Raw genomic sequence first — 66,208 nt, 5'->3', positions numbered from 1 at the left:
GGATGGCTTCATGGTGTCATGTCTGACAGGATGGCTTCGTGGTGTCATGTCAGACAGGATGGTTTCGTGGTGTCATGTCAGACAGGATGGCTTCATGGTGTCATGTCAGACAGGATGGCTTCATGGTGTCATGTCAGACAGGATGGCTTCATGGTGTCATGTCAGACAGGATGGCTTCGTGGTGTCATGTCCGACAGGATGGCTTCATGGTGTCATGTCAGACAGGATGGCTTCATGGTGTCATGTCCGACAGGATGGCTTCATGGTGTCATGTCAGACAGGATGGCTTCGTGGTGTCATGTCAGACAGGATGGTTTCGTGGTGTCATGTCAGACAGGATGGCTTCGTGGTGTCATGTCAGACAGGATGGCTTCGTGGTGTCATGTCCGACAGGATGGCTTCATGGTGTCATGTCCGACAGGATGGCTTCATGGTGTCATGTCCCTTCCGTCTTCAAGAGAGCGAGAGTTGCACCCCTTCTCAAAAAACCAACACTCGATCCCACTGATGTCAACAACTACAGACCAGTATCCCTTCTTTCTTTTCTTTCCAAAACTATTGAGCGTGCCGTCTTTAGCCAACTATCTTGCTATCTCTCTCAGAATGACCTTCTTGATCCAAACCAGTCAGGTTTCAGGACTGGTCATTCAACTGAGACTGCTCTTCTCTGTGTCACGGAGGCTCTCCGCACTGCTAAAGCTAACTCTCTCTCCTCTGCTCTTGTCCTTCTAGACCTGTCTGCTGCCTTTGATACAGTGAACCATCAGATCCTCCACTCCACCCTCTCCGAGCTGGGCATCTCCGGCGCGGCTCACTCCTGGATTGCGTCCTACCTGACCGGTCGCTCCTACCAAGTGGCGTGGCGAGAAGCTGTCTCCGCACCACGTGCTCTCACCACTGGTGTCCCCCAGGGCTCAGTTCTAGGCCCTCTCCTTTTCTCCCTATACACCAAGTCACTTGGCTCTGTCATATCCTCACATGGCCTCTCCTATCATTGCTACGCTGACGATACACAACTAATCTTCTCCTTTCCCCCTTCTGATAACCAGGTGGCGAATCGCATCTCTGCATGTCTGGCAGACATATCAGTATGGATGACGGATCACCACCTCAAGCTGAACCCTGGCAAGACGGAGCTGCTCTTCCTCCCGGGGAAGGACTGCCCGTTCCATGATCTCGCCATCACGGTTGACAACTCCGTTGTGTCCTCCTCCCAGAGTGCGAAGAGCCTTGGCGTGACCCTGGACAACACCCTGTCGTTCTCCGCTAACATCAAGGCGGTGACCCGATCCTGCAGGTTCATGCTCTACAACATTCGGAGAGTACGACCCTGCCTTACACAGGAAGCGGCACAGGTCCTAATCCAGGCACTTGTCATCTCCCGTCTGGATTACTGCAACTCGCTGTTGGCTGGGCTCCCTGCCTGTGCCATTAAACCCCTACAACTCATCCAGAACGCTGCAGCCCGTCTGGTGTTCAACCTTCCCAAGTTCTCTCACGTCACCCCCCTCCTCCGCACACTCCACTGGCTTCCAGTTGAAGCTCGCATCCGTTACAAGACCATGGTGCTTGCCTATGGAGCTGTGAGGGGAACGGCACCTCCGTACCTTCAGGCTCTGATCAGTCCCTACACCCAGGCGAGGGCATTGCGTTCATCCACCTCTGGCCTGCTGGCTCCCCTTCCTCTGCGGAAGCATAGTTCCCGCTCAGCCCAGTCTAAGCTGTTCGCTGCTCTGGCACCCCAATGGTGGAACAAGCTCCCTCACGACGCCAGGACAGCGGAGTCACTCACCACCTTCCGGAGACATTTGAAACCCCACCTCTTTAAGGAACACCTGGGATAGGATAAAGTAATCCTTCTACCCCCCCCCCCCAAAAAAAAATAAATAATAAATAAATAAATAGTATAATTGTAAAGTGGTTATCCCACTGGCTATAGGGTGAATGCACCAATTTGTAGTCGCTCTGGATAAGAGCGTCTGCTAAATGACGTAAATGTGCCCTTGAGCAAGGCACTTAACCCTAATTGCTCCTGTAAGTCGCTCTGGATAAGAGCGTCTGCTAAATGACGTAAATGTAAATGTAAATGTGTCATGTCAGACAGGATGGCTTCATGGTGTCATGTCAGACAGGATGGCTTCGTGGTGTCATGTCAGACAGGATGGCTTCGTGGTGTCATGTCAGACAGGATGGCTTCATGGTGTCATGTCAGACAGGATGGCTTCATGGTGTCATGTCAGACAGGATGGCTTCGTGGTGTCATGTCAGACAGGATGGCTTCGTGGTGTCATGTCCGACAGGATGGCTTCGTGGTGTCATGTCAGACAGGATGGCTTCGTGGTGTCATGTCAGACAGGATGGCTTCATGGTGTCATGTCAGACAGGATGGCTTCATGGTGTCATGTCAGACAGGATGGCTTCATGGTGTCATGTCAGACAGGATGGCTTCATGGTGTCATGTCCGACAGGATGGCTTCGTGGTGTCATGTCAGACAGGATGGTTTCGTGGTGTCATGTCAGACAGGATGGCTTCGTGGTGTCATGTCAGACAGGATGGCTTCGTGGTGTCATGTCAGACAGGATGGCTTCATGGTGTCATGTCAGACAGGATGGCTTCGTGGTGTCATGTCAGACAGGATGGCTTCGTGGTGTCATGTCAGACAGGATGGCTTCATGGTGTCATGTCAGACAGGATGGCTTCATGGTGTCATGTCCGACAGGATGGCTTCGTGGTGTCATGTCAGACAGGATGGCTTCGTGGTGTCATGTCAGACAGGATGGCTTCGTGGTGTCTTGTCAGACAGGATGGCTTCGTGGTGTCTTGTCAGACAGGATGGCTTCGTGGTGTCATGTCCGACAGGATGGCTTCGTGGTGTCTTGTCAGACAGGATGGCTTCGTGGTGTCATGTCAGACAGGATGGCTTCGTGGTGTCATGTCAGACAGGATGGCTTCATGGTGTCATGTCAGACAGGATGGCTTCATGGTGTCATGTCAGACAGGATGGTTTCGTGGTGTCATGTCAGACAGGATGGTTTCGTGGTGTCATGTCAGACAGGATGGCTTCGTGGTGTCATGTCAGACAGGATGGTTTCATGTGCTACCCTGTCAAGGCTGTTGGGGAAGATGTACACACCTTTTATATATTTCAGAGACTGAGTTATGGATTGATCAAAGCATAGAACCACTGTCACTTTCACTGTGTCCGTCCAGACTTGTCCTGCTGTGGGGATAGGAGATAGGACCAGACCTAAGGAACACACTGGTCTGGAGGCTGTGGAGAATGTGTTCAGATGACTTCTCCTCACAATGAGTCTCTTCAGGCCCATAGCATCCACACACAGACACAACAAAGACATGCCTGTTCCTACCAGACCAGGGGGGAATCCACATCCACAGCAGTCCTAGCCTGATGGATTGAAATTGACCGTTTTTAAAGATGTTTTTTTATTGCTCTTAGCTACTGGTCGTACCTCAAGCCAATGCACATGTACGGCTATAAAAAGTCATTGATGTCTTGTGAACATCACATAAGATATTCAGTGTCATCAAGGAAGAAATCGCTTTGTTGAAGACTATATCAGTATGTTTCAATATGTCAACTGAGTGATTGGATGCACAGCATTCTTCTCTATTGCCATCAGAGGAGAAATGGCTTATTTGAAGAAATTGTTAACAGTAGTATTTGATGTGTCAACCCTGCTCACACCACTGCTCACATCTCCTCTGTTCTATTCCAGCGGGTACATCATCGACACAAGAGGAGGACGGCTGTGAGCCCAGGAAGAGGCATAGGTCAGACAGCTTTTCTCTACCCTTTGATGACAGCATGTCCTGGTGTGTGATAGGAGGCCTGAGACGAGACCGGAGGAGCACTGAGTCTTCAGACTCCCACAGTAACACTGTGAGTAGCCTGGTGTATCTCTGTGAGTAGCCTGGTGTATCTCTGTGAGTAGCCTAGTGTATCTCTGTGAGTAGCCTGATGTATCTCTGTGAGTAGCCTAGTGTATCTCTGTGAGTAGCCTAGTGTATCTCTGTGAGTAGCCTAGTGTATCTCTGTGAGTAGCCTAGTGTATCTCTGTGAGTAGCCTAGTGTAAATCTGTGAGTAGCCTACTGTATCTCTGTGAGTAGCCTAGTGTATCTCTGTGAGTAGCCTAGTGTATCTCTGTGAGTAGCCTGGTGTATCTCTGTGAGTAGCCTAGTGTATCTCTGTGAGTAGCCTGGTGTATCTCTGTGAGTAGCCTGGTGTATCTCTGTGAGTAGCCTACTGTATCTCTGTGAGTAGCCTAGTGTATCTCTGTGAGTAGCCTAGTGTATCTCTGTGAGTAGCCTAGTGTATCTCTGTGAGTAGCCTAGTGTATCTCTGTGAGTAGCCTAGTGTAAATCTGTGAGTAGCCTACTGTATCTCTGTGAGTAGCCTAGTGTATCTCTGTGAGTAGCCTGGTGTATCTCTGTGAGTAGCCTGGTGTATCTCTGTGAGTAGCCTACTGTATCTCTGTGAGTAGCCTAGTGTATCTCTGTGAGTAGCCTGGTGTATCTCTGTGAGTAGCCTAGTGTATCTCTGTGAGTAGCCTAGTGTATCTCTGTGAGTAGCCTAGTGTATCTCTGTGAGTAGCCTAGTGTATCTCTGTGAGTAGCCTAGTGTAAATCTGTGAGTAGCCTACTGTATCTCTGTGAGTAGCCTAGTGTATCTCTGTGAGTAGCCTGGTGTATCTCTGTGAGTAGCCTGGTGTATCTCTGTGAGTAGCCTACTGTATCTCTGTGAGTAGCCTAGTGTATCTCTGTGAGTAGCCTGGTGTATCTCTGTGAGTAGCCTAGTGTATCTCTGTGAGTAGCCTGGTGTATCTCTGTGAGTAGCCTAGTGTAACTCTGTGAGTAGCCTGGTGTAACTCTGTGAGTAGCCTAGTGTATCTCTGTGAGTAGCCTAGTGTATCTCTGTGAGTAGCCTAGTGTATCTCTGTGAGTAGCCTAGTGTATCTCTGTGAGTAGCCTAGTGTATCTCTGTGAGTAGCCTAGTGTATCTCTGTGAGTAGCCTAGTGTATCTCTGTGAGTAGCCTAGTGTATCTCTGTGAGTAGCCTAGTGTATCTCTGTGAGTAGCCTGGTGTATCTCTGTGAGTAGCCTAGTGTATCTCTGTGAGTAGCCTGGTGTATCTCTGTGAGTAGCCTACTGTATCTCTGTGAGTAGCCTAGTGTATCTCTGTGAGTAGCCTGGTGTATCTCTGTGAGTAGCCTAGTGTATCTCTGTGAGTAGCCTGGTGTATCTCTGTGAGTAGCCTAGTGTAACTCTGTGAGTAGCCTGGTGTAACTCTGTGAGTAGCCTAGTGTATCTCTGTGAGTAGCCTAGTGTATCTCTGTGAGTAGCCTAGTGTATCTCTGTGAGTAGCCTAGTGTATCTCTGTGAGTAGCCTAGTGTATCTCTGTGAGTAGCCTAGTGTAACTCTGTGAGTAGCCTGGTGTAACTCTGTGAGTAGCCTAGTGTATCTCTGTGAGTAGCCTGGTGTAACTCTGTGAGTAGCCTAGTGTATCTCTGTGAGTAGCCTACTGCAGTACAACTATTAACCCTGTCTAAGACTGTAGTTTCATCAATCCTAAATTAAAGGAGGGTGAGATCCTAAACTAGAGAATACCTGTTGGGTTACGAAATTATACAGATGAAGGAATGAGATGATTTAATTCCTACACATAATGGTCAGATGATGTGACATGGGGTCGTTCAGTACTTTAGCTGTGTAAGTCCCATGTTACTGAGCGCTCTCTCTCTCTCTCTCTCTCAACAGGAAGTAGGTTCATCGGTCAGTGACGTGTGTGACGATGTTCTGAGCCAGGATCTGGACTCTGATAACTTCAGCGTGGAGTTTGAGGTGGAGTCCATTGACTCGGATGCCTACAGCGATCCCGAAGAGGCTTCAGTGTCTGGAGAGGACGAGGTCTCAGCTCACTGTCTTTTCAACTGTGTGTGTGTGTTTCCGCTGCATTCATTTAGCTGTGGTGCTATCACTGGGGGGGTGGGGGGCATGCTCCCGAACCCCCCGAGGAAACACTGGTGTGTGTGTGTCATTTCAAACAGCGCCCTCTAGTGTCCTGGGGTCAAACTGCAGCTGTTGACTCACTGTCTCTGTGGTTCTCTCACAGGTGTATGAAGTCACCATCTTTGAAGCAGAGGAGGAGGACTCGTTCGATGACGACACTGAAATCACGAAAGCAGTATGTTTCATATTATCCATAATAATAATAATAAAATCTCACCAACACAAGGATACCACAGCTACCAATGTTCTGGTTGGTTAGTGTCTGTTGCCTAATCTAGTGGTGTTGTATAATCTAGCTGTATGGCCTGTTGTCTAATCTAGCTGTATGGCCTGTTGTCTAATCTAGTTGTATTGCCTGTTGTCTAATCTAGTTGTATGGCCTGTTGTCTAATCTAGTTGTATGGCCTGTTGTCTAATCTAGCTGTATGGCCTGTTGTCTAATCTAGCTGTATTGCCTGTTGTCTAATCTAGTGGTGTTGTCTAATCTAGTTGTATGGCCTGTTGTCTAATCTAGTTGTATGGCCTGTTGTCTAATCTAGTTGTATGGCCTGTTGTATAATCTAGTTGTATTGCCTGTTGTATAATCTAGTTGTATGGCCTGTTGTCTAATCTAGCTGTATGGCCTGTTGTCTAATCTAGCTGTATGGCCTGTTGTCTAATCTAGCTGTATTGCCTGTTGTATAATCTAGTTGTATGGCCTGTTGTCTAATCTAGTGGTGTTGTCTAATCTAGCTGTATGGCCTGTTGTCTAATCTAGTTGTATGGCCTGTTGTCTAATCTAGTGGTGTTATCTAATCTAGCTGTATGGCCTGTTGTCTAATCTAGTGGTGTTGTCAAATCTAGTGGTGTTGTCTAATCTAGCTGTATTGCCTGTTGTATAATCTAGTTGTATGGCCTGTTGTCTAATCTAGTGGTGTTGTCTAATCTAGCTGTATGGCCTGTTGTCTAATCTAGTTGTATGGCCTGTTGTCTAATCTAGTGGTGTTGTCTAATCTAGCTGTATGGCCTGTTGTCTAATCTAGTGGTGTTGTCTAATCTATTTGTATGGCCTGTTGTCTAATCTAGTGGTGTTGTCTAATCTAGCTGTATGGCCTGTTGTCTAATCTAGTTGTATGGCCTGTTGTCTAATCTAGTGGTGTTGTCTAATCTAGTTGTATTGCCTGTTGTCTAATCTAGCTGTATGGCCTGTTGTCTAATCTAGTTGTATGGCCTGTTGTCTAATCTAGTGGTGTTGTCTAATCTAGTGGTGTTGTCTAATCTAGTTGTATTGCCTGTTGTCTAATCTAGTTGTATGGCCTGTTGTATAATCTAGCTGTATGGCCTGTTGTCTAATCTAGTTGTATGGCCTGTTGTCTAATCTAGTGGTGTTGTCTAATCTAGTTGTATGGCCTGTTGTCTAATCTAGTTGTATGGCCTGTTGTCTAATCTAGCTGTATGGCCTGTTGTCTAATCTAGTTGTATGGCCTGTTGTCTAATCTAGTGGTGTTGTCTAATCTAGTGGTGTTGTCTAATCTAGTGGTGTTGTCTAATCTAGTGGTGTTGTCTAATCTAGCTGTATGGCCTGTTGTCTAATCTAGCTGTATGGCCTGTTGTCTAATCTAGTTGTATGGCCTGTTGTCTAATCTAGTTGTATGGCCTGTTGTCTAATCTAGCTGTATGGCCTGTTGTCTAATCTAGCTGTATGGCCTGTTGTCTAATCTAGCTGTATGGCCTGTTGTCTAATCTAGTTGTATGGCCTGTTGTCTAATCTAGTTGTATGGCCTGTTGTCTAATCTAGTTGTATGGCCTGTTGTCTAATCTAGTTGTATGGCCTGTTGTCTAATCTAGCTGTATGGCCTGTTGTCTAATCTAGCTGTATGGCCTGTTGTCTAATCTAGTTGTATGGCCTGTTGTCTAATCTAGTGGTGTTGTCTAATCTAGTTGTATGGCCTGTTGTCTAATCTAGTTGTATTGCCTGTTGTCTAATCTAGTTGTATGGCCTGTTGTCTAATCTAGCTGTATGGCCTGTTGTCTAATCTAGTTGTATGGCCTGTTGTCTAATCTAGTGGTGTTGTCTAATCTAGTTGTATGGCCTGTTGTCTAATCTAGTTGTATTGCCTGTTGTCTAATCTAGTTGTATGGCCTGTTGTCTAATCTAGCTGTATGGCCTGTTGTATAATCTAGTTGTATGGCCTGTTGTCTAATCTAGCTGTATGGCCTGTTGTCTAATCTAGTGGTGTTGTCTAATCTAGTTGTATGGCCTGTTGTCTAATCTAGTGGTGTTGTCTAATCTAGTTGTATGGCCTGTTATCTAATCTAGTGGTGTTGTCTAATCTAGTTGTATGACCTGTTGTATAATCTAGTTGTATGGCCAGTTGTCTAATCTAGTGGTGTTGTCTAATCTAGTTGTATGGCCTGTTGTCTAATCTAGCTGTATGGCCTGTTGTCTAATCTAGTTCTATGGCCTGTTGTCTAATCTAGTTGTATGGCCTGTTGTCTAATCTAGCTGTATTGCCTGTTGTCTAATCTAGCTGTATGGCCTGTTGTCTAATCTAGCTGTATGGCCTGTTGTCTGATCTAGTTGTATGGCCTGTTGTCTAATCTAGCTGTATGGCCTGTTGTCTAATCTAGCTGTATGGCCTGTTGTCTAATCTAGCTGTATGGCCTGTTGTCTAATCTAGTTGTATGGCCTGTTGTCTAATCTAGTTGTATGGCCTGTTGTCTAATCTAGTTGTATGGCCTGTTGTCTAATCTAGTTGTATGGCCTGTTGTCTAATCTAGTGGTGTTGTCTAATCTAGCTGTATGGCCTGTTGTCTAATCTAGTTGTATGGCCTGTTGTCTAATCTAGCTGTATGGCATGTTGTCTAATCTAGTTGTATGGCCTGTTGTCTAATCTAGTTGTATGGCCTGTTGTCTAATCTAGCTGTATGGCCTGTTGTCTAATCTAGTTGTATGGCCTGTTGTCTAATCTAGCGCTGTTGTATAATCTAGCTGTATTGCCTGTTGTATAATCTAGTTGTATTGCCTGATGTATAATCTAGTTGTATGGCCTGTTGTCTAATCTAGTTGTATGGCCTGTTGTCTAATCTAGCTGTATGGCCTGTTGTCTAATCTAGTTGTATGGCCTGTTGTCTAATCTAGCGCTGTTGTATAATCTAGCTGTATTGCCTGTTGTATAATCTAGTTGTATTGCCTGATGTATAATCTAGTTGAATGGCCAGTTGTCTAATCTAGTGGTGTTGTCTAATCTAGTTGTATGGCCTGTTGTCTAATCTAGCTGTATGGCCTGTTGTCTAATCTAGTTCTATGGCCTGTTGTCTAATCTAGTTGTATGGCCTGTTGTCTAATCTAGCTGTATGGCCTGTTGTCTAATCTAGTGGTGTTGTCTAATCTAGTTGTATGGCCTGTTGTCTAATCTAGCTGTATGGCCTGTTGTCTAATCTAGTTGTATGGCCTGTTGTCTAATCTAGCTGTATGGCCTGTTGTCTAATCTAGTTGTATGGCCTGTTGTCTAATCTAGTGGTGTTGTCTAATCTAGTTGTATGGCCTGTTATCTAATCTAGTGGTGTTGTCTAATCTAGTTGTATGACCTGTTGTATAATCTAGTTGTATGGCCAGTTGTCTAATCTAGTGGTGTTGTCTAATCTAGTTGTATGGCCTGTTGTCTAATCTAGCTGTATGGCCTGTTGTCTAATCTAGTTCTATGGCCTGTTGTCTAATCTAGTTGTATGGCCTGTTGTCTAATCTAGCTGTATTGCCTGTTGTCTAATCTAGCTGTATGGCCTGTTGTCTAATCTAGCTGTATGGCCTGTTGTCTGATCTAGTTGTATGGCCTGTTGTCTAATCTAGCTGTATGGCCTGTTGTCTAATCTAGCTGTATGGCCTGTTGTCTAATCTAGCTGTATGGCCTGTTGTCTAATCTAGTTGTATGGCCTGTTGTCTAATCTAGTTGTATGGCCTGTTGTCTAATCTAGTTGTATGGCCTGTTGTCTAATCTAGTTGTATGGCCTGTTGTCTAATCTAGTGGTGTTGTCTAATCTAGCTGTATGGCCTGTTGTCTAATCTAGTTGTATGGCCTGTTGTCTAATCTAGCTGTATGGCATGTTGTCTAATCTAGTTGTATGGCCTGTTGTCTAATCTAGTTGTATGGCCTGTTGTCTAATCTAGCTGTATGGCCTGTTGTCTAATCTAGTTGTATGGCCTGTTGTCTAATCTAGCGCTGTTGTATAATCTAGCTGTATTGCCTGTTGTATAATCTAGTTGTATTGCCTGATGTATAATCTAGTTGTATGGCCTGTTGTCTAATCTAGTTGTATGGCCTGTTGTCTAATCTAGCTGTATGGCCTGTTGTCTAATCTAGTTGTATGGCCTGTTGTCTAATCTAGCGCTGTTGTATAATCTAGCTGTATTGCCTGTTGTATAATCTAGTTGTATTGCCTGATGTATAATCTAGTTGAATGGCCAGTTGTCTAATCTAGTGGTGTTGTCTAATCTAGTTGTATGGCCTGTTGTCTAATCTAGCTGTATGGCCTGTTGTCTAATCTAGTTCTATGGCCTGTTGTCTAATCTAGTTGTATGGCCTGTTGTCTAATCTAGCTGTATGGCCTGTTGTCTAATCTAGTGGTGTTGTCTAATCTAGTTGTATGGCCTGTTGTCTAATCTAGCTGTATGGCCTGTTGTCTAATCTAGTTGTATGGCCTGTTGTCTAATCTAGCTGTATGGCCTGTTGTCTAATCTAGTTGTATGGCCTGTTGTCTAATCTAGCTGTATGGCCTGTTGTCTAATCTAGTGGTGTTGTCTAATCTAGTTGTATGGCCTGTTGTATAATCTAGTTGTATGGCCTGTTGTCTAATCTAGTTGTATTGCCTGTTGTCTAATCTAGCTGTATGGCCTGTTGTATAATCTAGTGGTGTTGTCTAATCTAGCTGTATGGCCTGTTGTCTAATCTAGTTGTATTGCCTGTTGTCTAATCTAGTTGTATGGCCTGTTGTCTAATCTAGTTGTATGGCCTGTTGTCTAATCTAGTGGTGTTGTCTAATCTAGCTGTATGCCCTGTTGTATAATCTAGCTGTATTGCCTGTTGTCTAATCTAGTTGTATTGCCTGTTGTCTAATCTAGCTGTATGGCCTGTTGTCTAATCTAGTTGTATGGCCTGTTGTCTAATCTAGTGGTGTTGTCTAATCTAGCTGTATTGCCTGTTGTCTAATCTAGCTGTATGGCCTGTTGTCTAATCTAACTGTATTGCCTGTTGTCTAATCTAGTTGTATGGCCTGTTGTCTAATCTAGTTGTATGGCCTGTTGTCTAATCTAGCTGTATGGCCTGTTGTCTAATCTAGCTGTATGGCCTGTTGTCTAATCTAGTTGTATGGCCTGTTGTCTAATCTAGTTGTATTGCCTGTTGTCTAATCTAGTTGTATTGCCTGTTGTCTAATCTAGCTGTATGGCCTGTTGTCTAATCTAGTTGTATGGCCTGTTGTCTAATCTAGCTGTATTGCCTGTTGTCTAATCTAGCTGTATGGCCTGTTGTCTAATCTAGTTGTATGGCCTGTTGTCTAATCTAGCTGTATGGCCTGTTGTCTAATCTAGCTGTATGGCCTGTTGTCTAATCTAGTTGTATGGCCTGTTGTCTAATCTAGCTGTATGGCCTGTTGTCTAATCTAGCTGTATTGCCTGTTGTCTAATCTAGTTGTATGGCCTGTTGTCTAATCTAGTTGTATGGCCTGTTGTCTAATCTAGCTGTATGGCCTGTTGTCTAATCTAGCTGTATGGCCTGTTGTCTAATCTAGTTGTATGGCCTGTTGTCTAATCTAGCTGTATGGCCTGTTGTCTAATCTAGCTGTATTGCCTGTTGTCTAATCTAGTTGTATGGCCTGTTTTCTAATCTAGTTGTATGGCCTGTTGTCTAATCTAGCTGTATGGCCTGTTGTCTAATCTAGTTGTATGGCCTGTTGTCTAATCTAGTTGTATGGCCTGTTGTCTAATCTAGTTGTATGGCCTGTTGTATAATCTAGCTGTATGGCCTGTTGTATAATCTAGTTGTATGGCCTGTTGTCTAATCTATTGGTGTTGTCTAATCTAGCTGTATGGCGTGTTGTCTAATCTAGTTGTATTGCCTGTTGTCTAATCTAGTTGTATGGCCTGTTGTCTAATCTAGCTGTATGGCCTGTTGTCTAATTTAGTTGTATTGCCTGTTGTCTAATCTAGTTGTATGGCCTGTTGTCTAATCTAGTTGTATGGCCTGTTGTCTAATCTAGTGGTGTTGTCTAATCTAGCTGTATGGCCTGTTGTCTAATCTAGCTGTATGGCGTGTTGTCTAATCTAGTTGTATTGCCTGTTGTCTAATCTAGTTGTATGACCTGTTGTCTAATCTAGCTGTATGGCCTGTTGTCTAATCTAGCTGTATGGCCTGTTGTCTAATCTAGCTGTATGACCTGTTGTCTAATCTAGCTGTATGGCCTGTTGTCTAATCTAGCTGTATGGCCTGTTGTCTAATCTAGCTGTATTGCCTGTTGTCTAATCTAGTTGTATGGCCTGTTGTCTAATCTAGCTGTATGGCCTGTTGTCTAATCTAGTTGTATGGCCAGTTGTCTAATCTAGTGGTGTTGTATAATCTAGTTGTATGGCCTGTTGTCTAATCTAGTTGTATGGCCTGTTGTCTAATGTAGTGGTGTTGTCTAATCTAGCTGTATGGCCTGTTGTCTAATCTAGTGGTGTTGCCTGTTGTCTAATCTAGTGGTGTTGTCTAATCTAGTTGTATGGCCTGTTGTCTAATCTAGTGGTGTTGTCTAATCTAGCTGTATTGCCTGTTGTCTAATCTAGTGGTGTTGTCTAATCTAGCTGTATTGCCTGTTGTCTAATCTAGTGGTGTTGTCTAATCTAGTGGTGTTGTCTAATCTAGCTGTATGGCCTGTTGTATAATCTAGTTGTATGGCCTGTTGTCTAATCTAGTGGTGTTGTCTAATCTAGCTGTATGGCCTGTTGTCTAATCTAGTTGTATGGCCTGTTGTCTAATCTAGTTGTATGGCCTGTTGTCTAATCTAGTTGTATGGCCTGTTGTCTAATCTAGCTGTATTGCCTGTTGTCTAATCTAGTGGTGTTGTCTAATCTAGTGGTGTTGTCTAATCTAGCTGTATGGCCTGTTGTCTAATCTAGTGGTGTTGTCTAATCTAGTTGTATGGCCTGTTGTCTAATCTAGTGGTGTTGTCTAATATAGCTGTATGGCCTGTTGTCTAATCTAGTTGTATGGCCTGTTGTCTAATCTAGTTGTATGGCCTGTTGTCTAATCTAGTTGTATGGCCTGTTGTCTAATCTAGTTGTATTGCCTGTTGTCTAATCTAGTTGTATGGCCTGTTGTCTAATCTAGTGGTGTTGTCTAATATAGCTGTATGGCCTGTTGTCTAATCTAGTTGTATGGCCTGTTGTCTAATCTAGTTGTATGGCCTGTTGTCTAATCTAGTTGTATGGCCTGTTGTCTAATCTAGTTGTATTGCCTGTTGTCTAATCTAGTTGTATGGCCTGTTGTCTAATCTAGTGGTGTTGTCTAATCTAGCTGTATGGCCTGTTGTCTAATCTAGTGGTGTTGTCTAATCTAGCTGTATGGCCTGTTGTCTAATCTAGTGGTGTTGTCTAATCTAGTTGTATGGCCTGTTGTCTAATCTAGTGGTGTTGTCTAATCTAGTTGTATGGCCTGTTGTCTAATCTAGTGGTGTTGTCTAATCTAGTTGTATGGCCTGTTGTCTAATCTAGTTGTATGGCCTGTTGTCTAATCTAGCTGTATGGCCTGTTGTATAATCTAGCTGTATGGCCTGTTGTATAATCTTGTTGTATGGCCTGTTGTCTAATCTAGTTGTATGGCCTGTTGTCTAATCTAGCTGTATGGCCTGTTGTCTAATCTAGTTGTATGGCCTGTTGTCTAATCTAGTTGTATGGCCTGTTGTCTAATCTAGTTGTATTGCCTGTTGTCTAATCTAGTGGTGTTGTCTAATCTAGTTGTATGGCCTGTTGTCTAATCTAGCTGTATGGCCTGTTGTCTAATCTAGTGGTGTTGTCTAATCTAGCTGTATGGCCTGTTGTCTAATCTAGCTGTATGGCCTGTTGTCTAATCTAGTTGTATGGCCTGTTGTCTAATCTAGCTGTATTGCCTGTTGTATAATCTAGTTGTATGGCCTGTTGTCTAATCTAGTTGTATGGCCTGTTGTCTAATCTAGCTGTATGGCCTGTTGTATAATCTAGCTGTATGGCCTGTTGTATAATCTAGTTGTATGGCCTGTTGTCTAATCTAGTTGTATGGCCTGTTGTCTAATCTAGCTGTATGGCCTGTTGTCTAATCTAGCTGTATTGCCTGTTGTCTAATCTAGTTGTATGGCCTGTTGTCTAATCTAGTTGTATTGCCTGTTGTCTAATCTAGTTGTATGGCCTGTTGTCTAATCTAGTGGTGTTGTCTAATCTAGCTGTATGGCCTGTTGTCTAATCTAGTGGTGTTGTCTAATCTAGTTGTATGGCCTGTTGTCTAATCTAGTGGTGTTGTCTAATCTAGTGGTGTTGTCTAATATAGCTGTATGGCCTGTTGTCTAATCTAGTTGTATGGCCTGTTGTCTAATCTAGTTGTATGGCCTGTTGTCTAATCTAGTTGTATGGCCTGTTGTCTAATCTAGTTGTATTGCCTGTTGTCTAATCTAGTTGTATGGCCTGTTGTCTAATCTAGTTGTATGGCCTGTTGTCTAATCTAGTGGTGTTGTCTAATCTAGCTGTATGGCCTGTTGTCTAATCTAGTTGTATGGCCTGTTGTCTAATCTAGTGGTGTTGTCTAATCTAGCTGTATGGCCTGTTGTCTAATCTAGCTGTATGGCCTGTTGTCTAATCTAGTTGTATGGCCTGTTGTCTAATCTAGCTGTATGGCCTGTTGTCTAATCTAGTGGTGTTGTCTAATCTAGCTGTATGGCCTGTTGTCTAATCTAGTTGTATGGCCTGTTGTCTAATCTAGTGGTGTTGTCTAATATAGCTGTATGGCCTGTTGTCTAATCTAGTTGTATGGCCTGTTGTCTAATCTAGCTGTATGGCCTGTTGTCTAATCTAGTGGTGTTGTATAATCTAGTTGTATGGCCTGTTGTCTAATCTAGTTGTATTGCCTGTTGTCTAATCTAGCTGTATTGCCTGTTGTCTAATCTAGCTGTATGGCCTGTTGTCTAATCTAGCTGTATGGCCTGTTGTCTAATCTAGTTGTATGGCTGTGTCTAATCTAGCTGTATGGCCTGTTGTCTAATCTAGCTGTATGCCTGTTGTCCTAATCTAGTTGGTGTCTAATCTGATTGTATGGCCTGTTGTCTAATCTAGTTGTATTGGCCTGTTGCTAATCTAGTTGTAGATGGCCTGTTGTCTAATCTAGTTGTATGGCTGTTGTCTAATCTAGTTGTATGGCCTGTGTGTAATCTAGTTGTATGGCCTGTTGTCTAATCTAGTTGTATGGCCTGTTGTCTAATCTAGTTGTATGGCCTGTTGTCTAATCTAGTTGTATGGCCTGTTGTCTAATCTAGTTGTATTGCCTGTTGTCTAATCTAGTTGTATGGCCTGTTGTCTAATCTAGTTGTATGGCCTGTTGTCTAATCTAGTGGTGTTGTCTAATCTAGCTGTAGGCCTGTTGTCTAATCTAGTTGTATGGCCTGTTGTCTAATCTAGTGGTGTTGTCTTAATCAGCTGTATGGCCTGTTGTCTAATCTAGCTGTATGCCTGTTGTCTAATCTAAGTGTGGTGTTGTCTAATCTAGCTGTATGGCCTGTTGTCTAATCTAGTGGTGTTGTCTATGTCTAATCTAGCTGTATGGCCTGTTGTCTAATCTAGTGGTGTTGTCTAATCTAGCTGTATGGCCTGTTGTCTAATCTAGTGGTGTTGTCTAATATAGCTGTATGGCCTGTTGTCTAATCTAGTTGTATGGCCTGTTGTCTAATCTAGCTGTATGGCCTGTTGTCTAATCTAGTGGTGTTGTATAATCTAGTTGTATGGCCTGTTGTCTAATCTAGTTGTATTGCCTGTTGTCTAATCTAGCTGTATTGCCTGTTGTCTAATCTAGCTGTATCGCCTGTTGTCTAATCTAGCTGTATGGCCTGTTGTCTAATATAGTTGTATTGCCTGTTGTCTAATCTAGCTGTATGGCCTGTTGTCTAATCTAGCTGTATGGCCTGTTGTCTAATCTAGTTGTATGGCCTGTTGTCTAATCTAGCTGTATGGCCTGTTGTCTAATCTAGCTGTATGGCCTGTTGTCTAATCTAGTTGTATGGCCTGTTGTCTAATCTAGTTGTATTGCCTGTTGTCTAATCTAGTTGTATGGCCTGTTGTCTAATCTAGTTGTATGGCCTGTTGTCTAATCTAGTTGTATGGCCTGTTGTCTAATCTAGTTGTATGGCCTGTTGTCTAATCTAGTTGTATGGCCTGTTGTCTAATCTAGTGGTGTTGTCTAATCTAGCTGTATGGCCTGTTGTCTAATCTAGTTGTATGGCCTGTTGTCTAATCTAGTTGTATGGCCTGTTGTCTAATCTAGTGGTGTTGTCTAATCTAGCTGTATGGCCTGTTGTCTAATGTAGTTGTATGGCCTGTTGTCTAATCTAGTTGTATGGCCTGTTGTCTAATCTAGTTGTATGGCCTGTTGTCTAATCTAGTTGTATGGCCTGTTGTCTAATCTAGTGGTGTTGTCTAATCTAGCTGTATGGCCTGTTGTCTAATCTAGTTGTATGGCCTGTTGTCTAATCTAGTGGTGTTGTCTAATCTAGCTGTATGGCCTGTTGTCTAATCTAGCTGTATGGCCTGTTGTCTAATCTAGTTGTATGGCCTGTTGTCTAATCTAGCTGTATGGCCTGTTGTCTAATCTAGTGGTGTTGTCTAATCTAGCTGTATGGCCTGTTGTCTAATCTAGTTGTATGGCCTGTTGTCTAATCTAGTGGTGTTGTCTAATATAGCTGTATGGCCTGTTGTCTAATCTAGTTGTATGGCCTGTTGTCTAATCTAGTTGTATGGCCTGTTGTCTAATCTAGTTGTATTGCCTGTTGTCTAATCTAGTGGTGTTGTCTAATCTAGTTGTATGGCCTGTTGTCTAATCTAGTGGTGTTGTCTAATCTAGCTGTATGGCCTGTTGTCTAATCTAGTGGTGTTGTCTAATCTAGTTGTATGGCCTGTTGTCTAATCTAGTGGTGTTGTCTAATATAGCTGTATGGCCTGTTGTCTAATCTAGTTGTATGGCCTGTTGTCTAATCTAGTTGTATGGCCTGTTGTCTAATCTAGTTGTATGGCCTGTTGTCTAATCTAGTTGTATTGCCTGTTGTCTAATCTAGTTGTATGGCCTGTTGTCTAATCTAGTGGTGTTGTCTAATCTAGCTGTATGGCCTGTTGTCTAATCTAGTGGTGTTGTCTAATCTAGCTGTATGGCCTGTTGTCTAATCTAGTGGTGTTGTCTAATCTAGTTGTATGGCCTGTTGTCTAATCTAGTGGTGTTGTCTAATCTAGTTGTATGGCCTGTTGTCTAATCTAGTGGTGTTGTCTAATCTAGTTGTATGGCCTGTTGTCTAATCTAGTTGTATGGCCTGTTGTCTAATCTAGCTGTATGGCCTGTTGTATAATCTAGCTGTATGGCCTGTTGTATAATCTAGTTGTATGGCCTGTTGTCTAATCTAGTTGTATGGCCTGTTGTCTAATCTAGCTGTATGGCCTGTTGTCTAATCTAGTTGTATGGCCTGTTGTCTAATCTAGTTGTATGGCCTGTTGTCTAATCTAGTTGTATTGCCTGTTGTCTAATCTAGTGGTGTTGTCTAATCTAGTTGTATGGCCTGTTGTCTAATCTAGCTGTATGGCCTGTTGTCTAATCTAGTGGTGTTGTCTAATCTAGCTGTATGGCCTGTTGTCTAATCTAGCTGTATGGCCTGTTGTCTAATCTAGTTGTATGGCCTGTTGTCTAATCTAGCTGTATTGCCTGTTGTATAATCTAGTTGTATGGCCTGTTGTCTAATCTAGTTGTATGGCCTGTTGTCTAATCTAGCTGTATGGCCTGTTGTATAATCTAGCTGTATGGCCTGTTGTATAATCTAGTTGTATGGCCTGTTGTCTAATCTAGTTGTATGGCCTGTTGTCTAATCTAGCTGTATGGCCTGTTGTCTAATCTAGCTGTATTGCCTGTTGTCTAATCTAGTTGTATGGCCTGTTGTCTAATCTAGTTGTATTGCCTGTTGTCTAATCTAGTTGTATGGCCTGTTGTCTAATCTAGTGGTGTTGTCTAATCTAGCTGTATGGCCTGTTGTCTAATCTAGTGGTGTTGTCTAATCTAGTTGTATGGCCTGTTGTCTAATCTAGTGGTGTTGTCTAATCTAGTTGTATGGCCTGTTGTCTAATCTAGTGGTGTTGTCTAATATAGCTGTATGGCCTGTTGTCTAATCTAGTTGTATGGCCTGTTGTCTAATCTAGTTGTATGGCCTGTTGTCTAATCTAGTTGTATGGCCTGTTGTCTAATCTAGTTGTATTGCCTGTTGTCTAATCTAGTTGTATGGCCTGTTGTCTAATCTAGTTGTATGGCCTGTTGTCTAATCTAGTGGTGTTGTCTAATCTAGCTGTATGGCCTGTTGTCTAATCTAGTTGTATGGCCTGTTGTCTAATCTAGTGGTGTTGTCTAATCTAGCTGTATGGCCTGTTGTCTAATCTAGCTGTATGGCCTGTTGTCTAATCTAGTTGTATGGCCTGTTGTCTAATCTAGCTGTATGGCCTGTTGTCTAATCTAGTGGTGTTGTCTAATCTAGCTGTATGGCCTGTTGTCTAATCTAGTTGTATGGCCTGTTGTCTAATCTAGTGGTGTTGTCTAATATAGCTGTATGGCCTGTTGTCTAATCTAGTTGTATGGCCTGTTGTCTAATCTAGCTGTATGGCCTGTTGTCTAATCTAGTGGTGTTGTATAATCTAGTTGTATGGCCTGTTGTCTAATCTAGTTGTATTGCCTGTTGTCTAATCTAGCTGTATTGCCTGTTGTCTAATCTAGCTGTATGGCCTGTTGTCTAATCTAGCTGTATGGCCTGTTGTCTAATATAGTTGTATTGCCTGTTGTCTAATCTAGCTGTATGGCCTGTTGTCTAATCTAGCTGTATGGCCTGTTGTCTAATCTAGTTGTATGGCCTGTTGTCTAATCTAGCTGTATGGCCTGTTATCTAATCTAGCTGTATGGCCTGTTGTCTAATCTAGTTGTATGGCCTGTTGTCTAATCTAGTTGTATTGCCTGTTGTCTAATCTAGTTGTATGGCCTGTTGTCTAATCTAGTTGTATGGCCTGTTGTCTAATCTAGTTGTATGGCCTGTTGTCTAATCTAGTTGTATGGCCTGTTGTCTAATCTAGTTGTATGGCCTGTTGTCTAATCTAGTGGTGTTGTCTAATCTAGCTGTATGGCCTGTTGTCTAATCTAGTTGTATGGCCTGTTGTCTAATCTAGTTGTATGGCCTGTTGTCTAATCTAGTGGTGTTGTCTAATCTAGCTGTATGGCCTGTTGTCTAATCTAGTTGTATGGCCTGTTGTCTAATCTAGTTGTATGGCCTGTTGTCTAATCTAGTTGTATGGCCTGTTGTCTAATCTAGTTGTATGGCCTGTTGTCTAATCTAGTTGTATGGCCTGTTGTCTAATCTAGTGGTGTTGTCTAATCTAGCTGTATGGCCTGTTGTCTAATCTAGTTGTATGGCCTGTTGTCTAATCTAGTGGTGTTGTCTAATCTAGCTGTATGGCCTGTTGTCTAATCTAGCTGTATGGCCTGTTGTCTAATCTAGTTGTATGGCCTGTTGTCTAATCTAGCTGTATGGCCTGTTGTCTAATCTAGTGGTGTTGTCTAATCTAGCTGTATGGCCTGTTGTCTAATCTAGTTGTATGGCCTGTTGTCTAATCTAGTGGTGTTGTCTAATATAGCTGTATGGCCTGTTGTCTAATCTAGTTGTATGGCCTGTTGTCTAATCTAGTTGTATGGCCTGTTGTCTAATCTAGTTGTATTGCCTGTTGTCTAATCTAGTGGTGTTGTCTAATCTAGTTGTATGGCCTGTTGTCTAATCTAGTGGTGTTGTCTAATCTAGCTGTATGGCCTGTTGTCTAATCTAGTGGTGTTGTCTAATCTAGTTGTATGGCCTGTTGTCTAATCTAGTGGTGTTGTCTAATCTAGTTGTATGGCCTGTTGTCTAATCTAGTGGTGTTGTCTAATATAGCTGTATGGCCTGTTGTCTAATCTAGTTGTATGGCCTGTTGTCTAATCTAGTTGTATGGCCTGTTGTCTAATCTAGTTGTATGGCCTGTTGTCTAATCTAGTTGTATTGCCTGTTGTCTAATCTAGTTGTATGGCCTGTTGTCTAATCTAGTGGTGTTGTCTAATCTAGCTGTATGGCCTGTTGTCTAATCTAGTGGTGTTGTCTAATCTAGTTGTATGGCCTGTTGTCTAATCTAGTGGTGTTGTCTAATCTAGTTGTATGGCCTGTTGTCTAATCTAGTGGTGTTGTCTAATATAGCTGTATGGCCTGTTGTCTAATCTACATTTACATTTACATTTTAGTCATTTAGCAGACGCTCTTATCCAGAGCGACTTACAGTTAGTGAATACATATTTTTTTTTTTTTCATACTGGCCCCCCGTGGGAATCAAACCCACAACCCTGGCGTTGCAAACGCCATGCTCTATCAACTGAGCTACATCCCTGCCGGCCATTCCCTCCCCTACCCTGGACGACGCTGGGCCAATTGTGCGCCGCCCATGAGTCTCCCGGTCGCGGCCGGCTGCGACAGAGCCTGGATTCGAACCAGGTTCTCTAGTGGCACAGTTAGCACTGCGATGCAGTGCCTTAGACCACTGCGCCACTCAGGAGTCTAATCTACCTGTATGGCCTGTTGTCTAATCTAGTGGTGTTGTCTAATCTAGCTGTATGGCCTGTTGTCTAATCTAGTGGTGTTGTCTAATCTAGCTGTATGGCCTGTTGTCTAATCTAGCTGTATGGCCTGTTGTCTAATCTAGTGGTGTTGTCTAATCTAGCTGTATGGCCTGTTGTCTAATCTAGTTGTATGGCCTGTTGTCTAATCTAGCTGTATGGCCTGTTATCTAATCTAGTGGTGTTGTCTAATCTAGCTGTATGGCCTGTTGTCTAATCTAGCTGTATGGCCTGTTGTCTAATCTAGTGGTGTTGTCTAATCTAGCTGTATGGCCTGTTGTAAAATCTAGTTGTATGGCCTGTTGTCTAATCTAGTGGTGTTGTCTAATCTAGCTGTATGGCCTGTTGTCTAATCTAGCTGTATGGCCTGTTGTCTAATCTAGTTGTATGGCCTGTTGTCTAATCTAGCTGTATTGCCTGTTGTATAATCTAGTTGTATGGCCTGTTGTCTAATCTAGTTGTATGGCCTGTTGTCTAATCTAGCTGTATGGCCTGTTGTATAATCTAGCTGTATGGCCTGTTGTATAATCTAGTTGTATGGCCTGTTGTCTAATCTAGCTGTATGGCCTGTTGTCTAATCTAGTTGTATGGCCTGTTGTCTAATCTAGTTGTATGGCCTGTTGTCTAATCTAGTTGTATTGCCTGTTGTCTAATCTAGTTGTATGGCCTGTTGTCTAATCTAGTTGTATGGCCTGTTGTCTAATATAGTTGTATGGCCTGTTGTCTAATCTAGCTGTATGGCCTGTTGTCTAATCTAGTTGTATGGCCTGTTGTCTAATCTAGCTGTATGGCCTGTTGTCTAATCTAGTTGTATGGCCTGTTGTCTAATCTAGTTGTATGGCCTGTTGTCTAATCTAGTTGTATTGCCTGTTGTCTAATCTAGTTGTATGGCCTGTTGTCTAATCTAGTGGTGTTGTCTAATCTAGCTGTATGGCCTGTTGTCTAATCTAGTGGTGTTGTCTAATCTAGTTGTATGGCCTGTTGTCTAATCTAGTGGTGTTGTCTAATCTAGTTGTATGGCCTGTTGTCTAATCTAGTGGTGTTGTCTAATATAGCTGTATGGCCTGTTGTCTAATCTAGTTGTATGGCCTGTTGTCTAATCTAGTTGTATGGCCTGTTGTCTAATCTAGTTGTATGGCCTGTTGTCTAATCTAGTTGTATTGCCTGTTGTCTAATCTAGTTGTATGGCCTGTTGTCTAATCTAGTTGTATGGCCTGTTGTCTAATCTAGTTGTATGGCCTGTTGTCTAATCTAGTTGTATGGCCTGTTGTCTAATCTAGTTGTATGGCCTTTTGTCTAATCTAGCTGTATGGCCTGTTGTCTAATCTAGTTGTATGGCCTGTTGTCTAATCTAGTTGTATGGCCTGTTGTCCAATATAGCTGTATTGCCTGTTGTCTAATCTAGTTCTATGGCCTGTTGTCTAATCTAGCTGTATGGCATGTTGTCTAATCTAGCTGTATGGCCTGTTGTCTAATCTAGTTGTATGGCCTGTTGTCTAATCTAGTTGTATGGCCTGTTGTCTAATCTAGCTGTATGGCCTGTTGTCTAATCTAGTGGTGTTGTATAATCTAGTTGTATGGCCTGTTGTCTAATCTAGTTGTATTGCCTGTTGTCTAATCTAGCTGTATTGCCTGTTGTCTAATCTAGCTGTATGGCCTGTTGTCTAATCTAGCTGTATGGCCTGTTGTCTAATATAGTTGTATTGCCTGTTGTCTAATCTAGCTGTATGGCCTGTTGTCTAATCTAGCTGTATGGCCTGTTGTCTAATCTAGTTGTATGGCCTGTTGTCTAATCTAGCTGTATGGCCTGTTGTCTAATCTAGCTGTATGGCCTTTTGTCTAATCTAGTTGTATGGCCTGTTGTCTAATCTAGTTGTATTGCCTGTTGTCTAATCTAGTTGTATGGCCTGTTGTCTAATCTAGTTGTATGGCCTGTTGTCTAATCTAGTTGTATGGCCTGTTGTCTAATCTAGTTGTATGGCCTGTTGTCTAATCTAGTTGTATGGCCTGTTGTCTAATCTAGTTGTATGGCCTGTTGTCTAATCTAGTTGTATGGCCTGTTGTCTAATCTAGTGGTGTTGTCTAATCTAGCTGTATGGCCTGTTGTCTAATCTAGTTGTATGGCCTGTTGTCTAATCTAGTTGTATGGCCTGTTGTCTAATCTAGTTGTATGGCCTGTTGTCTAATCTAGTTGTATGGCCTGTTGTCTAATCTAGTTGTATGGCCTGTTGTCTAATCTAGTGGTGTTGTCTAATCTAGCTGTATGGCCTGTTGTCTAATCTAGTTGTATGGCCTGTTGTCTAATCTAGTTGTATGGCCTGTTGTCTAATCTAGTGGTGTTGTCTAATCTAGCTGTATGGCCTGTTGTCTAATCTAGCTGTATGGCCTGTTGTCTAATCTAGTTGTATGGCCTGTTGTCTAATCTAGCTGTATGGCCTGTTGTCTAATCTAGTGGTGTTGTCTAATCTAGCTGTATGGCCTGTTGTCTAATCTAGTTGTATGGCCTGTTGTCTAATCTAGTGGTGTTGTCTAATATAGCTGTATGGCCTGTTGTCTAATCTAGTTGTATGGCCTGTTGTCTAATCTAGTTGTATGGCCTGTTGTCTAATCTAGTTGTATTGCCTGTTGTCTAATCTAGTGGTGTTGTCTAATCTAGTTGTATGGCCTGTTGTCTAATCTAGTGGTGTTGTCTAATCTAGCTGTATGGCCTGTTGTCTAATCTAGTGGTGTTGTCTAATCTAGTTGTATGGCCTGTTGTCTAATCTAGTGGTGTTGTCTAATCTAGTTGTATGGCCTGTTGTCTAATCTAGTGGTGTTGTCTAATATAGCTGTATGGCCTGTTGTCTAATCTAGTTGTATGGCCTGTTGTCTAATCTAGTTGTATGGCCTGTTGTCTAATCTAGTTGTATGGCCTGTTGTCTAATCTAGTTGTATTGCCTGTTGTCTAATCTAGTTGTATGGCCTGTTGTCTAATCTAGTGGTGTTGTCTAATCTAGCTGTATGGCCTGTTGTCTAATCTAGTGGTGTTGTCTAATCTAGTTGTATGGCCTGTTGTCTAATCTAGTGGTGTTGTCTAATCTAGTTGTATGGCCTGTTGTCTAATCTAGTGGTGTTGTCTAATATAGCTGTATGGCCTGTTGTCTAATCTAGTTGTATGGCCTGTTGTCTAATCTAGTTGTATGGCCTGTTGTCTAATCTAGTTGTATGGCCTGTTGTCTAATCTAGCTGTATGGCCTGTTGTCTAATCTAGTTGTATGGCCTGTTGTCTAATCTAGTTGTATGGCCTGTTGTCTAATCTAGCTGTATGGCCTGTTGTCTAATCTAGTGGTGTTGTATAATCTAGTTGTATGGCCTGTTGCCTAATCTAGTTGTATGGCCTGTTGTCTAATCTAGTTGTATGGCCTGTTGTCTAATCTAGCTGTATGGCCTGTTGTCTAATATAGTTGTATTGCCTGTTGTCTAATCTAGTTGTATGGCCTGTTGTATAATCTAGCTGTATGGCCTGTTGTCTAATCTAGCTGTATGGCCTGTTGTATAATCTAGCTGTATGGCCTGTTGTCTAATCTAGTTGTATGGCCTGTTGTCTAATCTAGTTGTATGGCCTGTTGTCTAATATAGTTGTATTGCCTGTTGTCTAATCTAGCTGTATGGCCTGTTGTCTAATCTAGCTGTATGGCCTGTTGTCTAATCTAGTTGTATGGCCTGTTGTCTAATCTAGTTGTATGGCCTGTTGTCTAATCTAGCTGTATGGCCTGTTGTCTAATCTAGTTGTATAGCCTGTTGTCTAATCTAGCTGTATGGCCTGTTGTCTAATCTAGTGGTGTTGTCTAATCTAGTTGTATTGCCTGTTGTATAATCTAGTTGTATGGCCTGTTGTCTAATCTAGTTGTATGGCCTGTTGTCTAATCTAGTTGTATGGCCTGTTGTCTAATCTAGTTGTATTGCCTGTTGTCTAATCTAGCTGTATGGCCTGTTGTCTAATCTAGTTGTATAGCCTGTTGTCTAATCTAGCTGTATGGCCTGTTGTCTAATCTAGTGGTGTTGTCTAATCTAGTTGTATTGCCTGTTGTATAATCTAGTTGTATGGCCTGTTGTCTAATCTAGTTGTATGGCCTGTTGTCTAATCTAGTGGTGTTGTCTAATCTAGCTGTATGGCTTGTTGTCTAATCTAGTGGTGTTGTATAATCTAGTTGTATGGCCTGTTGTCTAATCTAGTTGTATTGCCTGTTGTCTAATCTAGCTGTATTGCCTGTTGTCTAATCTAGCTGTATGGCCTGTTGTCTAATCTAGCTGTATGGCCTGTTGTCTAATATAGTTGTATTGCCTGTTGTCTAATCTAGCTGTATGGCCTGTTGTCTAATCTAGCTGTATGGCCTGTTGTCTAATCTAGTTGTATGGCCTGTTGTCTAATCTAGCTGTATGGCCTGTTGTCTAATCTAGCTGTATGGCCTGTTGTCTAATCTAGTTGTATGGCCTGTTGTCTAATCTAGTTGTATTGCCTGTTGTCTAATCTAGTTGTATGGCCTGTTGTCTAATCTAGTTGTATGGCCTGTTGTCTAATCTAGTTGTATTGCCTGTTGTCTAATCTAGTTGTATGGCCTGTTGTCTAATCTAGTTGTATGGCCTGTTGTCTAATATAGTTGTATGGCCTGTTGTCTAATCTAGCTGTATGGCCTGTTGTCTAATCTAGTTGTATGGCCTGTTGTCTAATCTAGCTGTATGGCCTGTTGTCTAATCTAGTTGTATGGCCTGTTGTCTAATCTAGTTGTATGGCCTGTTGTCTAATCTAGTTGTATTGCCTGTTGTCTAATCTAGTTGTATGGCCTGTTGTCTAATCTAGTGGTGTTGTCTAATCTAGCTGTATGGCCTGTTGTCTAATCTAGTGGTGTTGTCTAATCTAGTTGTATGGCCTGTTGTCTAATCTAGTGGTGTTGTCTAATCTAGTTGTATGGCCTGTTGTCTAATCTAGTGGTGTTGTCTAATATAGCTGTATGGCCTGTTGTCTAATCTAGTTGTATGGCCTGTTGTCTAATCTAGTTGTATGGCCTGTTGTCTAATCTAGTTGTATGGCCTGTTGTCTAATCTAGTTGTATTGCCTGTTGTCTAATCTAGTTGTATGGCCTGTTGTCTAATCTAGTTGTATGGCCTGTTGTCTAATCTAGTTGTATGGCCTGTTGTCTAATCTAGTTGTATGGCCTGTTGTCTAATCTAGTTGTATGGCCTTTTGTCTAATCTAGCTGTATGGCCTGTTGTCTAATCTAGTTGTATGGCCTGTTGTCTAATCTAGTTGTATGGCCTGTTGTCCAATATAGCTGTATTGCCTGTTGTCTAATCTAGTTATATGGCCTGTTGTCTAATCTAGCTGTATGGCCTGTTGTCTAATCTAGCTGTATGGCCTGTTGTCTAATCTAGTTGTATGGCCTGTTGTCTAATCTAGTTGTATGGCCTGTTGTCTAATCTAGCTGTATGGCCTGTTGTCTAATCTAGTGGTGTTGTATAATCTAGTTGTATGGCCTGTTGTCTAATCTAGTTGTATTGCCTGTTGTCTAATCTAGCTGTATTGCCTGTTGTCTAATCTAGCTGTATGGCCTGTTGTCTAATCTAGCTGTATGGCCTGTTGTCTAATATAGTTGTATTGCCTGTTGTCTAATCTAGCTGTATGGCCTGTTGTCTAATCTAGCTGTATGGCCTGTTGTCTAATCTAGTTGTATGGCCTGTTGTCTAATCTAGCTGTATGGCCTGTTGTCTAATCTAGCTGTATGGCCTGTTGTCTAATCTAGTTGTATGGCCTGTTGTCTAATCTAGTTGTATTGCCTGTTGTCTAATCTAGTTGTATGGCCTGTTGTCTAATCTAGTTGTATGGCCTGTTGTCTAATCTAGTTGTATGGCCTGTTGTCTAATCTAGTTGTATGGCCTGTTGTCTAATCTAGTTGTATGGCCTGTTGTCTAATCTAGTGGTGTTGTTTAATCTAGCTGTATGGCCTGTTGTCTAATCTAGTTGTATGGCCTGTTGTCTAATCTAGTTGTATGGCCTGTTGTCTAATCTAGTGGTGTTGTCTAATCTAGCTGTATGGCCTGTTGTCTAATCTAGTTGTATGGCCTGTTGTCTAATCTAGTTGTATGGCCTGTTGTCTAATCTAGTTGTATGGCCTGTTGTCTAATCTAGTTGTATGGCCTGTTGTCTAATCTAGTTGTATGGCCTGTTGTCTAATCTAGTGGTGTTGTCTAATCTAGCTGTATGGCCTGTTGTCTAATCTAGTTGTATGGCCTGTTGTCTAATCTAGTTGTATGGCCTGTTGTCTAATCTAGTGGTGTTGTCTAATCTAGCTGTATGGCCTGTTGTCTAATCTAGCTGTATGGCCTGTTGTCTAATCTAGTTGTATGGCCTGTTGTCTAATCTAGCTGTATGGCCTGTTGTCTAATCTAGTGGTGTTGTCTAATCTAGCTGTATGGCCTGTTGTCTAATCTAGTTGTATGGCCTGTTGTCTAATCTAGTGGTGTTGTCTAATATAGCTGTATGGCCTGTTGTCTAATCTAGTTGTATGGCCTGTTGTCTAATCTAGTTGTATGGCCTGTTGTCTAATCTAGTTGTATTGCCTGTTGTCTAATCTAGTGGTGTTGTCTAATCTAGTTGTATGGCCTGTTGTCTAATCTAGTGGTGTTGTCTAATCTAGCTGTATGGCCTGTTGTCTAATCTAGTGGTGTTGTCTAATCTAGTTGTATGGCCTGTTGTCTAATCTAGTGGTGTTGTCTAATCTAGTTGTATGGCCTGTTGTCTAATCTAGTGGTGTTGTCTAATATAGCTGTATGGCCTGTTGTCTAATCTAGTTGTATGGCCTGTTGTCTAATCTAGTTGTATGGCCTGTTGTCTAATCTAGTTGTATGGCCTGTTGTCTAATCTAGTTGTATTGCCTGTTGTCTAATCTAGTTGTATGGCCTGTTGTCTAATCTAGTGGTGTTGTCTAATCTAGCTGTATGGCCTGTTGTCTAATCTAGTGGTGTTGTCTAATCTAGTTGTATGGCCTGTTGTCTAATCTAGTGGTGTTGTCTAATCTAGTTGTATGGCCTGTTGTCTAATCTAGTGGTGTTGTCTAATATAGCTGTATGGCCTGTTGTCTAATCTAGTTGTATGGCCTGTTGTCTAATCTAGTTGTATGGCCTGTTGTCTAATCTAGTTGTATGGCCTGTTGTCTAATCTAGCTGTATGGCCTGTTGTCTAATCTAGTTGTATGGCCTGTTGTCTAATCTAGTTGTATGGCCTGTTGTCTAATCTAGCTGTATGGCCTGTTGTCTAATCTAGTGGTGTTGTATAATCTAGTTGTATGGCCTGTTGCCTAATCTAGTTGTATGGCCTGTTGTCTAATCTAGTTGTATGGCCTGTTGTCTAATCTAGCTGTATGGCCTGTTGTCTAATATAGTTGTATTGCCTGTTGTCTAATCTAGTTGTATGGCCTGTTGTATAATCTAGCTGTATGGCCTGTTGTCTAATCTAGTTGTATGGCCTGTTGTCTAATCTAGCTGTATGGCCTGTTGTATAATCTAGCTGTATGGCCTGTTGTCTAATCTAGTTGTATGGCCTGTTGTCTAATCTAGTTGTATGGCCTGTTGTCTAATATAGTTGTATTGCCTGTTGTCTAATCTAGCTGTATGGCCTGTTGTCTAATCTAGCTGTATGGCCTGTTGTCTAATCTAGTTGTATGGCCTGTTGTCTAATCTAGTTGTATGGCCTGTTGTCTAATCTAGCTGTATGGCCTGTTGTCTAATCTAGTTGTATAGCCTGTTGTCTAATCTAGCTGTATGGCCTGTTGTCTAATCTAGTGGTGTTGTCTAATCTAGTTGTATTGCCTGTTGTATAATCTAGTTGTATGGCCTGTTGTCTAATCTAGTTGTATGGCCTGTTGTCTAATCTAGTTGTATGGCCTGTTGTCTAATCTAGTTGTATTGCCTGTTGTCTAATCTAGCTGTATGGCCTGTTGTCTAATCTAGTTGTATAGCCTGTTGTCTAATCTAGCTGTATGGCCTGTTGTCTAATCTAGTGGTGTTGTCTAATCTAGTTGTATTGCCTGTTGTATAATCTAGTTGTATGGCCTGTTGTCTAATCTAGTTGTATGGCCTGTTGTCTAATCTAGTGGTGTTGTCTAATCTAGCTGTATGGCTTGTTGTCTAATCTAGTGGTGTTGTATAATCTAGTTGTATGGCCTGTTGTCTAATCTAGTTGTATTGCCTGTTGTCTAATCTAGCTGTATTGCCTGTTGTCTAATCTAGCTGTATGGCCTGTTGTCTAATCTAGCTGTATGGCCTGTTGTCTAATATAGTTGTATTGCCTGTTGTCTAATCTAGCTGTATGGCCTGTTGTCTAATCTAGCTGTATGGCCTGTTGTCTAATCTAGTTGTATGGCCTGTTGTCTAATCTAGCTGTATGGCCTGTTGTCTAATCTAGCTGTATGGCCTGTTGTCTAATCTAGTTGTATGGCCTGTTGTCTAATCTAGTTGTATTGCCTGTTGTCTAATCTAGTTGTATGGCCTGTTGTCTAATCTAGTTGTATGGCCTGTTGTCTAATCTAGTTGTATGGCCTGTTGTCTAATCTAGTTGTATGGCCTGTTGTCTAATCTAGTTGTATGGCCTGTTGTCTAATCTAGTGGTGTTGTTTAATCTAGCTGTATGGCCTGTTGTCTAATCTAGTTGTATGGCCTGTTGTCTAATCTAGTTGTATGGCCTGTTGTCTAATCTAGTGGTGTTGTCTAATCTAGCTGTATGGCCTGTTGTCTAATCTAGTTGTATGGCCTGTTGTCTAATCTAGTTGTATGGCCTGTTGTCTAATCTAGTTGTATGGCCTGTTGTCTAATCTAGTTGTATGGCCTGTTGTCTAATCTAGTTGTATGGCCTGTTGTCTAATCTAGTGGTGTTGTCTAATCTAGCTGTATGGCCTGTTGTCTAATCTAGTTGTATGGCCTGTTGTCTAATCTAGTTGTATGGCCTGTTGTCTAATCTAGTGGTGTTGTCTAATCTAGCTGTATGGCCTGTTGTCTAATCTAGCTGTATGGCCTGTTGTCTAATCTAGTTGTATGGCCTGTTGTCTAATCTAGCTGTATGGCCTGTTGTCTAATCTAGTGGTGTTGTCTAATCTAGCTGTATGGCCTGTTGTCTAATCTAGTTGTATGGCCTGTTGTCTAATCTAGTGGTGTTGTCTAATATAGCTGTATGGCCTGTTGTCTAATCTAGTTGTATGGCCTGTTGTCTAATCTAGTTGTATGGCCTGTTGTCTAATCTAGTTGTATTGCCTGTTGTCTAATCTAGTGGTGTTGTCTAATCTAGTTGTATGGCCTGTTGTCTAATCTAGTGGTGTTGTCTAATCTAGCTGTATGGCCTGTTGTCTAATCTAGTGGTGTTGTCTAATCTAGTTGTATGGCCTGTTGTCTAATCTAGTGGTGTTGTCTAATCTAGTTGTATGGCCTGTTGTCTAATCTAGTGGTGTTGTCTAATATAGCTGTATGGCCTGTTGTCTAATCTAGTTGTATGGCCTGTTGTCTAATCTAGTTGTATGGCCTGTTGTCTAATCTAGTTGTATGGCCTGTTGTCTAATCTAGTTGTATTGCCTGTTGTCTAATCTAGTTGTATGGCCTGTTGTCTAATCTAGTGGTGTTGTCTAATCTAGCTGTATGGCCTGTTGTCTAATCTAGTGGTGTTGTCTAATCTAGTTGTATGGCCTGTTGTCTAATCTAGTGGTGTTGTCTAATCTAGTTGTATGGCCTGTTGTCTAATCTAGTGGTGTTGTCTAATATAGCTGTATGGCCTGTTGTCTAATCTAGTTGTATGGCCTGTTGTCTAATCTAGTTGTATGGCCTGTTGTCTAATCTAGTTGTATGGCCTGTTGTCTAATCTAGCTGTATGGCCTGTTGTCTAATCTAGTTGTATGGCCTGTTGTCTAATCTAGTTGTATGGCCTGTTGTCTAATCTAGCTGTATGGCCTGTTGTCTAATCTAGTGGTGTTGTATAATCTAGTTGTATGGCCTGTTGCCTAATCTAGTTGTATGGCCTGTTGTCTAATCTAGTTGTATGGCCTGTTGTCTAATCTAGCTGTATGGCCTGTTGTCTAATATAGTTGTATTGCCTGTTGTATAATCTAGTTGTATGGCCTGTTGTCTAATCTAGTTGTATGGCCTGTTGTCTAATCTAGTTGTATGGCCTGTTGTCTAATATAGTTGTATTGCCTGTTGTCTAATCTAGCTGTATGGCCTGTTGTCTAATCTAGCTGTATGGCCTGTTGTCTAATCTAGTTGTATGGCCTGTTGTCTAATCTAGTTGTATGGCCTGTTGTCTAATCTAGCTGTATGGCCTGTTGTCTAATCTAGTTGTATAGCCTGTTGTCTAATCTAGCTGTATGGCCTGTTGTCTAATCTAGTGGTGTTGTCTAATCTAGTTGTATTGCCTGTTGTATAATCTAGTTGTATGGCCTGTTGTCTAATCTAGTTGTATGGCCTGTTGTCTAATCTAGTTGTATGGCCTGTTGTCTAATCTAGTTGTATTGCCTGTTGTCTAATCTAGCTGTATGGCCTGTTGTCTAATCTAGTTGTATAGCCTGTTGTCTAATCTAGCTGTATGGCCTGTTGTCTAATCTAGTGGTGTTGTATAATCTAGTTGTATGGCCTGTTGTCTAATCTAGTTGTATGGCCTGTTGTCTAATCTAGTGGTGTTGTCTAATCTAGCTGTATTGCCTGTTGTCTAATCTAGTTGTATGGCCTGTTGTCTAATCTAGTTGTATGGCCTGTTGTCTAATCTAGCTGTATGGCCTGTTGTCTAATCTAGTTGTATGGCCTGTTGTATAATCTAGTTGTATGGCCTGTTGTCTAATCTAGTGGTGTTGTCTAATCTAGTTGTATGGCCTGTTGTCTAATCTAGCTGTATTGCCTGTTGTCTAATCTAGTTGTATGGCCTGTTGTCTAATCTAGTTGTATGGCCTGTTGTCTAATCTAGCTGTATGGCCTGTTGTCTAATCTAGTTGTATGGCCTGTTGTCTAATCTAGTTGTATGGCCTGTTGTCTAATCTAGCTGTATGGCCTGTTGTCTAATCTAGTTGTATGGCCTGTTGTCTAATCTAGTGGTGTTGTATAATCTAGTTGTATGGCCTGTTGTCTAATCTAGCTGTATGGCCTGTTGTCTAATCTAGCTGTATGGCCTGTTGTATAATCTAGTTGTATGGCCTGTTGTCTAATCTAGTTGTATGGCCTGTTGTCTAATCTAGTGGTGTTGTATAATGTAGTTGTATGGCCTGTTGTCTAATCTAGCTGTATGGCCTGTTGTCTAATCTAGTTGTATGGCCTGTTGTATAATCTAGTTGTATGGCCTGTTGTCTAATCTAGCTGTATGGCCTGTTGTCTAATCTAGTTGTATGGCCTGTTGTCTAATCTAGTGGTGTTGTCTAATCTAGTTGTATTGCCTGTTGTCTAATCTAGTTGTATGGCCTGTTGTCTAATCTAGTTGTATTGCCTGTTGTCTAATCTAGCTGTATGGCCTGTTGTCTAATCTAGCTGTATGGCCTGTTGTCTAATCTAGCTGTATGGCCTGTTGTCTAATCTAGTTGTATGGCCTGTTGTCTAATCTAGTTGTATGGCCTGTTGTCTAATCTAGTTGTATGGCCTGTTGTCTAATCTAGTGGTGTTGTATAATCTAGTTGTATGGCCTGTTGTCTAATCTAGCTGTATGGCCTGTTGTCTAATCTAGCTGTATGGCCTGTTGTCTAATCTAGTTGTATTGCCTGTTGTATAATCTAGGTGTATGGCCTGTTGTCTAATCTAGCTGTATGGCCTGTTGTCTAATCTAGTGGTGTTGTCTAATCTAGTTGTATGGCCTGTTGTCTAATCTAGTTGTATGGCCTGTTGTCTAATCTAGTGGTGTTGTCTAATCTAGTTGTATGGCCTGTTGTCTAATCTAGTTGTATGGCCTGTTGTCTAATCTAGCTGTATGGCCTGTTGTCTAATCTAGCTGTATGGCCTGTTGTCTAATCTAGCTGTATGGCCTGTTGTCTAATCTAGTGGTGTTGTCTAATCTAGCTGTATGGCCTGTTGTCTAATCTAGTTGTATGGCCTGTTGTCTAATCTAGTGGTGTTGTCTAATCTAGCTGTATGGCCTGTTGTCTAATCTAGTTGTATGGCCTGTTGTCTAATCTAGTTGTATGGCCTGTTGTCTAATATAGCTGTATGGCCTGTTGTCTAATCTAGTTGTATGGCCTGTTGTCTAATCTAGTGGTGTTGTCTAATCTAGCTGTATGGCCTGTTGTCTAATCTAGTGGTGTTGTCTAATCTAGTTGTATGGCCTGTTGTCTAATCTAGTGGTGTTGTCTAATCTAGCTGTATGGCCTGTTGTCTAATCTAGCTGTATGGCCTGTTGTCTAATCTAGCTGTATGGCCTGTTGTCTAATATAGTTGTATTGCCTGTTGTCTAATCTAGCTGTATGGCCTGTTGTCTAATCTAGCTGTATGGCCTGTTGTCTAATCTAGTTGTATGGCCTGTTGTCTAATCTAGCTGTATGGCCTGTTGTCTAATCTAGCTGTATGGCCTGTTGTCTAATCTAGTTGTATGGCCTGTTGTCTAATCTAGTTGTATTGCCTGTTGTCTAATCTAGTTGTATGGCCTGTTGTCTAATCTAGTTGTATGGCCTGTTGTCTAATCTAGTTGTATGGCCTGTTGTCTAATCTAGTTGTATGGCCTGTTGTCTAATCTAGTTGTATGGCCTGTTGTCTAATCTAGTGGTGTTGTTTAATCTAGCTGTATGGCCTGTTGTCTAATCTAGTTGTATGGCCTGTTGTCTAATCTAGTTGTATGGCCTGTTGTCTAATCTAGTGGTGTTGTCTAATCTAGCTGTATGGCCTGTTGTCTAATCTAGTTGTATGGCCTGTTGTCTAATCTAGTTGTATGGCCTGTTGTCTAATCTAGTTGTATGGCCTGTTGTCTAATCTAGTTGTATGGCCTGTTGTCTAATCTAGTTGTATGGCCTGTTGTCTAATCTAGTGGTGTTGTCTAATCTAGCTGTATGGCCTGTTGTCTAATCTAGTTGTATGGCCTGTTGTCTAATCTAGTTGTATGGCCTGTTGTCTAATCTAGTGGTGTTGTCTAATCTAGCTGTATGGCCTGTTGTCTAATCTAGCTGTATGGCCTGTTGTCTAATCTAGTTGTATGGCCTGTTGTCTAATCTAGCTGTATGGCCTGTTGTCTAATCTAGTGGTGTTGTCTAATCTAGCTGTATGGCCTGTTGTCTAATCTAGTTGTATGGCCTGTTGTCTAATCTAGTGGTGTTGTCTAATATAGCTGTATGGCCTGTTGTCTAATCTAGTTGTATGGCCTGTTGTCTAATCTAGTTGTATGGCCTGTTGTCTAATCTAGTTGTATTGCCTGTTGTCTAATCTAGTGGTGTTGTCTAATCTAGTTGTATGGCCTGTTGTCTAATCTAGTGGTGTTGTCTAATCTAGCTGTATGGCCTGTTGTCTAATCTAGTGGTGTTGTCTAATCTAGTTGTATGGCCTGTTGTCTAATCTAGTGGTGTTGTCTAATCTAGTTGTATGGCCTGTTGTCTAATCTAGTGGTGTTGTCTAATATAGCTGTATGGCCTGTTGTCTAATCTAGTTGTATGGCCTGTTGTCTAATCTAGTTGTATGGCCTGTTGTCTAATCTAGTTGTATGGCCTGTTGTCTAATCTAGTTGTATTGCCTGTTGTCTAATCTAGTTGTATGGCCTGTTGTCTAATCTAGTGGTGTTGTCTAATCTAGCTGTATGGCCTGTTGTCTAATCTAGTGGTGTTGTCTAATCTAGTTGTATGGCCTGTTGTCTAATCTAGTGGTGTTGTCTAATCTAGTTGTATGGCCTGTTGTCTAATCTAGTGGTGTTGTCTAATATAGCTGTATGGCCTGTTGTCTAATCTAGTTGTATGGCCTGTTGTCTAATCTAGTTGTATGGCCTGTTGTCTAATCTAGTTGTATGGCCTGTTGTCTAATCTAGCTGTATGGCCTGTTGTCTAATCTAGTTGTATGGCCTGTTGTCTAATCTAGTTGTATGGCCTGTTGTCTAATCTAGCTGTATGGCCTGTTGTCTAATCTAGTGGTGTTGTATAATCTAGTTGTATGGCCTGTTGCCTAATCTAGTTGTATGGCCTGTTGTCTAATCTAGTTGTATGGCCTGTTGTCTAATCTAGCTGTATGGCCTGTTGTCTAATATAGTTGTATTGCCTGTTGTATAATCTAGTTGTATGGCCTGTTGTCTAATCTAGTTGTATGGCCTGTTGTCTAATCTAGTTGTATGGCCTGTTGTCTAATATAGTTGTATTGCCTGTTGTCTAATCTAGCTGTATGGCCTGTTGTCTAATCTAGCTGTATGGCCTGTTGTCTAATCTAGTTGTATGGCCTGTTGTCTAATCTAGTTGTATGGCCTGTTGTCTAATCTAGCTGTATGGCCTGTTGTCTAATCTAGTTGTATAGCCTGTTGTCTAATCTAGCTGTATGGCCTGTTGTCTAATCTAGTGGTGTTGTCTAATCTAGTTGTATTGCCTGTTGTATAATCTAGTTGTATGGCCTGTTGTCTAATCTAGTTGTATGGCCTGTTGTCTAATCTAGTTGTATGGCCTGTTGTCTAATCTAGTTGTATTGCCTGTTGTCTAATCTAGCTGTATGGCCTGTTGTCTAATCTAGTTGTATAGCCTGTTGTCTAATCTAGCTGTATGGCCTGTTGTCTAATCTAGTGGTGTTGTATAATCTAGTTGTATGGCCTGTTGTCTAATCTAGTTGTATGGCCTGTTGTCTAATCTAGTGGTGTTGTCTAATCTAGCTGTATTGCCTGTTGTCTAATCTAGTTGTATGGCCTGTTGTCTAATCTAGTTGTATGGCCTGTTGTCTAATCTAGCTGTATGGCCTGTTGTCTAATCTAGTTGTATGGCCTGTTGTATAATCTAGTTGTATGGCCTGTTGTCTAATCTAGTGGTGTTGTCTAATCTAGTTGTATGGCCTGTTGTCTAATCTAGCTGTATTGCCTGTTGTCTAATCTAGTTGTATGGCCTGTTGTCTAATCTAGTTGTATGGCCTGTTGTCTAATCTAGCTGTATGGCCTGTTGTCTAATCTAGTTGTATGGCCTGTTGTCTAATCTAGTTGTATGGCCTGTTGTCTAATCTAGCTGTATGGCCTGTTGTCTAATCTAGTTGTATGGCCTGTTGTCTAATCTAGTGGTGTTGTATAATCTAGTTGTATGGCCTGTTGTCTAATCTAGCTGTATGGCCTGTTGTCTAATCTAGCTGTATGGCCTGTTGTATAATCTAGTTGTATGGCCTGTTGTCTAATCTAGTTGTATGGCCTGTTGTCTAATCTAGTGGTGTTGTATAATGTAGTTGTATGGCCTGTTGTCTAATCTAGCTGTATGGCCTGTTGTCTAATCTAGTTGTATGGCCTGTTGTATAATCTAGTTGTATGGCCTGTTGTCTAATCTAGCTGTATGGCCTGTTGTCTAATCTAGTTGTATGGCCTGTTGTCTAATCTAGTGGTGTTGTCTAATCTAGTTGTATTGCCTGTTGTCTAATCTAGTTGTATGGCCTGTTGTCTAATCTAGTTGTATTGCCTGTTGTCTAATCTAGCTGTATGGCCTGTTGTCTAATCTAGCTGTATGGCCTGTTGTCTAATCTAGCTGTATGGCCTGTTGTCTAATCTAGTTGTATGGCCTGTTGTCTAATCTAGTTGTATGGCCTGTTGTCTAATCTAGTTGTATGGCCTGTTGTCTAATCTAGTGGTGTTGTATAATCTAGTTGTATGGCCTGTTGTCTAATCTAGCTGTATGGCCTGTTGTCTAATCTAGCTGTATGGCCTGTTGTCTAATCTAGTTGTATTGCCTGTTGTATAATCTAGGTGTATGGCCTGTTGTCTAATCTAGCTGTATGGCCTGTTGTCTAATCTAGTGGTGTTGTCTAATCTAGTTGTATGGCCTGTTGTCTAATCTAGTTGTATGGCCTGTTGTCTAATCTAGTGGTGTTGTCTAATCTAGTTGTATGGCCTGTTGTCTAATCTAGTTGTATGGCCTGTTGTCTAATCTAGCTGTATGGCCTGTTGTCTAATCTAGCTGTATGGCCTGTTGTCTAATCTAGCTGTATGGCCTGTTGTCTAATCTAGTGGTGTTGTCTAATCTAGCTGTATGGCCTGTTGTCTAATCTAGTTGTATGGCCTGTTGTCTAATCTAGTGGTGTTGTCTAATCTAGCTGTATGGCCTGTTGTCTAATCTAGTTGTATGGCCTGTTGTCTAATCTAGTTGTATGGCCTGTTGTCTAATATAGCTGTATGGCCTGTTGTCTAATCTAGTTGTATGGCCTGTTGTCTAATCTAGTGGTGTTGTCTAATCTAGCTGTATGGCCTGTTGTCTAATCTAGTGGTGTTGTCTAATCTAGTTGTATGGCCTGTTGTCTAATCTAGTGGTGTTGTCTAATCTAGCTGTATGGCCTGTTGTCTAATCTAGCTGTATGGCCTGTTGTCTAATCTAGTGGTGTTGTCTAATCTAGTTGTATGGCCTGTTGTCTAATCTAGTTGTATGGCCTGTTGTCTAATCTAGCTGTATGGCCTGTTGTCTAATCTAGCTGTATGGCCTGTTGTCTAATCTAGTTGTAGTGTCTGTTGTCTAATCTAGCTGTATGGCCTGTTGTCTAATCTAGCTGTATGGCCTGTTGTCTAATCTAGTGGTGTTGTCTAATCTAGTTGTATGGCCTGTTGTCTAATCTAGCTGTATGGCCTGTTGTCTAATATAGCTGTATGGCCTGTTGTCTAATCTAGCTGTATGGCCTGTTGTCTAATCTAGTTGTAGTGTCTGTTGTCTAATCTAGCTGTATGGCCTGTTGTCTAATCTAGTTGTAGTGTCTGTTGTCTAATCTAGCTGTATGGCCTGTTGTCTAATCTAGTTGTATGGCCTGTTGTCTAATCTAGTTGTATGGCCTGTTGTCTAATCTAGCTGTATGGCCTGTTGTCTAATCTAGCTGTATTGCCTGTTGTCTAATCTAGTTATATGGCCTGTTGTCTAATCTAGCTGTATGGCCTGTTGTCTAATCTAGCTGTATTGCCTGTTGTCTAATCTAGTTGTATGGCCTGTTGTATAATCTAGTTGTATTGCCTGTTGTCTAATCTAGTGGTGTTGTCTAATCTAGCTGTATGGCCTGTTGTCTAATCTAGTTGTATGGCCTGTTGTCTAATCTAGCTGTATGGCCTGTTATCTAATCTAGTTGTAGTGTCTGTTGTCTAATCTAGTTGTATTGCCTGTTGTCTAATCTAGTTGTAGTGTCTGTTGTCTAATCTAGTTGTATGGCCTGTTGTCTAATCTAGTTGTATGGCCTGTTGTCTAATCTAGCTGTATGGCCTGTTGTCTAATCTAGTTGTATGGCCTGTTGTCTAATCTAGTGGTGTTGTCTAATCTAGTTGTATGGCCTGTTGTCTAATCTAGTTGTATGGCCTGTTGTCTAATCTAGTTGTATGGCCTGTTGTCTAATCTAGTTGTATGGCCTGTTGTCTAATCTAGTTGTATGGCCTGTTGTCTAATCTAGTTGTAGTGTCTGTTGTCTAATCTAGTTGTATGGCCTGTTGTCTAATCTAGTTGTATGGCCTGTTGTCTAATCTAGTTGTATGGCCTGTTGTCTAATCTAGTTGTATGGCCTGTTGTCTAATCTAGTGGTGTTGTCTAATCTAGTTGTATGGCCTGTTGTCTAATCTAGCTGTATGGCCTGTTGTCTAATCTAGCTGTATGGCCTGTTGTCTAATCTAGTGGTGTTGTCTAATCTAGTTGTATGGCCTGTTGTCTAATCTAGTTGTATGGCCTGTTGTCTAATCTAGTTGTATGGCCTGTTGTCTAATCTAGTTGTATGGCCTGTTGTCTAATCTAGCTGTATGGCCTGTTGTCTAATCTAGTTGTATGGCCTGTTGTCTAATCTAGCTGTATGGCCTGTTGTCTAATCTAGTGGTGTTGTCTAATCTAGCTGTATGGCCTGTTGTCTAATCTAGTGGTGTTGTCTAATCTAGCTGTATGGCCTGTTGTCTAATCTAGTTGTATGGCCTGTTGTCTAATCTAGCTGTATGGCCTGTTGTCTAATCTAGTTGTATGGCCTGTTGTCTAATCTAGTTGTATGGCCTGTTGTCTAATCTAGTTGTATGGCCTGTTGTCTAATCTAGCTGTATGGCCTGTTGTCTAATCTAGCTGTATGGCCTGTTGTCTAATCTAGTTGTATGGCCTGTTGTCTAATCTAGTTGTATGGCCTGTTGTCTAATCTAGTTGTATGGCCTGTTGTCTAATCTAGCTGTATGGCCTGTTGTCTAATCTAGCTGTATGGCCTGTTGTCTAATCTAGTTGTATTGCCTGTTGTCTAATCTAGCTGAATGGCCTGTTGTCTAATCTAGTTGTATGGCCTGTTGTCTAATCTAGTTGTATGGCCTGTTGTCTAATCTAGTTGTATGGCCTGTTGTCTAATCTAGCTGTATGGCCTGTTGTCTAATCTAGCTGTATGGCCTGTTGTCTAATCTAGTTGTATTGCCTGTTGTCTAATCTAGCTGTATGGCCTGTTGTCTAATATAGCTGTATGGCCTGTTGTCTAATCTAGCTGTATGGCCTGTTGTCTAATCTAGTTGTATGGCCTGTTGTCTAATCTAGTGGTGTTGTCTAATCTAGCTGTATGGCCTGTTGTCTAATCTAGTGGTGTTGTCTAATCTAGTTGTATGGCCTGTTGTCTAATCTAGTGGTGTTGTCTAATCTAGCTGTATGGCCTGTTGTCTAATCTAGCTGTATGGCCTGTTGTCTAATCTAGTGGTGTTGTCTAATCTAGTTGTATGGCCTGTTGTCTAATCTAGTTGTATGGCCTGTTGTCTAATCTAGCTGTATGGCCTGTTGTCTAATCTAGCTGTATGGCCTGTTGTCTAATCTAGTTGTAGTGTCTGTTGTCTAATCTAGCTGTATGGCCTGTTGTCTAATCTAGCTGTATGGCCTGTTGTCTAATCTAGTGGTGTTGTCTAATCTAGTTGTATGGCCTGTTGTCTAATCTAGCTGTATGGCCTGTTGTCTAATATAGCTGTATGGCCTGTTGTCTAATCTAGCTGTATGGCCTGTTGTCTAATCTAGTTGTAGTGTCTGTTGTCTAATCTAGCTGTATGGCCTGTTGTCTAATCTAGTTGTAGTGTCTGTTGTCTAATCTAGCTGTATGGCCTGTTGTCTAATCTAGTTGTATGGCCTGTTGTCTAATCTAGTTGTATGGCCTGTTGTCTAATCTAGTTGTATGGCCTGTTGTATAATCTAGTTGTATGGCCTGTTGTATAATCTAGCTGTATGGCCTGTTGTCTAATCTAGCTGTATGGCCTGTTGTCTAATCTAGTGGTGTTGTCTAATATAGCTGTATGGCCTGTTGTCTAATCTAGTGGTGTTGTCTAATCTAGTTGTATGGCCTGTTGTCTAATCTAGTTGTATTGCCTGTTGTCTAATCTAGCTGTATGGCCTGTTGTCTAATCTAGTTGTATGGCCTGTTGTCTAATCTAGCGCTGTTGTTTAATCTAGCGCTGTCGTCTGTCTAATCTAGCGGTGTCGTCTGTCTAATCTAGCGGTGTCGTCTGTCTAATCTAATCTAGCGGTGTCGTCTGTCTAATCTAGCGCTGTCGTCTGTCTAATCTAGCGCTGTCGTCTGTCTAATCTAATCTAGCGCTGTCGTCTGTCTAATCTAGCGGTGTCGTCTGTCTAATCTAATCTAGCAGTGTCGTCTGTCTAATCTAATCTAGCGCTGTCGTCTGTCTAATCTAGCGGTGTCGTCTGTCTAATCTAATCTAGCGCTGTCGTCTGTCTAATCTAGCGGTGTCGTCTGTCTAATCTAATCTAGCGGTGTCGTCTGTCTAATCTAATCTAGCGGTGTCGTCTGTCTAATCTAGCGGTGTCGTCTGTCTAATCTAGCGGTGTCGTCTGTTGTGTTTCAGGACTACTGGAAGTGCTCGAAGTGTGAGGAGTTGAACCCTCCCCTGCCCCGTAACTGCAACCGCTGCTGGAAGCTAAGAAAGGAATGGTTTCCCCAGTCTGACAGCAACTCTGCTATCACCACCACCACCACCACCACGGCCCCCAACCTCAAACCTTTGTCCCCCAAGCCTTCCCCAGCCCCGACAGAGACAGACGAGACCGAGGCTGAAGGACTGGATGACCCAGACGGGAAGAGAGCCCGGTCGCCCCTTCCCCTCCTCAAAGACTCCCAGGAATTGGTGTCCGTCTCTGGCCCCGATTCCAAAGACTCAGCCTGCTCCTCCCAGCCCTCCACCTCTTCTTCTTCTTCCAGTGGTGTAGGATCAGGCTCGTCCTCTAGCGCCCCCTTCAGCCAGGAAGTGATGGCACCAGACCTGGAGCGCTTCAACAGCCAGGAGGCTCACCTCCCCGCCAGCTGCCTGGAGCCCTGCGTCATCTGTCAGACCAGGCCCAAGAACGGCTGCATTGTACACGGACGCACCGGACACCTCATTGCCTGTTACACCTGCGCCAAGAAACTGAAGAAGAGGAACAAGCTGTGTCCAGTCTGCAGGGAGCCCATCCAGTCCGTCGTCTTCATTTATCTCAGCTGAGGACGGCTATCGGCTAGACTGGCTTGCATCCCAAATAGAAGTCTATTCCCTATGTAGTGCACTACTTTCAACCATGGCCCATAGGGCTCCGGTCAAAAGTAGTGCACTATATAGGGAATAGGGTGCCATTCTCTGGTCTAAAGTAGTGCACTATATAGGGAATAGGGTGCCGTTTAGGATGTAACCTATAGCTACACCCACTCCCTGATCCAAAACACCATACCTCAGAATTAATAAATGTGTATATATGTTTCATTGTTTATTTGGAAGTGGTTTTATTTCTGAACGGTCTGAGTGTCTTGACTCTACCAAGCAAGGTGCCAGTTGTTGATTTGTGATGGATTTATAGTGATAATAATCTCCTGATGTGTTCTATCTAGGGTTTCAAATGGATCAAATTCTGTTAGCAGTGATATATTCACTTTATTTTATTAGTTTGATTTGAATAAAGTATGTCTATCAAAATAACACTTATATATTGGGAACTATGGTCGTTTTTGTTGTTTTATTTTTCACCTAGTCTTCCCTCTATCCTGCACAGATGATTTTGATAATGATAGTCTTATAATTGGATCTATAATGATATGGGGTAAATCTATGTGAAAGTCAACGTTCACCGGCAGAAAGAGACATTTGTTGTTTGTTGTTGCCGAGGGGACTACTTTTCATTAAATCTCAGCAAACATGCCCTATTCCCTTTATAGTGCACTACTATTGACCAGGGCCCTTGGGGTGCCATTTGGGCTGCACGCTTAACACTGAAGCGCTGCTACTTTCTCAAGTCTCAACCCGGGCAAGCCAACTGACTGAAGTTAAACATTTAAGGCTGTCGTTATGCCGTTGGAGCGCTGAAGAGACCTTTGAATGATATTAAAATCAGGTTTTGATTTGTGTGGGCTGACGTGTTTTTGGTTTGACGTGTTTCGGCGTACAATTGGCCCAGCGTCGTCCGGGTTTGGCCAGGGGTAGGCCGTCATTGTAAATAAGAATTTGTTCTTGTTAAATAAAGGTTAAATAATGAATGTGGTAATTTGCTCTTATGCTAATGATCTAACTTTTTACCTTTGTGTAAAGCGTTATTCCATTAACAATGTGTGATCTACATTACATATACACAAAAGTATGTGGACACTTTCACATTTGTGGATTCGGCCATTTCAGCCACACCCGTTGCTGACAGGTGTATACAAATCGAGCACACCGCCATGCAATCTCCATAAAAACAAACGTTGGCAGTAGAATGGCCTTACTGAAGAGCTCCGCGACTTTCAACGTGGCACCGTCACAGGATGCCACCTTTCCAACAAGTCAGTTCGCCATGCTAGAGCTGGCCTTGTCAACTGTAAGTGCTGTTATTGTGGAGTGGAAATGTCTAGGAGCAACAACGGCTCAGCCGCGAAGTGGTAGGCCACACAAGCTCACAGAACGGGACCGCCGAGTGCTGAAGCGCGTAGCGAGTAAAAATCGTCTGTCCTCGGTTGCATCACTCACTACCGAGTTCCAAACTGCCTCTGGAAGCAGCGTCAGAACAAGAACTGTTCGTCGGGAGTCTTCATGAAATGGGTTTCCATGGCCGAGCAGCCGCACACAAGCCTAAGATCACCAATGCCAAGCATCGCCTGGAGTGGTGTAAAGCTCGCCGCCATTGGACTCTGGAGCAGTGGAAACGCGTTCTCTGGAGTGATGAATCACGCTTCACCATCTGGCAGTCCGACGGACGAATCTGGGTTTGGCGGATGCCAGGAAAACGCTACCTGCCCACCTTGCAGAGTGCCTACTGTAAAGTTTGGTGGAGGAGGAATAATGGTCGGGGGCTGTTTTTCATGGTTCGGGCTAGGCCCCTTAGTTCCAGTGAAGGGAAATTGTAACGCTACGGCATACAATTACATTCTAGACGATTCTGTGCTTCTAACTTTGTGGCAACAGTTTGGGGAAGGCCCTTTCCTGTTTCAGCATGACAATGCCCCCGTGCACAAAGCGAGGTCCATACAGAAATGGTTTGTCGAGGTCGGTGTGGAAGAACTTGACTGGCCTGCACAGAGCCCTGACCTCAACCCCATCTAACACCTTTGGGATGATTTGGAACGCCGACTGTGAGCCAGGCCTAATCGCCCAACATCAGTGCCCGACCTCACTAATGCTTGTGGCTGAATGAAAACAAGTCCCCACAGCAATGTTCCAACATCTAGTGGAAAGTCTTCCCAGAAGAGTGGAGGCTGTTATAGCAGCAAAGGGGGGACCAACTCCATATTAATGCCATGATTATAGAATGAGATGTTCGACAAGCAGGTATCAACATACTTTTCATCGTTGTGCCAAAATGTCAATGTGTGACATTAGGTCTAAATTATTTCCATGTGTATTTCCAGAAATAGAGGTGAATAAACTTAGGCCAAACTTTGTTTATTGTATTTATTCAAATACCATTTAAACATTTAAAACTCTTATTCCATTTTCTTCATTTCACATAGGTCAAATCTGTGACATCAATTTCCCATTCAGTGTAATGGAGTTCAGTGTAATGGAGTTCAGTGTCATGGAGTTCAGCGTCATGGAGTTCAGCGTCATGGAGTTCAGCGTCATGGAGTTCAGCGTCATGGAGTTCAGCGTCATGGAGTTCAGCGTAATGGAGTTCAGCGTCATGGAGTTCAGCGTCATGGAGTTCAGCGTCATGGAGTTCAGCGTCATGGAGTTCAGCGTAATGGAGTTCAGCCTCATGGAGTTCAGCCTCATGGAGTTCAGCGTCATGGAGTTCAACGTCATGGAGTTCAGCCTCATGGAGTTCAGCATCATGGAGTTCAGCGTCATGGAGTTCAGCCTCATGGAGTTCAGCGTCATGGAGTTCAGCGTCATGGAGTTCAGCGTCATGGAGTTCAGCGTAATGGAGTTCAGCCTCATGGCGTTCAGCCTCATGGAGTTCAGCGTCATGGAGTTCAGCCTCATGGAGTTCAGCGTCATGGAGTTCAGCGTAATGGAGTTCAGCCTCATGGAGTTCAGCGTCATGGAGTTCAGCGTCATGGAGTTCAGCCTCATGGAGTTCAGCGTAATGGAGTTCAGCGTCATGGAGTTCAGCGTAATGGAGTTCAGCGTAATGGAGTTCAGCGTAATGGAGTTCAGCGTCATGGAGTTCAGCGTCATGGAGTTCAGCGTCATGGAGTTCAGCCTCATGGAGTTCAGCGTCATGGAGTTCAGCGTCATGGAGTTCAAATTAACACTTACAGTGGGGAGAACAAGTATTTGATACACTGCCGATTTTGCAGGTTTTCCTACTTACAAAGCATGTAGAGGTCTGTAATTTTTATCATCGGTACACTTCAACTGTGAGAGACGGAATCTAAAACAAAAATCCAGAAAATCACATTGTATGATTTTTAAGTAATTAATTAGCATTTTATTGCATGACATAAGTATTTGATACATCAGAAAAGCAGAACTTAATATTTGGTACAGAAACCTTTGTTTGCAATTACAGAGATCATACGTTTCCTGTAGGTCTTGACCAGGTTTGCACACACTGCAGCAGGGATTTTGGCCCACTCCTCCATACAGACCTTCTCCAGATCCTTCAGGTTTCGGGGCTGTCACTGGGCAATACAGACTTTCAGCTCCCTCCTAAGATTTTCTATTGTGTTCAGGTCTGGAGACTGGCTAGGCCACTCCAGGACCTTGAGATGCTTCTTACGGAGCCACTCCTTAGTTGCCCTGGCTGTGTGTTTCGGGTCGTTGTCATGCTGGAAGACCCAGCCACGACCCATCTTCAATGCTCTTACTGAGGGAAGGAGGTTGTTGGCCAAGATCTCGCGATACATGGCCCCATCCATCCTCCCCTCAATACGATGCAGTCGTCCTGTCCCCTTTGCAGAAAAGCATCCCCAAAGAATGATGTTTCATTTACATTTACATTTTAGTCATTTAGCAGACGCTCTTATCCAGAGCGAGTTTCCACCTCCATGCTTCACGGTTGGGATGGTGTTCTTGGGGTTGTACTCATCCTTCTTCTTCCTCCAAACACGGCGAGTGGAGTTTAGACCAAAAAGCTATATTTTTGTCTCATCAGACCACATGACCTTCTCCCATTCCTCCTCTGGATCATCCAGATGGTCATTGGCAAACTTCAGACGGGCCTGGACATGCGCTGGCTTGAGCAGGGGGACCTTGCGTGCGCTGCAGGATTTTAATCCATGACGGCGTAGTGTGTTACTAATGGTTTTCTTTGAGACTGTGGTCCCAGCTCTCTTCAGGTCATTGACCAGGTCCTGCCGTGTAGTTCTGGGCTGATCCCTCACCTTCCTCATGATCATTGATGCCCCACGAGGTGAGATCTTGCATGGAGCCCCAGACCATGCACAAAGTAGATGTCCTAACCGACTTGCCAAAACTATAGTTTGTTAACAAGACATTTGTGGAGTGGTTGAAAAATGAGTTTTAATGACTCCAACCTGAGTGTATGTAAACTTCTGACTTCAACTGTAAATAGTTTTGACGGTATGGAAAAACCATCCCGTGGCTATATACGGTATACCGACCAAGCCGACTATTCAGGCTACCTGGTACCCTTTTAAGACATTCCAAATGACAACAAATGTGTTGTGATAGATTGTGATCATAAAATATTTAAGATTTGAATGTCTAACATCCATAACGTTCATAATTCCTCTCTAAATAATGGAAATGACTTTTTGTGTTCAGCCAAACCTTCGAAATGGCTATCTATGTTTTGACATACAAACTCACATACTTTTTCTAATATGTTCAGTCTCCCCAAAAAGCTTGTCCATTTCATGTAACATCCATAACGTTTCTTATTAGCTTTGTCTCCAACATGCCAATATTGAGAAGTCTGCTTTCTTGGGTATACAGTGCATTCGGAAAGTATTCAGACCCCTTCACTCTTTCCACATTTTGTTACGTTACAGCCTTATTCTAAAATGGATTAAGTAGTTTTTTTCCGTCATCAATCTACACACAATACCCCATAATGACAAAGCAAAAACAGGTTGTAGAACTTGTTTGCAAATGTATTAATAATAATAATAACTTAAGTATCACATTTACATAAGTATTCAGAGCCTTTACTCAGTACTTTATTGAAGCACCTTTGGCAGCGATTACAGCCTCTAGTCTTCTTGGGTATGACGCTACAAGCTTGGCACACCTGTATTTGGGGAGTTTGTCCCATTCTTCTCTGCAGATCCTCTCAAGCTCTGTCAGGTTGGATGGGGCGCGTCGCTGCACAGCTATTTTCAGGTCTCTCCAGAGATGTTCGATGGGGTTCAAGTCCGGTCTCTGGCTGGGCCACTCAAGGACATTCAGAGATTTGTCCCGAAGTCGCTTGTGCATTGTCTTGGCTGTGTGCTTACGGTTGTTGTCCTGTTGGAAGTTGAACCTTCGCCCCAGTCGGAGGTCCTGAGCGCTCTGGAGCAGGTTTTCATCAAGGATCTCTCTGTACTTTGCTCCGTTCATCTTTCCCTCGATCCTGACTAGTCTCCCAGTCCCTGCCGCTGAAAACCTCCCCACAGCATGATGCTGCCACCACCATGCTTAACCGTAGGGATGGTGCCATGTTTCCTCCAGATGTGACGCTTGGCATTCAGGCCAATCTTGGTTTCATCAGAGCAGAGAATCTTGTTTCTCATGGTCTGAGAGTCCTTTAGGTGCCTTTTGGCAAACTCCAAGCGGGCTGTCATGTGCTTTTTACTGAGGAGTGGCTTCCGTCTGGCCACTCTACCATAAAGGCCTGATTGGTGGAGTGCTGTAGAGATGGTTGTCCTTCTGGAAGGTTCTCCCATCTCCACAGAGGAACTGGAGCTCTGTCAGAGTGACCATCGGGTTCTTGGTCACCTCCCTGACCAAGGCCCTTCTCCCCTGATTGCTCAGTTTGGCCGGGCAGCCAGCTCTAGAAAGAGTCTTGGTGGTTCCCAACTTCATCCATTTAAGAATGATGGAGGCCACTGTGTTTTTGAGGACCTTCAATGCTGCAGAATGTTTTGGTTACCCTTCCCCAGATCTGTACCTCGACACAATCCTGTCTTGGCAATCTACGGACAATTCCTTCTACCTCATTGCTTGGTTTTTGCTCTGACATGCACTGTCAACTGTGGGACCTTATATATAGACAGGTGTGTGCCTTTCCAAATCATGTCTAATCAATTGAATTTACTTCAGGTGGACTCCAATCAAGTTGTAGAAACATCTCAAGGATGAATAATGGAAACAGGATACACATGATCTCAATTTCGAGTCTCATAGCAAAGGGTCTGAATACTTATGTCAAAGTATTTCTGTTTATTATTTGTAATACATTTGCAAAAAATATGATGCTTTGTCAATATGGGGTATTGTGTGTAAATTGATGAGGAAAAAATAATGTAATCAATTTTAGAATAAGGCTGTAACGTAACAAAATGTGGAAAAAGGGAAGGGGTCTGAATACTTTCAGAATGCATTGCCGTACCCAAGGGGTACACAAGTTACATTTATATTTTTTGTCCAATCTTTGAGTCATTAAAGTTGTGATTTTGTGTGCAAATGGAATGTCCGTAACGCTGGAGTTGCCCACATTTCAAAAACGTGACACGGGATATCACACACAAGTCAGACTTATTTCCATTGTGGGACCTAAATTCCATGGTGCAAAACATTACAACATAGATACATTACATACTGTAGATACAGATACATTACATAGATACAGATACATTACATACTGTAGACACAGATACATTATATACTGTAGATACAGATACATTATATACTGTAGATACAGATACATTACATAGATAGAGATACAGATACATTACATAGATACAGATACATTACATACTGTAGATACAGATACATTACATACTGTAGATACAGATACATTACATAGATAGAGATACATGACATACTGTGGATACAGATACATTACATACTGTAGATACAGATATATTACATAGATACAGATACATTACATACTGTAGATACAGATACATTGCATACTGTAGATACAGATACATTGCATACTGTAGATACAGATACATTGCATACTGTAGATACAGATACATTGCATACTGTAGATACAGATACATTGCATACTGTAGATACAGATACATTGCATACTGTAGATACTGTAGATACAGATACATTACATAGATACAGATACATTACATACTGTAGATACAGAAACATTACATAGATACAGATACATTACATACTGTAGATACAGATACATTACATACTGTAGATACAGATATATTACATAGATACAGATACATTACATACTGTAGATACAGATATATTACATACTGTAGATACAGATACATTACATACTGTAGATACAGATACATTACATACTGTAGATACAGATACATTACCTACTGTAGATACAGATACATTACCTACTGTAGATACAGATACATTACCTACTGTAGATACAGATACATTACCTACTGTAGATACAGATACATTACCTACTGTAGATACAGATACATTACCTACTGTAGATACAGATACATTACATAGATACAGATACATTACATAGATACATTACATTACATAGATACAGATACATTACATAGATACAGATACATTACCTACTGTAGATACAGATACATTACCTACTGTAGATACAGATACATTACATACTGTAGATACAGATACATTACATAGATACAGATACATTACATAGATACATTACATAGATACAGATACATTACATAGATACAGATACATTACATAGATACAGATACATTACATAGATACAGATACAGATACATTACATACTGTAGATACAGATACATTACATACTGTAGATACAGATACATTACCTACTGTAGATACAGATACATTACATAGATACAGATACATTACATAGATACAGATACATTACATAGATACATATACATTACCTACTGTAGATACAGATACATTACCTACTGTAGATACAGATACATTACATACTGTAGATACAGATACATTACATAGATACAGATACATTACATAGATACAGATACATTACATAGATACAGATACATTACATAGATACAGATACATTACATAGATACAGATACATTACATAGATACAGATACATTACATAGATACAGATACAGATACATTACATACTGTAGATACAGATACATTACATACTGTAGATACAGATACATTACATAGATACAGATACATTACATAGATACAGATACATTACATAGATACAGATACATTACATAGATAGAGATACATTACATACTGTAGATACAGATACATTACATACTGTAGATACAGATATATTACATAGATACAGATACATTACATAGATACAGATACATTACATAGATACAGATACAGATATATTACATACTGTAGATACAGATACATTACATACTGTAGATACAGATACATTACATACTGTAGATACATATACATTACATACTGTAGATACAGATACATTACATACTGTAGATACAGATACATTACATACTGTAGATACAGATACATTACATACTGTAGATACATATACATTACCTACTGTAGATGCAGATACATTACATACTGTAGATACAGATACATTACATACAGTAGATACAGATACATTACATACTGTAGATACATATACATTACCTACTGTAGATGCAGATACATTACATACTGTAGATGCAGATACATTACCTACTGTAGATACAGATACATTACATAGATACAGATACATTACATAGATACAGATACATTACATAGATACAGATACATTACCTACTGTAGATACAGATACATTACCTACTGTAGATACAGATACATTACCTACTGTAGATACAGATACATTACCTACTGTAGATACAGATACATTACCTACTGTAGATACAGATACATTACATAGATACAGATACATTACATAGATACAGATACATTACATACTGTAGATACAGATACATTACATAGATACAGATACATTACATAGATACAGATACATTACATAGATACAGATACATTACATACTGTAGATACAGATACATACTGTAGTTACAGATACATCACATACTGTAGATGGACGCATTCTAATAATGACAAATCCCTATATTCTAATGACACCGTAATAATAAAGTTATTCCTATTCCTATAATTCCTATGAATCCCTATATTCTAATGACACCGTAATAACACTAATATAATCCCTATATGTAGGTTCTAGCAGACAACCTGGACAGGCCTCTATAATGTAATAGTTCTATCTTCATTCTCTCTCTCTCTATAGTCAGGGTCTAGCTGACGCCACAGTGATCGCTAAGGTAAACAGCTCTGTGTGGGACCTGGACCGACCTCTGGAGGAAGACTGTAGTCTGCAGCTACTCAAGTTTGATGACGAGGAGGCCAAAGCTGTAAGTACAACCTCCAGGTTAAATCCAAATAGCAACCTTTTAAAGACTTATAGGGCCCGTTTCTCCTGGGTTTAATCTATGTCCGGGAAACTGGCCCTATTAGTCTTTAAATTAATGCTATTTGGATTAAACCTTCTAGATAAAGACGCAAACTTTTGGTACCTAAAAATCACTAGCTAGGTTTGGTAAAATGTGAGATTATAAAATAATAGTGAAGACATCAGAACTATGAAATAACACATATGGAATCATGTAGGAACCAAAAAAGTGTTAAACAAATCAAAATATATTTTAGATTTGAGATTCTTCAAAGTAGCCACCCTTTGCCTTGACGACAGTTTTGCACACTCTTGGCATTCTCTCAACCAGCTTCATGAGGTAGTCACCTGGAATGCATTTCAATTAACAGGTGTGCCTTCTTAAAAGTTAATTTGTGGAATTTCTTTCCTCCTTAATTCGTTTGAGCCAATCAGTTATGTTGCGACAAGATAGGGGTGTTACCAAACCATCAAGCGCTATGATGAAACTGGCTCTCATGAGGACCGCCACAGGAAAGGAAGACCCAGAGTTACCTCTGCTGCAGAGGATAAGTTCATTAGAGTTACAAGCCTCAGAAATTGCAGCCCAAATAAATGCTTCACAGAGTTCAAGTAACAGACACATCTCAACATCACATGTTCAGAGGAGACTGTGTGAATCAGGCCTTCATGGTCGAATTGCTGCCAAGAAACCACTACTAAAGGACACCAATAAGAAGAAGAGACCTGCTTGGGCCAAGAAACACGAGCAATGGACATTAGACCGGTGGAAATCTGTCCTTTGGTCTGATGAGCCCAAATTTGAGATGTTTGGTTCAATCAGCCGTGTCTTTGTGAGACGCTGAGTAGGTGAACGGATGATCTCCGCATGGGCCGTTCCTACAGTGAAGCATGGAGGAAGAGGTGTGATGGTGTGGGGGTGCTTTGCTGGTGACACTGTCTGTGATTTATTTAGAATTCAAGGCACACTTAACCAGCATGGCTACAACAGCATTCTGCAGCGATACGCCATCCCATCTGGTTAGGGCTTAGTGGGACTATCATTTGTTTTTCAACAGGACAATGACCCAAAACCCACCTCCAAGCTGTGTAAGGGCTATTTTACCAAGAAGGAGAAGGAGAGTGATGGAGTGCTGCATCAGATGACCTGGCCTCCACAATCACCCGACCTCAACCCAATTGAGATGGTTTGGGATGAGTTGGACCGCAGAGTGAAGGAAAAGCAGCCAACAAGTGCTCGGCATATGTGGGAACTCCTTCAAGACTGTTGGAAAAGCATTCCAGGTGAAGCTGGTTGAGAGAATGCCAAGAGTGTGCAAAGCTGTCATCAAGACAAAGGGTGGCTTTTGAAGAATCTCAAATATAAAATATTTGTTTAACACTTTGGTTACTTCATGATTCCATATGTGTTATTTCATAGTTTTGATGTCTTCACTATTATTCTACAATGTAGAAAATAGTACAAATAAAGAAAAACCCTTGAATGAGTAGGTGTTCTAAAACTTTGACTGGTACTGTATCTTCTCCCTCTATCCTCCTCTCTCTTCCCTCTCTGTCCTCCCATCTCTGTCCTCCCATCTCTGTCCTCCCCTCTCTTCCCTCTGTCGTCCCCTCTCTGTCGTCCCCTCTCTGTCGTCCCCTCTCTGTCGTCTCCTCTCTGTCGTCTCCTCTCTGTCGTCTCCTCTCTGTCGTCCCCTCTCTGTCCTCCCCTCTCTGTCCTCCCATCTCTGTCGTCCCCTCTCTTCCCTCTCTCTCCCCCCTCTCTGTCCTCCCATCTCTGTCGTCCCCTCTCTTCCCTCTCTCTCCCCCCTCTCTGTCGTCCCCTCTCTTCCCTCTCTCTCCCCCCTCTCTGTCGTCCCCTCTCTTCCCTCTGTCGTCCCCTCTCTTCCCTCTGTCGTCCCCTCTCTTCCCTCTGTCGTCCCCTCTCTTCCCTCTGTCGTCCCCTCTCTTCCCTCTGTCGTCCCCTCTCTTCCCTCTGTCGTCCCCTCTCTTCCCTCTGTCGTCCCCTCTCTTCCCTCTGTCGTCCCCTCTCTTCCCTCTGTCGTCCCCTCTCTTCCCTCTGTCGTCCCCTCTCTTCCCTCTGTCGTCCCCTCTCTTCCCTCTGTCGTCCCCTCTCTTCCCTCTGTCGTCCCCTCGCTTCCCTCTCTGTCCTCCCCTCGCTTCCCTCTGTCTGTCCTCCCCTCGCTTCCCTCTGTCCTCCTCTTTCCCCTCTCTGTCCTCCTCTTTCCCCTCTCTGTCCTCCTCTCTCCCCTCTCTGTCCTCCTCTCTGCCCTCCTCTCTGTCCTCCTCTCTCCCCTCTCTGTCCTCCTCTCTCCCCTCCCCTCTCTCTCCTCCTCTCTCTCCCCTCTCTCTCCTCTCTCCTCCCCTCTCTCTCCTCTCTCCTCCCCTCTCTCTCCTCTCTCCTCCCCTCTCTCCCCTCCCCTCTCTGTCCTCCTCCCTGTCCTCATCTCTGTCCTCCTCTCTCCCCTCCCCTCTCTGTCCTCCTCTCTCCCCTCTCTACTCCTCTCTCCCCTCCCCTCTCTGTCCTCCTCTCTCCCCTCCCCTCTCTGTCCTCCTCTCTCCCCTCCCCTCTCTGTCCTCCTCTCTCCCCTCTCTGTCCTCCTCTCTCCCCTCCCCTCTCTGTCCTCCTCTCTCCCCTCTCTGTCCTCCTCTCTCCCCTCCCCTCTCTGTCCTCCTCTCTGTCCTCCTCTCTCCCCTCTCTGTCCTCCTCTCTCCCCTCCCCTCTGTCCTCCTCTCTCTCCTCCCCTCTCTCCCCTCCCCTCTCTGTCCTCCTCTCTCCCCTCCCCTCTCTCTCCTCCTCTCTCCCCTCTCTCCCCTCTCTCTCCTCCTCTCTCCCCTCTCTCTCCCCCTCTCTCCCCTCTATCCCCTCCCCTCTCTGTCCTCCTCTCTCCCCTCTCTGTCCTCCTCTCTGTCCTCCTCTCTCCCCTCTCTCTCCTCTCTCCCCTCCCCTCTCTCTCCTCTCTCCCCTCCCCTCTCTGTCCTCCTCTCTCCCCTCCCCTCTCTGTCCTCCTCTCTGTCCTCCTCTCTCCCCTCTCTGTCCTCCTCTCTGTCCTCCTCTCTCCCCTCTCTGTCCTCCTCTCTCCCCTCCCCTCTCTCTCCCCTCCCATCTCTCCCCTCTCTCTCCTCTCCCCTCTCTCCCCTCTCTCTCCTCTCTCCTCCCCTCTCTCCCCTCCCCTCTCTGTCCTCCTCTCTCCCCTCCCCTCTCTGTCCTCCTCTCTCCCCTCTCTCTCCTCCTCTCTCCCCTCTCTCTCCTCTCTCCTCCCCTCTCTCCCCTCTCTCCCCTCCCCTCTCTGTCCTCCTCTCTCCCCTCTCTGTCCTCCTCTCTGTCCTCCTCTCTCCCCTCTCTACTCCTCTCTCCCCTCCCCTCTCTGTCCTCCTCTCTCCCCTCTCTGTCCTCCTCTCTCCCCTCCCCTCTCTGTCCTCCTCTCTGTCCTCCTCTCTCCCCTCTCTCTCCTCCTCTCTCCCCTCCCCTCTCTCTCCTCTCTCCTCCCCTCTCTCCCCTCTCTCCCCTCCCCTCTCTGTCCTCCTCTCTCCCCTCCCCTCTCTGTCCTCCTCTCTCCCCTCCCCTCTCTGTCCTCCTCTCTCCCCTCCCCTCTCTGTCCTCCTCTCTCCCCTCCCCTCTCTGTCCTCCTCTCTCCCCTCTCTGTCCCCTCTCTGTCCTCCTCTCTCCCCTCTCTGTCCTCCTCTCTCCCCTCCCTGTCCTCCTCTCGCCCCTCTATCTCTCTGTCCTCCTGTCTCTTCCCTCTATCTCTCTGTCCTCCTGTCTCTCCCCTCCCCTCCCCTCTCTGTCCTCCTCTCTCCCCTCCCTGTCCTCCTCTCTCCCCTCCCCTCTCTGTCCTCCTCTCTCCCCTCCCCTCTCTCCCCTCCTCTCTCCCCTCTCTGTCCTCCTCTCTCCCCTCCCTGTCCTCCTCTCTCCCCTCCCCTCTCTGTCCTCCTCTCTCCCCTCCCCTCTCTGTCCTCCTCTCCCCCTCTATCTCTCTGTCCTCCTGTCTCTTCCCTCTATCCTCCCCTCCCCTCCCCTCCCCTCCCCTCCCCTCCCAGGTGTATTGGCACTCCAGTGCCCACATAATGGGTGAGGCGATGGAGAGGGTCTACGGAGGGTGTTTGTGTTATGGTCCGCCCATTGAGAACGGCTTCTACTACGACATGTTCCTGGACCAGGAGTGAGTAAGGCCTCGTCTCATTAGTCCGTTTCAGCCAGGTAAAGGCTTGTCTTATTGGTCTAGCTGGCCAACAGGGAAGGAGTAGTAAGCCTGAGCAGACCAGGAAGAATGTTCCAGTGTTTAGAAGTCAGGAAGAATGTTCCAGTGTTTAGAAGTCAAGAAGAATGTTCCAGTGTTTAGAAGTCAAGAAGAATGTTCCAGTGTTTAGAAGTCAAGAAGAATGTTCCAGTGTTTAGAAGTCAAGAAGAATGTTCCAGTGTTTAGAAGTCAGGAAGAATGTTCCAGTGTTTAGAAGTCAAGAAGAATGTTCCAGTGTTTAGAAGTCAAGAAGAATGTTCCAGTGTTTAGAAGTCAAGAAGAATGTTCCAGTGTTTAGAAGTCAAGAAGAATGTTCCAGTGTTTAGAAGTCAAGAAGAATGTTCCAGTGTTTAGAAGTCAAGAAGAATGTTCCAGTGTTTAGAAGTCAAGAAGAATGTTCCAGTGTTTAGAAGTCAAGAAGAATGTTCCAGTGTTTAGAAGTCAAGAAGAATGTTCCAGTGTTTAGAAGTCAAGAAGAATGTTCCAGTGTTTAGAAGTCAAGAAGAATGTTCCAGTGTTTAGAAGTCAAGTTTATGTTAATCCAGCCCCAATGTACTTTCAACATCTAAGTTGACACTTGCGGTGTTGGGGTCAATTCAGGATATGAATTGAAATTCAATTAATAGAAAACCAATTCCTATAAAACCAATTTTAATGTAACTTCCTGAATTGACGGAACTGACTCTTCGCTCAGGTTATGTTGTTGGCTTGGCAAGCAGGCACATATTATTGGATGATGTTGTAATCTAGACCCAGGTTAGTGCCTGAGTTTGGCATCCATTGTCTCCACTGTGGGACCTGATTAGTGCCTGAGTTTGGCATCCATTGGCTCCAGGCTCACAGGTTGATGTTGTAATCTAGACCCAGGTTACTGCCTGAGTTTGGCATCCATTGGCTCCACTGTGGGACCAGGTTACTGTGGGACCAGGTTACTGCCTGAGTTTGGCATCCATTGGCTCCAGGCTCACAGGTTGATGTTGTAATCTAGACCCAGGTTACTGCCTGAGTTTGGCATCCATTGTCTCCACTGTGGGACCTGATTAGTGCCTGAGTTTGGCATCCATTGGCTCCACTGTGGGACCAGGTTACTGCCTGAGTTTGGCATCCATTGGCTCCACTGTGGGACCAGGTTACTGCCTGAGTTTGGCATCCATTGGCTCCACTGTGGGACCTGATTAGTGCCTGAGTTTGGCATCCATTGGCTCCACTGTGGGACCTGATTAGTGCCTGCGTTTGGCATCCATTGGCTCCACTGTGGGACCTGATTAGTGCCTGAGTTTGGCATCCATTGGCTCCACTGTGGGACCTGATTAGTGCCTGAGTTTGGCATCCATTGGCTCCACTGTTGGACCAGGTTACTGCCTGAGTTTGGCATCCATTGGCTCCACTGTGGGACCTGATTAGTGCCTGAGTTTGGCATCCATTGGCTCCACTGTTGGACCAGGTTACTGCCTGAGTTTGGCATCCATTGGCTCCACTGTTGGACCAGGTTACTGCCTGAGTTTGGCATCCATTGGCTCCACTGTGGGACCTGGTTACTGCCTGAGTTTGGCATCCATTGGCTCCACTGTTGGACCAGGTTAGTGCCTGAGTTTGGCATCCCATTGGCTCCACTGTGGGACCAGGTTACTGTGGTTACTGCCTGAGTTTGGTCATCCATTGGCTCCACTGTTGGACCAGGTTAGTGCCTGAGTTTGGCATCCATTGGCTCCACTGTGGGACCAGGTTACTGTGGTTACTGCCTGAGTTTGGCATCCATTGGCTCCACTGTTGGACCAGGTTACTGCCTGAGTTTGGCATCCATTGTCTCCACTGTGGGACCTGGTTACTGCCTGAGTTTGGCATCCATTGGCTCCACTGTGGGACCTGATTAGTGCCTGAGTTTGGCATCCATTGTCTCCACTGTGGGACCTGATTAGTGCCTGCGTTTGGCATCCATTGGCTCCACTGTGGGACCTGGTTACTGCCTGAGTTTGGCATCCATTGGCTCCACTGTGGGACCAGGTTACTGTGGTTACTGCCTGAGTTTGGCATCCATTGGCTCCAGGCTCACAGGTTGACTATCCAGACTGTCATTACCATGGAGACGATTATATAATATGAATATGATATTAATGACTAAATCCAGCTGGAGGGGATATTCAATTAAGAACTCTGTCTGCCGGGCAACACTTTGCATTCAAAGATCATTTCAAATGTTAATATTCCTTGCCTGTAAACAATCTCCATTTGACTTTTGCTTGAACCAAAGTGTCACCACCTCCTCATCTGCCACACAGATTAAGTGTGCGTCCCAAATGACACCCTGTTCCCTAGTGCACTCCCAGTGACACCCTGTTCCCTAGTGCACTCCCAGAGACACCCTGTTCCCTAGTGCACTCCCAGAGACACCCTGTTCCCTAGTGCACTCCCAGTGACACCCTGTTCCCTAGTGCACTCCCAGTGACACCGAGTTCCCTAGTGCACTCCCAGTGACACCCTGTTCCCTAGTGCACTCCCAGTGACACCCTGTTCCCTAGTGCACTCCCAGTGACACCGAGTTCCCTAGTGCACTCCCAGTGACACCGAGTTCCCTAGTGCACTCCCAGTGACACCGAGTTCCCTAGTGCATTCCCAGTGACACCGAGTTCCCTAGTGCACTCCCAGTGACACCCTGTTCCCTAGTGCACTCCCAGTGACACCCTGTTCCCTAGTGCACTCCCAGTGACACCCTGTTCCCTAGTGCACTCCCAGAGTACTATGGGTGCTATTTGGGACGCAGACAGAATGGTTTTAATGAATCATAGAGAGGTTGATTTAGACAGGAACAGGTAGTCCATGGCACCATCTAGTCCGTTACCTCCTAGGTAGTTATGGAGAAAGTTATTTCATTGGTTTTAGGAACTCTTTCAGACACACTCCTGCCCATTAATGAACTCAGCTTTAGAAGACAAGTTAGGGCAGGCCACCTGGATGTCTGGGGGATGAAAGCCAGCACGGCAGTTCTTCAATCCCTGTACTCACTGTCTCTTCCTCCTCCTTCTCCACCTTCCTTTCCCCCCTCCTCCTTCCTTTCCTCCTCCCCCTCCTCCTCCTCCTCCCTCTCCTCCTCCTCCTCCCTCCTCTCCAGGGGAGTGTCCAGTAATGACTTCCCCTGCTTGGAGAACCTGTGTAAGAAGATAATCAAGGAGAAGCAACCCTTCGAGAGGCTGGAGATCAAGAAGGATACTCTCCTGGAGATGTTCAAGGTAGAGCGGTCTGTCGCTAGGTCGGTCTCCTTAACCAACTAGGCTCGTAATTTAACCATTGTATTGGTATTTACAGATGGAATACAAGTTGGTTATTAAGGCACATGAAAGTTCACATGTCCCAGAAGGCATTTCTGCCCAAAAAACGCATTTTGATAATTTAAAAAAATGACTCTCCTGTGAAGTAATGACCCGCAACATACGCCTAGTTTCCTGAAACGATTTCACCTTTATTTAACCAGGTAAGCCAGTTGAGAACAGGTTCTCATTTACAACTGCGACCTGGCCAAGATAAAGCAAAGCAGTGCGATAAAAACAACAACACAGGGTTACATATGGGGTAAAAAAACAAAGTAAAAAAATACAACAGAAAATATATATACAGTGTGTGCAAATGTAGCAAGTTATGGAGGTAAGGCAATAAATAGGCTATAGTGCAAAATAATTACAATAGTATTAACACTGGAATGCTAGATGTGCAAGAGATGATGTGCAAATAGAGATACTGGGGTGCAAAAGAGCAAAATAAATAACAATATAGGGATGAGGTAGTTGGGTGGGCTAATTTCAGATGGGCTGTGTACAGGTGCAGTGATCGGTAAGGTGCTCTGAAAACTGATGCTTAAAGTTATTGAGGGAGATAAGAGTCTCCAGCTTCAGAGATTTTTGCAATTCGTTCCAGTCATTGGCAGCAGAGAACTGGAAGGAATGGCGGCCAAAGGAGGTGTTGGCTTTGGGGATGACCAGTGAGATATACCTGCTGGACCGCATACTACGGGTGGGTGCTGCTATGGTGACCAATGAGCTAAGATAAGGCGGGGATTTGCCTAGCAGTGATTTATAGATGGCCTGGAGCCAGTGGGTTTGACGACGAACATGTAGTGAGGACCAGCCAACAAGAGCGTACAGGTCACAGTGGTGGGTAGTGTATGGGGCTTTGGAGACAAAACGGATGGCACTGTGATAGACTACATCCAATTTGCTGAGTAGAGTGTTGGAGGCTATTTTGTAAATGACATCGCCGAAGTCAAGGATCGGTAGGATAGTCCGTTTTACGAGGGCATGTTTGGCAGCATGAGTGAAGGAGGCTTTGTTGCGAAATAGGAAGCCGATTCTAGATTTAACTTTGGATTGGAGATTCTTTATGTGAGTCTGGAAGTTGAGTTTACAGTCTAACCAGACACCTAGGTATTTGTAGTTGTCCACATACTCTAGGTCAGACCCGTCGAGAGTAGTGATTCTAGTCGGGCGGGCGGGTGCCAGCAGCGTTCGATTGAAAAGCATGCATTTAGTTTTACTAGTGTTTAAGAGCAGTTGGAGGCTACTGAAGGAGTGTTGTATGGCATTGAAGCTCGTTTGGAGGTTTGTTAACAGTGTCCAATGAAGGGCCAGATGTATACAAAATGGTGTCGTCTGCGTAGAGGTGGATCTGAGAGTCACCAGAAGCAAGAGCGACATCATTGATATACACGGAGAAAAGTGTCGGCCCAAGAATTGAACCCTGTGGCACCCCCATAGACTGCCAGAGGTCCAGACAACAGGCCCTCCGATTTGACACACTGAACTCTATCTGAGAAGTATTTGGTGAACCAGGCGAGGCAGTCATTTGAGAAACCAAGGCTATTTAGTCTGCCAATAAGAATGCGTCTCTATTTAGTCTGCCAATAAACATGTGTCTCTAATACGGTCATACATTTGGCAGGAGGTTAGGAAGTGCAGCTCAGTTTCCACCTCATTTTGTGGGCAGTGTGCACATAGCCTGTCTTCTCTTGAGAGCCAGGTCTGCCTACGGTGGCCTTTCTCAATAGCAAGGCTATGCTCACTGAGTCTGTACATAGTCAAAGCTTTCCTTAAGTTTGGGTCAGTCACAGTGGTCAGGTATTCTGCCACTGTGTACTCTCTGTTTAGGGCCAAATAGCATTCTAGTTTGGTTAATTCTTTCCAATGTGTCAAGTAATTATCTTTTTGTTTTCTCATGATTTGGTTGGGTCTAATTCTGTTGCTGTCCTGGGGCTCTGTGGGGTCTGTTTGTGTTTGTGAACAGACCCCCAGGACAAGCTTACATTTACATTTACATTTTAGTCATTTAGCAGATGCTCTTATCCAGAGCGACTTACAGGAGCAATTAGGGTTAAGTGCCTTGCTCAAGGGCACATTTACGTCATTTAGCAGACGCTCTTATCCAGAGCGACTACAAATTGGTGCATTCACCCTATAGCCAGTGGGATAACCACTTTACAATTATACTTTTTTTTTTTTTTTTTTTTTGAGGGGGGGGAGGGGTAGAAGGATTACTTTATCCTATCCCAGGTGTTCCTTAAAGAGGTGGGGTTTCAAATGTCTCCGGAAGGTGGTGAGTGACTCCGCTGTCCTGGCGTCGTGAGGGAGCTTGTTCCACCATTGGGGTGCCAGAGCAGCGAACAGCTTTGACTGGGCTGAGCGGGAACTATGCTTCCGCAGAGGAAGGGGAGCCAGCAGGCCAGAGGTGGATGAACGCAATGCCCTCGCCTGGGTGTAGGGACTGATCAGAGCCTGAAGGTACGGAGGTGCCGTTCCCCTCACTGCTCCATAGGCAAGCACCATGGTCTTGTAACGGATGCGAGCTTCAACTGGAAGCCAGTGGAGTGTGCGGAGGAGGGGGGTGACGTGAGAGAACTTGGGAAGGTTGAACACCAGACGGGCTGCGGCATTCTGGATGAGTTGTAGGGGTTTAATGGCACAGGCAGGGAGCCCAGCCAACAGCGAGTTGCAGTAATCCAGACGGGAGATGACAAGTGCCTGGATTAGGACCTGTGCCGCTTCCTGTGTAAGGCAGGGTCGTACTCTCCGAATGTTGTAGAGCATGAACCTGCAGGATCGGGTCACCGCCTTGATGTTAGCGGAGAACGACAGGGTGTTGTCCAGGGTCACGCCAAGGCTCTTCGCACTCTGGGAGGAGGACACAACGGAGTTGTCAACCGTGATGGCGAGATCATGGAACGGGCAGTCCTTCCCCGGGAGGAAAAGCAGCTCCGTCTTGCCAGGGTTCAGCTTGAGGTGGTGATCCGTCATCCATACTGATATGTCGGCCAGACATGCAGAGATGCGATTCGCCACCTGGTTATCAGAAGGGGGAAAGGAGAAGATTAGTTGTGTATCGTCAGCGTAGCAATGATAGGAGAGGCCATGTGAGGATATGACAGAGCCAAGTGACTTGGTGTATAGGGAGAAAAGGAGAGGGCCTAAAACTGAGCCCTGGGGGACACCAGTGGTGAGAGCACGTGGTGCGGAGACAGCTTCTCGCCACGCCACTTGGTAGGAGCGACCGGTCAGGTAGGACGCAATCCAGGAGTGAGCCGCGCCGGAGATGCCCAGCTCGGAGAGGGTAGAGAGGAGGATCTGATGGTTCACTGTATCAAAGGCAGCAGACAGGTCTAGAAGGACAAGAGCAGAGGAGAGAGAGTTAGCTTTAGCAGTGCGGAGAGCCTCCGTGACACAGAGAAGAGCAGTCTCAGTTGAATGACCAGTCCTGAAACCTGACTGGTTTGGATCAAGAAGGTCATTCTGAGAGAGATAGCAAGAGAGTTGGCTAAAGACGGCACGCTCAATCGTTTTGGAAAGAAAAGAAAGAAGGGATACTGGTCTGTAGTTGTTGACATCAGTGGGATCGAGTGTTGGTTTTTTGAGAAGGGGTGCAACTCTCGCTCTCTTGAAGACGGAAGGGACATGGACAGCGGTCAAGGATGAGTTGATCAGCGAGGTGAGGTAGGGGAGAAGGTCACCGGAGATGGTCTGGAGAAGAGAGGAGGGGATGGGGTCAAGCGGGCAGGTTGTTGGGCGGCCTGCAGTCACTAGTCGCAAGATTTTATCTGGAGAGAGAGGGGAGAAAGAAGTCAAAGCATAGGGTAGGGCAGTGTGAGCAGGACCAGCAGTGTCATTAGACTTAACAAACAAGGATCGGATGTCGTCAACCTTCTTTTCAAAGTGGTTGACAAAGTCATCCACAGAGAGGGAGGATGGGGGGGGGGGGGGAGGATTCAGCAGTGAGGAGAATGTGGCAAAGAGCTTCCTAGGGTTAGAGGCAGATGCTTGGAATTTAGAGTGGTAGAAAGTGGCCTTAGCAGCAGAAACAGATGAAGAAAATGTAGAGAAGAGGGAGTGAAAAGATGCCAGGTCGGCAGGGAGTTTAGTTTTCTTCCATTTCCGCTCAGCTGCCCGGAGCTCTGTTCTGTGAGCTCGCAATGAGTCATCAAGCCACAGAGCTGGAGGGGAGGACCGAGACGGCCGGGAGGATAGGGGACACAGGGAGTCAAAGGATGCAGAAAGGGAGGAGAGGAGGGTTGAGGAGGCAGAATCAGGAGATTGGAGGGAGAAGGATTGAGCAGAGGGAAGAGATGATAGGATGGAAGAGGAGAGAGTAGTGGGAGAGAGAGAGCGACGGTTGCGGCGGCGCGTTACCATCTGTGTAGGGGCAGAGTGAGTAGTGTTGGAGGAGAGCGAGAGAGAAAAGGATACAAAGTAGTGGTCGGAGACATGGAGGGGAGTTGCAGTGAGATTAGTAGAAGAGCAACTTCTAGTAAAGATGAAGTCAAGCGTATTGCCTGCCTTGTGAGTAGGGGGGGACGGTGAGAGGGTGAGGTCAAAAGAGGAGAGGAGTGGAAAGAAGGAGGCAGAGAGAAATGAGTCAAATGTAGACGTAGGGAGGTTGAAATCCCCCAAAACTGTGAAGGGTGAGCCATCCTCAGGAAAGGAACTTATCAAGGCGTCAAGCTCATTGATGAACTCTCCAAGGGAACCTGGAGGGCGATAGATGACAAGGATATTAAGCTTAAATGGGCTAGTGACTGTGACAGCGTGGAATTCAAATGAGGAGATAGACAGATGGGTTAGGGGAAAAATTGAGAATGACCACTTGGGAGAGATGAGGATTCCTGTGCCACCACCCCTCTGACCAGATGCTCTCGGGGTATGCGAGAACACATGGTCAGACGAGGAGAGCTATAATTTTTTCACTGAACCACCCGAGTAAAACTCTCCCAACTTCCACTTTAGAAATTAGAATTGTTGTAAACTACAGCAGACTGTTATCAGTAGCTGTAATTAAGTACAGCAGCTACCAACCACCTAACGTTAATGCCTCGGATAATGAGGTTAGAAAAACAGCTGAAGGTGGCAGCTAGCTGGCTCAATTACAGGTACTCTTAAGCGTGAAATAACATTGGAAACAACTAACCACAGTTGCTAAAAGTTACCGGTAGCTACCCGCTAGCTAGCTTTGTTGGTCCAAGTAGTGGGTAAGCTAGCCTCGTGCTTCGCCGGGGTCCGCCGAATACAATACTTACCTACAATAATTACCTACAATAACCTACAATAACTACCTGAGTAAGCTACCTATAATACCTAACTACAACTACCTACCTACGATCTAAATACATGGTTTAAGCTTTACTCAACACCATATGAGAAGCCAAGCTTACCTCTCCTGCTAGAGAAAACACAACCTCTCCCTGGCTCGCTGGCTGCTGTGCAGGGGACTCTTCTCCAGGTTCATCTCTCTGTAGGTGATGGCTTTTGTTATGGAAGGTTTGGGAATCGCTTCCTTTTAGGTGGTTGTAGAATTTAACGGCTCTTTTCTGGATTTTGATAATTAGTGGGTATCGGCCTAATTCTGCTCTGCATGCATTATTTGGTGTTTTATGTTGTACACGGAGGATGTTTTTGCAGAATTCTTCATGCAGAGTCTCAATTTGGTGTTTGTCCCATTTTGTGAATTCTTGGTTGGTGAGCGGACCCCAGACCTCACAACCATAAAGGGCAATGGGTTCTATAACTGATTCAAGTATTTTTAGCCAGATCCTAATTGGTATGTCAAATTTTATGTTCCTTTTGATGGCATAGAAGGCCCTTCTTGCCTTGTCTCTCAGATCGTTCACAGCTTTGTGGAAGTTACCTGTGGCGCTGATGTTTAGGCCGAGGTATGTATAGTTTTTTTGTGTGCTCTAGGGCAACGGTGTCTAGATGGAATTTGTATTTGTGGTCCTGGCAACTGGACCTTTTTTGGAACACCATTATTTTTGTCTTACTGAGATTTACTGTCAGGGCCCAGGTCTGACAGAATCTGTGCAGAAGATCTAGGTGCTGCTGTAGGCCCTCCTTGGTTGGTGACAGAAGCACCAGATCATCAGCAAACAGAAGACATTTGACTTCAGATTCTAGTAGGGTGAGGCCGGGTGCTGCAGACTGTTCTAGTGCCCTCGCCAATTCGCTGATATATGTTGAAGAGGGTGGGGCTTCAACTACATCTCTATCTCACCCCACGGCCCTGTGGAAAGAAATGTGTGTGTTTTTTGCCAATTTTAACGTGTTTGTGTACATAATTTATAATGTCGTAGATTTTTCCCCCAACATCACTTTCAATCAATTTGTATAGCAGACCCTCATGCCAAATTGAGTCAAAAACATTTTTGAAATCAACAAAGAATGAGAAGACTTTGTCTTTGTTTTGGTTTGTTTGTTTGTCAGTTAGGGTGTGCAGGGTGAATACGTGGTCTGTCGTACGGTAATTTGGTAAAAAGCCAATTTGACATTTGCTCAGTACATTGTTTTCACTGAGGAAATAAACAAGTCTGCTGTTAATGATAATGCAGAGGATTTTCCCAAGGTTGCTGTTATCCATATCCCATGGTAGTTATTGGGGTCAGATTTGTCTCCACTTTTGTGGATTGGGGTGATCAGTCCTTGGTTCCAAATATTGGGGAAGATGCCAGAGCTAAGGATGATGTTAAAGAGTTTAAGTATAGCCAATTGGAATTTGTGGTCTATATATTTTATTATTTCATTTAGGATACCATCAACACCACAGGCCTTTTTGGGTTGGAGGGTTTGTATCGGAGAATCCAGTGTAATTGCAATATTGTTCTCTCTCTCTGTCTCCCTCTCTCTCCCTCTCTCTGTCTCTCCCTCTCTCTGTCTCTCTCTCTGTCTGTCTCTGTCTCTGTCTCTCTCTCTCTCTGTCTCTCCCTCTCCCTCTCTCTGTCTCTCTCTCTCTCTGTCTCTCTCTCTGTCTCTCTCTGTCTCTCTCTCTCTCTGTCTCCCCCTCTCTCTCTCTCTCTTGATCTGTCTCTCTCCCTCTCTCTCGATCTGTCTCTCTCTCAAATTCAAGCTGCTTTATTGGCATGAAAAACATTGCGTCAATATTGCCAAAGCAACAATGTATACGATATACACTGTAATACAATAATGAACAATAAATAATAATAAAATAAAATGATAGTAAATAATAATAATAAAATAAAATAAAAATGGTAAGTCAATAGTTTTATTTATTTTTTATTTAACCAGGTAAGCCAGTTGAGAACAAGTTCTCATTTACAACTGCAACCTGGCCAAGATAAAGCAAAGCAGTGCGATAAAAACAACAACACGCAGTAGAAATATAAATATAAAAGGCTAAACATGGAAAATGAAACTCTAACTAACTGTCATCCTCACCATTACATCAGTACTACTGCCACCACCATCATTAAACTGCTATCAGTCTCTCTCTCTCTCTCTTTCGCTCTCTCTCTCTCTTTCGGTCTCTCTCGGTCTCTCTCTCTCTCTCGGTCTCTCTCTCTCTCGGTCTTTCTCTCTCTCGGTCTTTCGGTCTCTCTCTCTCTTGGTCTCTCTCTCTCTTTCGGTCTCTCTCTCGGTCTCTCTCTGTCTCTCTCTCTCTCTCGGTCTCTCTTGGTCTCGGTCTTTCTCTCTCTCTCTCTCTCTGTCTTTCTCTCTCTCTCTCTCTCTGTCTTTCTCTCTCTCTCTCTCTCTCTCTGTCTTTCTCTCTCTGTCTTTCTCTCTCTCTCTCTCTGTCTTTCTCTCT

At 43.5% G+C, this 66,208-nt stretch overlaps 1 protein-coding gene across 1 annotated transcript; it reads left to right on the top strand.

Moving 5' to 3' along the window:
• Window positions 1–5,739: 5,739 nt before the first annotated feature.
• LOC311121743 (E3 ubiquitin-protein ligase Mdm2-like) lies at window positions 5,740–42,536 on the top strand (the record flags this gene model as incomplete). The annotated part of the gene is made up of 3 exons (XM_084196200.1): window positions 5,740–5,928; window positions 6,134–6,205; window positions 40,882–42,536. 3 exons carry the CDS (start codon window positions 5,740–5,742, stop codon window positions 41,512–41,514), a joined length of 894 nt encoding a protein of 297 aa, XP_084052326.1. The 3' UTR covers window positions 41,515–42,536.
• Between the last annotated feature and the right edge of the window lie 23,672 nt (window positions 42,537–66,208).

The sequence above is a fragment of the Coregonus lavaretus genome (genome assembly GCF_964263955.1).
Source record: "Coregonus lavaretus genome assembly, contig: HAP1_SCAFFOLD_2024, whole genome shotgun sequence".
NCBI lineage: Eukaryota > Metazoa > Chordata > Actinopteri > Salmoniformes > Salmonidae > Coregonus > Coregonus lavaretus.
This window is presented reverse-complemented; position numbering and strand designations above follow the sequence as displayed.